The sequence below is a fragment of the Pipistrellus kuhlii genome, unplaced genomic scaffold (assembly GCF_014108245.1).
Source record: "Pipistrellus kuhlii isolate mPipKuh1 unplaced genomic scaffold, mPipKuh1.p scaffold_m20_p_4, whole genome shotgun sequence".
Taxonomy (NCBI): Eukaryota; Metazoa; Chordata; class Mammalia; order Chiroptera; family Vespertilionidae; genus Pipistrellus; species Pipistrellus kuhlii.
In genome coordinates, this window is record NW_023425540.1 from 64883786 (window position 1) to 64944733 (window position 60948).

General features: G+C 41.0%; 1 protein-coding gene across 1 annotated transcript; it reads left to right on the forward strand.

Annotated features, from left to right (window-relative positions):
• Positions 1 to 32634: 32634 nt before the first annotated feature.
• Positions 32635 to 58868, forward strand: LOC118702751 (zinc finger protein 474). The gene is made up of 3 exons (XM_036409061.2): positions 32635 to 33890; positions 55335 to 55515; positions 58184 to 58868. The coding sequence occupies exons 1-3, from the start codon at positions 32865 to 32867 to the stop codon at positions 58333 to 58335; spliced, it is 1359 nt and encodes a 452-aa protein (XP_036264954.1). The 5' UTR covers positions 32635 to 32864; the 3' UTR covers positions 58336 to 58868.
• Positions 58869 to 60948: the final 2080 nt, after the last annotated feature.

A 60948-nucleotide genomic window follows, 5' to 3' on the forward strand; every position in this document is an offset into this window, starting at 1 on the left:
CAATTTGTGTCTGAGTCACCGACTTTCCCTTCAGCAGCATGAATGTGTCATCTGTTTTGTCATGGCTCATCCTGAGCAATAGTTGTCACGGAGAGGAATGGGAAGTGCAGCAGCCTGCAGGTCAGGAGGTGATGCTCACACTTAGTTTACATCTGTAAATGCATGGATATCCGGGAAGGGTACACAAGAGGCTGGTAACAGAGGTTACTGAGGGAGAAGGCCCTAAAGTGGGAACCTAGTGAGTCAGGGGTGGGAAAAGAATTTATTTTTATTTTTGCATGTATGCCCTGATATATATAAGGGCATACATTCAAGAAAATAAGTGTAATATCAAGAGAGTGAGAAGGACCATATTTTCTTGGCTCTACATCAAACTGGATGGATATTTTACTCCCTCTGGATGTTAGATGCTTCTTTTCTAAAATGAAGTAAAATAGAATATAGACTTCAGAAATAGTTTTCTTTCTCTCTCTCCCTGGCCGATGCTTTAATCATTGAGCCACACCAACCAGGGCATAGCTATTAGTTTTTAAAGTAGGTACTTCAAAATTATAGAAAAACAACATTTTTTTCATTCTAAGTCTGATGGAGACATAATGTATTGTGAATAATAACAATAGGAACCAAAACCAGTATCTTCCTAGTCAAAAAGTTCAATTCAATGGCTGTGTATTGGGGACATAAGGTGAGAAGTTCCCATTGGGGTGGAAGTTCCTATGGGTGACAGGAGAACAGGGCGGCTAAAGGCCCAGGGACTATAACAAACAGGCACATTCAAGGGCAGAACTTGGTTCAGACTGAGCTTGCCTGACTGGGATTATCACTTCACAAGAGTCTCTGCCTGTCTGTGCTTTATCTAGGAGCGAACTTTGGTGTGGCTGACCTTGTCTTAGTGTTTTCCTGTAACTGGGCTCTGTCCTCACACCCATAGTATGTACTGGCCCTCACTTCAGACAGCTCTTAGCTTTATTCCCACCCACTCTAATTCCATTACAGCCTTCACAGGGGAAGATGGTTTAATTCTCTGTCCTTACACTTTCTCTATCTGTCTTTTGCATTACCAGAGTGACTTCAGCCTTAGTCACACAACTGAGTGTCTGCCGCCTCACTGCTCAAGGAAGGTGATGTGGAAAAGAACGTAGGCTCTAAAGTCAGGCAGGCAGGGCCTGCGTTCACATTTCAAAGGTGTCCTCCTTTATTGGCTATAGAAGGATGACTAAGCTATTTAGACTCTGGGCTGGATGCTTCATTTGTAATGCAATCCCTTAGTTAGGCATCGTGAGTCTGGAAAGAGCCAGTGGACACAGCCTATTCTAGAAAGAAAGCCTTCTCATTTGAACACATGGGGAGTCCAGAGCATCAGACTCAGCCTTGGCATTATTGACATTTCAGCAAGATAATTCTTTGCTGTGCAGGGCTGAGTTGTGCATTGTAGGAAGTTCAGCAGCACCCCAGGCCTCTATTCCCACCCACTAGATGACAGTAACATTCCCTCCACCTCACATGTGACAATCAGAAATAACTCTAGACAGTAGTTCTCTGGTTGAGAACTACTGATTCAGAGGGCGATTTCCCTATCAAGTTTCATTTTGGTTCAAACACAGTCAGACTAGGGTGGGTGTCTGGAAAATCTTGTCTTCTGCTGGTTTCCCTTACCGTGTGCACTCCGTCTAGCTTCATTCCACAGCTCCCTGGGACGATGGGGAAATAGCATCTACAAGAGTCAGCCTGAGGCTTCTTGCAGAGTTCAGGGATGGCCTCTATAAGGCAAATGAACTTGGTCTTGCTGATATTGACCAATGCCTTGGTAAAGCTTTCACAAGTTATTTCTCTAGCCATGTTGGGTCTCAGCAAAAACTCGTAGAAAATCAGAGAGGGAGGAGAGAAGAAAACTTCATCCTACAATAACAAAGAGAGAACTCAATAGCAAACTGCCGGCAGGACTAGAGTAATCTCTCTTCTTCCTTTCCAGGCCTCAGAATACAGGGCTGCTTTCTAACCAGGGCCGTCTCTCTCCCCACTCCCTCGGGGTGGTGACCAACAGCCTCTACACAAGGAACTTGAAGGCTGGGACTGTGGGTTTGAATGCTTTAGTTCTTGGATAGATTATATTTCTATTCAGCAGGTCTTGAAGTCAGTATGAAGAATTTGTACTTTTTATTCGATGGGTATTTAAGAGGGGAGAGGATTTCTCATGGGTGTGAAATTGACAGTATAAAATCCATAAAAATTATTGTGGGTAATGGGACCTGGAAAAACTTGTACGAGTTGATTGAAATGACACTAATGATGTTCTTAGAAGATGCTTCAAGTGAGAGAAAAGAATAGAATCCAGATGATAGGCTAGAGAGGCTTAAACAAATGAGGGAAGCTGTGAGGAGGATGGAGGCAGTGACAGACCACTCTTTATCAAGAAGAGGGCGGGTGCCTAGAGCAAATGCAGATTAAGTTTTTAAGGCAAAACACCTGAGACTGAATGAAGATTGAGAGGAAGAAGCCAGTAGAATTAAAGGTGCCAGGGAGGAGGGACTTACTGGGGAGCAAAGTACCAGAGAAGAAATGTCCCTCCCTGTGAGATCTGTGGAAAAATGAGGCTAAGAGGGAATTCCTTATAACTTACTGTTTTCAATTAAGAGTTGAAATGCTTTTCATAAAATGCACATGAAAAGGTAAATACAGTATTAGACTATTATCGGCCATGAACCACTTAATTTAAACCAGCTTTGAAAATCTATGGGCAATAAACGAGTGACCAAGTATTTATTAAACATTTATTGTTCACATGCCACAAGGAATTGGACTTCTGCCAGATCTCTAAATGGAAAGGCAGAATTATTTCAAATGTCTATATTACATTTTGTAGAAAACTTTGAGTATTAATCTGGCCTTCACATCTTGTAAGTTTTAGTTATCATCAACCAGCCTGGTCAGTATTAATATCACTTTTAACAAAGTGTGTACCCAGCTTAGTAGGCAAATATTTACTGAGCACCTACTATGTACAAGTACTGTGCTTGCTTTGGTTTAGTGGGTGTTGAACAAGAAGTGGGACAGCAGGATGGAGAGCTATGCATGGACAGTTTGGCAAGCCAGAACGTGTGATGCGTTGTCTAGACTCAACAGATACTTAAAATCTCAGGCCCTTGAAACAGGAGGTTTTATAGCACAGTATAGACAAAATATTTTGTTATCCATAGAGTGTGATATAGAATACTGAAGAAATACCCCCTGTGAATAGGAAGGGGGATCAAAAGAAAGAAATCCTTCTATTTGCCCTTGCAATGTTTGCATTTATACCAAAGATAAAGCAAGAGAGTGTTTTGAAAAAAAAATGTTTGGAGTTTGAGTTTAAATCTGTGGCACATATATAAATAACAATGTCCTCTGCTTAGGTGCCTCATCAATTTTAAAAAGTTAGGCCAGTATTGTCTTTCTGTCTGAAGACAGTTGGCTGGACTAGAGGATATTTTAAAGTATACTTCAGCTCCAAAAGTTCCATTTTTATGATAAAAACCACTCAAGTTCATAGAAAATAAGTTACATTTATTGCTCCTCTCAAACCAATGCATTTATTTCTTGAATACAGTTAAGGAAGGATTTGCTGTGTCTTTTTGTTTTGACAATTTGGGAAGGGTTTCCATGGTTTTTGTGGTCTCGTGGTCATTTTTTCTGTATGTCAGTTTGACCATCAGATTATTTAAGGCCAACATTGTCAGCTCTTTGGCTGTATATCTGTTAGGCCAACATTCCCACAGCGGCAGTAAAAACTGGCTTTGGAGGTGACATAATTTTAGATAATACATTGGTTTGTGGCCCACCAAAGGGACATAATACATAAGCTAATATAAGATATATCTGTGTTATTAAAAGTTCATGGTTGGGGGTATTAGAAAAAAAAATGTATATTTATACACAATTGGAAAGGGAAGCAATAATGAAAAAAAGGTTGAGAAACACCCCCCTGAAGGGAGTCCTCAGGGATTTAAAATGTTTTGGTCAGGACTCTGATGCATCAAATGTACTTTTTTGTTTAGTTTTGTTTTAAAAATCTGTATTTAAAGTGCATCTTCCCCTTTTGTTTCTAACCTTCCACAGGACACATTTTGCAATGTTCAATGTAGTATATTAAACTCAATCTGTGCCTGGACTCTCCTTGTGACAAAAGGCATGTCTTAACAATAAGTCTCCTCGGAGGTCAGGCTGTTCTGTGTGGCAATCTGACAGCAAGGGGTCAGTGGAGGCCGTGGAAGGGGAGTCGCCGGGCACCAGAAAGGCATACATTTCAAACCCAGATTTAACTCTGCAATTGGGGCAACTCATTGAAAACCTCTCCTCCTAATTTTCTCATCCATAAAATAAGGGTACTGAGGCTTCTCCTTGTAGGGTTGCTCAAGGACCTGAGATAACGGGTGTCAGGTGGCTGGCACTCGCTGTGTCTGAGCTAAGTGGTAAGGCCAAGTAAACAACTGGGTAGAAGGGAACAAGAAGCCCAGTGGACCTATTTTCCCAAACTTCACAAACATCCTGTTTGAGTTCCTGCTGCTGCTGTTTAAAAAAAAAAGAAAAGAAAAAAGAAAAATTCTTGCACACATAGTCCCTGCCCAGTTTAAATAAACTTATCAGTAGTTTTCGGAGTAAGAGTTGGGCTTTGCATCAATGAAGAGACAGACAACAGGACCGTCAGTGTTATTGGCAGGGAGCAGCATTCTTTTCTGCTACATAAAAACCATGATTTATTCCTTTAATGAAAAAGTCAGGGGGATGTGCAGGCACAACAGCTGTGGTTTTACGAAGGGGAAATGAGCCAGAATTCCTTGTGGTGGGGCTGTTGCCACAAGGGGTCAGATCTGGATTACGGGTGAGGCTGGCATCATCCCACAGTGACACAAACATGACCGGACATCAAATAGCATGAAACAACTCGCAGTTGTTTTAGATGAGAGAAGCCCGAGCAATGCCACCCCAGACCAGCTTTGTGTAAGTGAGGGCTTCAGCGTCTTTGATCTGAGGTTGAGTGAAGTGTCTGGAGTGGGAACAGAAGAAGGAACACAGTTATCTTGAAGCTCTCGCTGGTTGCTGGTTGACCACTGGGCAGATGTGAGCAGTTTGGCTGTCACCAAGAATCAAGGGCTTTCCCCCGCCATGTTATAAATAGGGGTGGGTAAATATTTTGGATTCATCAGCCTCCAAGTATTTTTCAGACGTTTTGGGTTCAACCAAACAGAATACATCGTGCTGAGCACATTCTCTCTTGATTTTTAAGAAAAAAAAAATTTTTTTAGGGACTGTGTGTGATTTATGGGAAATGAAATCCATATGTTTCTGCTTCATTTACACTTAAATCATCAAAAGGTTGTGTTGTAAGAGCTATTTAATGTCCAAGATGCTTTTGAATTTGATTTATTTTTTAAATAAGCCACTTAAAAGTGTTGGCCCCATTAAAAGGCAGAGAAAAAGGCAGAGAAAAAAGGGAAGGAGGTAGGGGGGGAGGGAGACAGACAGAGAGAGAGAGAGAGAGAGCGCGAGAGAGAGCGCCCAGTTAGAGAGGGGCAGGCACCCAGGAAGGTCTGTTTTGTCAGGATGAAATAAATTTGAACACCAGGGAATTCCATTTAAGATGAAACTACAAACCCATGAATTTCAAATGAGCCCAAAATTACAGAGAAAACAAAGGCTCCCCTGCAGCCAGTTTCAGAAGCAGCCCCTGAGACTGCAGGAAGGCAGCTGGTGGCCTGGCAACCCCCCCCCCCCCCCCCCCCAGCCTGCGAAGACACCTTTACTACCCAGCCAGCACATGTGCCCGCCACTCCGGGGGCTGTTGTCCAGCATCCCAGAGCAGTCCAGAAGAAGGACTCTCTGACCTATTTCAGCATGGAAATACCTGCCCTCTCTGTGTTTTCCCGGGGTTGTCCTGTTCTAGGCCAGCAGTTCCTATCTGTTCTGCCATCTGACCCAAATAGCCAGCTGCTGGCCTGGATAATGTGTGTGCATTTGGGATAGTGTTTATTTATTAGGTAATTTGTTTAGAGAAGTATCTCTTTTAGCTCACAATCAGGCTGAGAAAGCATACTAAAGAAATACATTGCCAGGGACCTACAAGTTGGTAAAAAGCCAAATATAAAAACTAAGTTTTCTTACCCCTTCTCAATAGATAGCCACTCTTACAGCAGCTCTTAGGTCATTGTAGACATGCCTCAGCATTTATATATGGCATATTATGAAATGTTTCAAAAGAGGGATTCAAACTGGAACTAGTATAATTGAGATATCTGTAAAGCTCTGTAGAGGATGTGTCTATCCATAGTTTGAGCATTACCGAGAATTAGGATGTCGAACTTCATTATCCAGCAGGGACTTTAGAATGTGGTCTGAAATCACTTCAACTGCTTACAGTTCTATGAATCACCTGTATCCCAATTCATTTATCTGGAGATGTACAGTTTTGGAATCTTCAAGGTTAGGATTCTTTCCCTCCCCAACTCCTAACTCTTAAGAAACATTCAATAAAATGTTTTAATCTCATCATCCAGCAAATTACTACAGTTAACATTTTGGTGAATGTTCTTTTGAGTTAAGATCACACACACACACACACACACACACACACACACAGAGAGAGAGAGAGAGAGAGAGAGAGAGAGAGAGAGAGAGAGAGAGAGAGAATTAATTACATCATACTGTTTATTATGTTTTGTAACTTCTCTTTTTAGAAATATACAGTACTGTGGACTTTTTGCCATGGAAATGGACTGTTTTTTCTCTTTGTGAGCTTTAATACTTGGAGAGTATTTCATTCACCACAATCAGTGTAATGTCTCAGAGTATTTTTAAATATGAAGTTCCAAAAATTACTTCAGATACATTTTAAAAAGTTACCTATTTAAAAAAAATGTTTGCTATCTTAGGGCACATTAGAAAATAAACTAACTATAGCTTCTACATCTTGCATTTTCTTGCATTTTAGACCAAAGCACAGGCATCCGCTGGGAGTCATGGAGAATATCTATCTCCCTCTTTTAGAAGAGGCCCAGCTCTCCTAAATAGATGAACTTTTTTGAAGACTCTAGAAAAGATCAATAAGACATTTAGTAATGTTTGCTTCTTTTTCTTCCTTAGAAAAGAAAAAGTTGTTTTCACACCAAGACGATCCTTGTGACTTCAGTTCACCAGACTCTCTTTGTTTGATGCTTAGTCCACTGGGAAGTTCGTGGAGTCCATTCAAAGAAAGCTGAGGCCATTTTGCTCTCTATTTCTGAGTTTCTTCACCCCTTGTTTTGGATTTTTCCAATCTGTTACTAGAGAACTCAGTCCTGTCCCTTTTGTTGACAGGTTGCCAGGATACATCCAGGCGACAAAGGCTAGGGTTCCTGTTCCTGCAGCCGCACATACTACAGGGACTCCTGCAAGAGGGCATGTGAACCAGGGAGCTCCCAGCTATTCTGCTTCTCTTTCTACCAGCAGCCCACCATAAAACCAAAACAGAAAGACAAAGAACAAATGTTACAAGCCGAGGTTCTCAGAAGGTATGCTGTTTCTCCATTGTCTAGCTATTCTCAAATCTTACCTTTGCTCTAATAAGGGATACTTATTTTAGAAAACCTTGATCTCTTCCACTTCTTTCTCACCAATATATAGTAAGAAATATTTCAAACAAAATAGCAAATATTTTATTTCATTGCATGATGCTGGCAATATAGTTAAATGTTCTACTAGATAAAAGAATGAAATTTATTTTGAAGGGATGATTTTTAAAATATTTTTTCAAATTAAAGTTGATAAAATATGTATTGACTATTAATCTAAGATTATATGTTTATTAGCCAAATTATTGTTGAAAGAAAAGAGTGATAAAGTCTATAGTTACTCAATTGACATGGTGGATCTTTTAAATTGAGATAAAATTTACATGGTTTGAAATTGATCTGATCTTAGGAACTTAAATTCAAGTTCCTAAAATCCATGCATTTGATCAATATATAGACAATGTAACCTATCACCTTAATAAAGATATAGGACATTTCTATTACCCAGAAAGTTTCCTCACATCCCTTCCAGTCAATCATCCCTTCCGTAACAACCATTGTTCCTATTTCTATAACTAGAGAATAATTTGGCTGTTAATGAACTTTATGTAAATAGCATAATCTAAACTAATAAAAGCATGATATGCTAATTAGTAAGAACGACCTTCCAGATGTCATTCCGGAGTCCTTCTGGACAAAGCCACAGTGGCAGAGGCTGAGGCAGAGGCAGTTAGGGGTGAACAGGTTAGAAGAGGAGCAGTTAGGAGCCATCAGGCAAGTAGGGGAGCAGTTAGGGGTGATCAGGCAGGCAAGCAGAGGGGTCAGGGCAATCAGGCAGGCAGGCAGAGTGGTTAGGGGTGATCAGGCAGGCAAGCAGAGTGGTTAGAGATGACCAGGCAGGCAGGCAAGTGAATGGTTAAGAGCCAGTGGTCCCAGATTGTGAGAGGGATGTCCAAGATGTCCCAGATTGGAGAGGGTGCAGGCCGGGCTGAGGGAGTCCCCCCAATGCATGAATTTTGTGCCTGGGCCTATGGTATATATTCACCAGCCCCTCTTTGTTTATAATCTTCCATGTCACTGTGTACATCAATAGTTCAGTTCTTTTTAGAGATGAGTGTTATTGCATTACAGCATTTTTCTACCTTTGTTTGTATATTCTATTGATTGGTATTTGGTGTGTTTCCAGTTTGGGTCTCCTATAACTAAAGCTGCTATAAATATCCTTGTGCAAATCTTTTTGTGGACATATGTTTTCATTTATCTTGGGTTTAGACCTTGGGTTGAAATTGATGGATGACAAGGCAGGTGTATGTTTAACTTTATAATGGGTATGAAATTATATGTTACTATAGTTTCGTTTGTATTTCCCTGGTGACTAATGAAGTTGAGCATTTTCACATGAGCCACTGGAGATTTGTCTGTCTCTTTTATTAAGTTTCTGTTCACATTTTTGACTATTTATATTTTCTCTTTTTATGTCAACTTTACTGATGTACAATTCACATACAATAAAATGCGCCTATTTTAAGTACACAATTTGATGAGTTTTGACAAATGATTATATTTATGTAACCACCAACAATATCAGTACAAGAACGTGTCCAATAACCTGTGTAGTCCATTCCTTACATCTACCCACCAAGCAATCATGGATCTTTCTGTTATCTACCTTTTCAGCTCTGCATGTTTTATTGGTTTCATATGTGAAATAATTCAATATATACTCTTTTGTATCTGATTTCTTTAATTCAGCCTAATATTTTTGAGAAGAGTCCATGTCCTTGTGTATATAAGTTGTTTTGTTCATTTTTATTGTGGATTAATATTCTATTGCATGAATATGTCATCACTTGTTTATTCATTTACCTGTTGATGTATACTTAGGTTGTTTCCAGTTTTTCACTAAGAGTAAAAGCTAATATAAACATTTGTATATGTCTTTTGTGAACTTATATTTTCACTTTTCTCACTTAATTATTTATGGATAGAATACCTATGTTATCAGGTAGGTATAGATTTAACTTTTGAGAAACTGACAAGCATTCCTCCAGAGTAGTTGTAATATTCATACCCCCAACAGGCATGTATGGGAGTCCCAGTTTTTTCATATCCTCACTAATACTTAGGATTAGCAATCTTTTTAATTTTAGCCATTCTAGTGTGTATAGATATCTGTGGTTTGAATTTGCATTTTCTAATGACTAACAAATAATGTTGAATTTTAATTCATGAGTTTATTGACTATTCATACACTTTCTATTGTGAGTAACCTATTCAAAGCTTTTGCCCCTTAAAAATAAACTAGGTTGCTTGATATATGACTATATATATAATATATATGATATAAATCCTGCCTTTTAATTCTTAGTGATACATTTTAAAGAGCATAAGTTTCTAATTTATATGTAGGAAATTTTAAAATTCTTTTTCTTTTAAGTTTAATGATTTTCATAGTTTACCTAAGAAGACTTTACAAATATTAAGATCATAAAGATATTCTCCTATGCTTTCTTCTGAAAGCTTTGTAGTTTTTATATTTATATATTTTTATATAGCTTTTATGTTTAGTTCTAGGATCCATGTTGAGTCAATATTTGTGTGTGGTGAAAGTAGAGGGTTGATATTAATTTTTCCTTACATGTATCCAGTTGTTTTGCCATCATTTTTAAAAAAGATTTTCCTCTCTCCATTGAATTGATTTTGGCATCTTTTTCAAAAATAAACTGACCACATATGTGACTTGACCATATATTTCTGGACTCTATTCTGTTACATGAATCTTTTTATCTATCTTTATTGGCATTATTAAAATTTTAAAAGCCAGCTTATCTTGGCTTATAAATAGTGAAACAAGTATTAAAAACAAATAGACTGCTTCCATGACTGTTTCCCAGTGGAACCATGCACAAGAGTGTGAATAAGGTTGGGCAAGTTCTTTTGTTGCTGTTTATTTCTTTGTTAGTCCTTACCCAAGGATATTTTTTCCATTGATTTTTAGAGAGAGTGGAAGGATGGGGGTGATACATGGAGAGAGAAACATCAATGTGAGAGAAACACACTGATTGGTTACCCCCCTACAGGGACTGGGGACCCAGGCTGCAACCGAGGTACGTGCTCTTGACCAGAGTCGAACCTGCAACCCTTTAGTCTGTGGGCTGATGCTCTATCCACAAAGCCAAACTGTTGGGCAGTTTTTTCTTGCACTTTGTCCATATTTTCCTCTAGGCCATGCAGTAGTTTCTCCCCTCCACGGAGGATACATTCAAAGTATCCCCTGCCTCCATTGGATGCCTGAAATCAAGAATGGTACCAAACCATATATCTATATACTATGGTTTTTCCTATACATGCATAACTATGATAAACTTTAATTTATAGATTAGTCATAATAAGATATTAATCACAGTAAGAGAGTAACAATAATAACTAATAATAACAAGAGCAATTATAACAATATACTGCAATAAAAGTTTGTAAATAAGGTTTCATTGAAACACATTCATTTATGTATTCGTCTTTGACTGCTTTTGCCCTGCAACTGAAGAGTATATGGCCTCAAAGGCCTAAATTATTTACTATTTGAGTATTTATAGGAAAAGTTTCCCAACTCCTGAATTTGAGCATATAAATGAGACTCCCTTTTATTTTAACAGTGAAACTGATAGCATTGTAATTAACTAGTAATTAATAACAGGAAAGGAGAAAACGGAAAAATGCTTCTGTTTTTAAGACTCCACAGTAGGGGTGTCGAACTCAATCAGAGAAGGGGCCAAAATCTAAAATCCAGCCTAAATCACGGGCCGAATGGTTTACTGAACAGTCATAAACTGTCACTGTGATGGAAACGCAGCGGAGTGCAGTGATGACAGCGCGGTGCGGGCCACATTGCAAGGCCTGGCGGGACGGATTTGGCCCGCGGGCCTTGTGTTTGACACATGTGCTCCACAGGAAAGGAGAAAACTATAAGGTCTTATAGTTATGTCATTCACCAGGAAGCTATAAGTTTACATTCCCTAGGGGTTCAAAAAAGGGAAGACAGACACATGCTCAGTAAAGGGGACTAACAAAGGTGGTTGCTATCAATCACACCTGAGGACAGAAATGATTGGCCAGAAATAATTCTGAGGTCAGAATGCAAGCCTGAAGATATTTGGAATATTTAATCCCCTGAACAAAGCAATTTACAACTCTTGTGCTTTGAGGGATTTGGGGACTCTTATTTACAAAAAGAGACAGCTGGCCACATTTAGCCAGCAAGCTGTAGTTTGTTGATCCTCATTCTAATCTTCAAGGAGTTCTGATGAAATATTTTCCAAAACCATACATTAACAGTTGAAGGCATGTGGCCTCGAGACTTCCTTTGAGCGTCTGGTACTTCCAAAGAGAATTAAGCTTTGCAAGTCATCTGCACATGGTCAAGAGAGGCAATATACAGTATGAATAACCTCCGCTCCAGAAAACCAAGGTCTCTGCTTCTGCTGTAGCTTTCTACCTAGCCACACATCACCCAGAGCATGGGTCTACCCACTCATACAGCCATCTCTGGTGTGCCCGTTCCCAGGGGGTGGGGCGCTGAGTCCTGGAGGGGAGCTCTGTGACACCAATGCTGGTTGCTCGGGGCTTGATAAGCAATCTTTGCCGCGCGGGACGGGGCTTGAACCATAGTCCTTAACTGGATTCTCATTTATCTTGGGTTCTGTAGTTACGCTTCCAAAGCTAGAATAGTAATCCCTTGAATTAGTATTGTAAGGGTTGAACAAGAACTAGAACAAATATCACAAAATTAGCTGTTAACACTCCCTTTTCAAAAGACCTTATATGTTCTTTCCCTCTATTTAAATAATACGCTTGATTTTTTTAAACAGTTTAATATAAAATCAAGCTAATCTCAGCTCATTTGAGGCTCAGTACATTTTTTATCACCTAGAATGTGCTTAGCACTGGGCTAGGTGCTGCATAGATAACTATGGAGACAGTAAACATGCCTCAGTGTCTTGGAGTTTACATTCAAACGGAGGAGACCAATACTACATGTGTAAACAAATAAGACAAAAACATTCAGTAGGTGCTGTGAAGAAAATGAACAGTCACACCCAGCCAGTATGGCTCAGGGGCTGAGCATTGACCCATGAACCAAGAGGTCACTGGTTCAGTTCCAGGTCAGGACACATGCCGGGGTTGTGGGCTCGGATCCCCAGTAGGTGATGTGTATTTAGGAGGCAGCTGGTCAATGATATGTCTCTATCATCAATATTCTTATCTCTTTATCCCTCTCCCTTCCTCTCTTTCAGAAATCAATAAAAACAGAAAGAAAAAGAACACAGTCACTGAACCTAACTGTGATGATTGGTGGTAGCAGTGGTACATGTGTGCATGTATGTGTGTATATATGTAAATATGTGTCTGTGTGCATGATGTTTATCTACTTGTGCAATTATCATATATGCTTGCGTGTTTTCATGTGTGCATGCGTGTCAATGAACATGTGTTTGTGCATGTGCATGCATGTGTGTATTTAAGAAAGAGAGAGAGAGAAATTATTTGAGAAAGAATAGCTAGGAAGGGCCTCTTTGAGTTGATGATATTTAAATAGAAGCCTGGAGGACGAAATGAGAATGCTATGCAAAGAACGAGAGTAAGAGTGTAGGCAGTGGTAAGAGCATGTTTGGAGCCCCTTTCCATTCCCTCCCCTGACCCACCCCAGAGTGAGTGTGAACTTGGCTTCTTTGAGGAACTGAAATGTGAACCTGAGAAAGCAGGAAGCAAACAGAGGGAGTCAAGGGGAGACCAAAGCTTAAGGAGGCCCCAGGTCACAGAGGGCCATCATGGCCAGGAGTTTGGATTTGTTTTGAGAGTACTGGGACAACCATGGAATACTTAGTCAGGGCAGGTTTAGGATTTGTTTTGTAATTTAAGTAGTTGAGTATGACTGCTCTGAAAAAAGATGGATTAGAGGTGGTAGAGATGGGAGTGGTTGGTCATCACTGTGACTAAAATAGCATAAGAATGGCAAGGCAAGGCCATTCACCTGCCTTTCAGTAAACCTAGGAGTGCAGGCAAAATATCTGGAAGGGGTCACTGGCCATGTCAGTGACATGTCTAAGTGTGAACTGGTATAGTATCACAGAGATTATATAGTATCAAAGGAGTAGAATGAAAAGAGGAGTGCAAGAATATGGGAAAGGAGATGCATTAAGATGCAAAAGGCAGAAAGAAAATATGAGAAAGTGAGCAGAAAGTATAAGAAATGACTAAAACCAGGATATTTATTTTTCTGCCAAATAATTATAAGCAAACATATAGGGGGGAAAGATGCTTAGTCCTTCTTAGCGTGTCTACCAATCCCTTTTACCTTTTCTCCTGCTCTCTTCCTCCTCCCCTCCCCGCCTCCCAACTCTCCCTCTCCTTGCAAGCCCATAATGAGATCAAGAACCTAGTTGGAGAGCTGGGAAAAGGAAAACATCCTCATGATCATCTCAGCCTGGCTCACCTCCAGGATGACTTCTCCCAGTCAAAGATATGGTCAGAGTTTATTTTTAATTAAAATTACTGTGAAATGAACAAAGAACAAAATGAGAAGTAGTGAGGATTGGAGATAAAAGAAACAAGCAATTGGAGGAAGACTCAGAATTCAATTTTCAGTGAGATTTATAGCCAGCAGTTGTCCTTATTAGTACCATCTGAGCTGGTTATAATCCAGCATGTCATTGCCAAGTGAGTGTTCGATGGACCAGCATACTGGCATGAATTCATTGCTAAGTGAAGATTGTGACAATGACTCTCAACATGTTCTCTTGACCTAGAAGGAATACAGAGAGCGATGTATAGAGGGACAAGTGTGTGTGTGCACATGCATATGTGTATGTATTTGTGTGTGAGTGATTGGAAGCAGAGTGTTAAAAGAAGTAATAATAAATATAACTAATAAAATTCCAGCCTCTTGCTAAGCAACTGTACATATTCATTGAGAGGATGGAAACACTTACCTTTAATTTGTGAAAAACTATGTTGTTATAGCTCATTCTAAAATCAGGAATGTGTAATAAGAAATTAGCACTTACATTATTTACTTGAATCAGTTTCCTCTCAAAAATACCAAATGATCATGCAACATTAAAATAGATAGATCTTGGATTGCTTTACCTGCTCAGTTCCAAGTGAATTGTCTTTATATATGAAACACATGACAAGTCAATCCATAAAAATTAAAACCACACTTTCCTTTTCAGTTAGCCTATTTCCTATGTTAAGTGCATCCAGTGAAGTTTAATTACTTTAACTATTGGGTTATTTATGGGTGATAAAATGTTTCCAAATAAAGTTTTCAACAGAAGCTCTCAGGAAATGTTCATTACTAAGTAGCACAGGAATACTGTTCAAAAAAACACAATCCATTGCTTTCCTAAATAAAACAAGTCCTGTTGTGATTCACCAACAACTTAATAATCTTTAAATGTAACTGAATCTTTTTCAGTGTTATTGTTGTTACTGGAATGTAGCAGTTAATCAAAAAGGATCAAGATTTGTCACCTAAAATTGTGCCATTCTTCCCTATGATATTTATAGGACAGACCCATTTTGAAATAGATTACTTAATGTCTTGAGATATTTCAGGCCCATTCTGTATATGTTTTCATGTAATCATCTACATTAATAAAAGTGATGCCCACCTTTGTGACGCCCACCAGCCACTCAGAGTGAGTATGCAAATTAACCCAACAAATTAACCAACACAGGCACCAAGTGGCAGGGAACGGGGTGAGCTGCTGGAGGTGGCATGCAGGAAGGACTTTGGGCAGCGTGGGAAGGCAGAAAGATGGCTCTGGTCCAGAGAAAAGGCAGTGCGGGCAGGCAGGGGAAGGAAGGCCCATTCTTCCATGAATCTTCATGCATCGGGCCTCTAGTGGTATTATAATATTCTGGTATTTGAAAAATGAGAAAATTAGAAAAACTATGAATAAATAAATGAAAACCAGATCACAATACGTCAGTGGAAGCCTGAGAAGACAACTGTGAAGAAAGAATGGCAAATTAAAAAAAGCAAAGCGCTTGAAGAATGTCCAAAGTCCGCTGAAAGCAAATGAGGACTCATGAAGCACATTTTATCCACACCTTCCCACTCTGGCATTCATGATAATGAAAATAGTTCTCAAGACAGAGAAGAAGGAAGAACATTTACAGTCAGCTTGGGAGTTCTTTGCCATACTTGTCTTTTAGCGGAGTAGCTTTTGTAGATGGCACTTCTGGGCTTGAGAGGGCAGGGAAGGTGAAGGAGGAGAATGAGAGGAAGAGGGGAGGCTCATGATGACTCCTGCTGGTACCCCATGCCCTGAGGCTGATGGAACCCTCAGAGCTGAGCTACCCATAAACCATCACTCAAAACCCACACAAGAAAAGAGCTCTACTAGACCCTAGGATTGGGGACCCTAGGATTGGTCCCCTCATTCTGTACAAAGATGGGATAATGCCATCATTTAAATAATGCCATAGTAGCAGTGTAGTAATTGCATCTATGAGGGAAACGCCAAGAACATCACTGAAGCATTGATACTGTTGAGGCTCTGATTGATTTTTTTCAAAAAATGACTTCTTACTTTGATTAAAAATAAAATAAAAATAGGTCTCTATTTCTTTAAGTGACTGGAGTAGGATTATCTTTATTTGCAGTAACAGAATTCTAACAGATGCATAATTGAAGTAAACATATTGTAATAATTAGCCTGTTCACTCATGGGTAGGAGAATTAGGTTATTTGGAAATACTTACAATGAATAATGTGGTGGTGGTGATGGGAATGCAAAAATTGTGTCACAAAGTATCTGTTTTGGGCTTCACTGCCAGAGGCAGTATTCTGGACCTAATGGATTAATAAATAAATCTAGTTCTGGGCAGGCCTTCTTAACTGGATGCAATGTTATTCGACAGTGGGACATTTATTATAAGGATACATGTGCATGGAAACTCAAGGGAATCTCACAACGAGGCCTCAGGGCACACAAGAATTACATGTTCCAGGGGAGTTTCTAGCCAAAGACTTGAGTAGACTCTGTTTTCTGTTTCAGACACCAACATAATTAATAGCTAATTTTTCTCTAGAATTTTCAGAATTCTAGAGAAAAGTCAAAGCAGCTTCTCAATGATATTCTTTTTATTTCTGCTGAATAGAGTGTTAATCAGGTCTCAACCCCATTAGCTTTTCAGCCCTAGGCTCAGCAGGTCTCTTTCTTGCAGAACTAGAGACCTAGTAGCCCTGCTTCCCTTTTAGGAGAAGTGGAGAAAGAGGCCTGTCCACAGCCAAGCTCCACAAACCTGACCTGGTCACTGTTTTTCCACCTGCGAGGTGACCTGCTTCCTCTTTTATACCTGATATGATTGACAGTGATAATGCCTGAATATAATTTTTCATTTCTTATTTGGGACATTGTGACAAAGACTTCTTCTCTTTTTTAACAGTAATATCAGAATGAACCAGGAGCACAGATATTCTCTAGACATAAGGAAAGTTATGAAGACTAAAGAACATCACATGTCTTTTGTACCCAACTACAGTGGCAGCCTCATGGACTTTCACCTGAGTGTCCCACTAGCGGGTTGCCAGGCTCTACTCTGTTTCACCTACAGTCACTTCCTCTCTCTCTAGTCTGTCTTCTGCTTATGCATAATTTATTTCCCACGATATTTCTTTTTTCTTTTTCTTTTCTTTTTTTTTTTTAACAGAGATGGATACAGGATACTTTATTTTTTTATTTTATTTTTTATTTTTTTATTTTTTTTTAAATATATTTTTTTATTGATTTTTTCACAGAGAGGAAGAGAGAGGGATAGAGAGTTAGAAACATTGATGAGAGAGAATAATCGACCAGCTGCCTTTTGTACACCCCCCACTGGGGATATGCCCACAACCAAGGTACATGCCCTTGCCCAGAATCAAACCCGGGGCCTTTCAGTCCGCAGGCCGACGCTCTATCCACTGAACCAAACCGGTCCCAGCTTGCCACAATATTTCATGCTGCTGCTCAACTTCACAACCCTTTCTCAGTGTCCTCTCCTTTTAGCAGCCACTGCTAATAATTATCCTTCCCAAGAGAGGAATCTGATTGGGCCAGTTCATCCTTTCATGTCAGGACATATCAGAGACTGCTGGGGAGTCTATGGGTTGGCAGCCTTTTGTCCATCCAATGCCCAGCTCTGTTCCAATCAGCTCAGATTAGGGATGGGGAATTAAGTAACATGTTTTATGTGATTAGATTTGATCATTTTTAGATTTTTTTCTCATATTTCTCATAACTTTTAAGTATTTTTTTCTTTTCTTTTTTTTTTTTTTTAGGATTGCATGTTAGAATGTTGTTGTTGTTTTAAATAAAATGTGACTTGAGTTAGTTGAATGAAAACTTTGGGATTCCTGAGAATATTTAGCAAATGAGAATTATTTCAAAATTCTAGTCTCCTAACATCATTTTCAGTTGTTTATGAAACTATGGGAGTGTAAAGCCATGTATAACAATTATTACATCATACATATTACCTACCACAGAGTGTGCTAAAGCATGTTTTCTTTCTTTTAATCCTTAAAATAAACCTGTAAGACAAGTATTATCATCCCATAAACATAAAATGAAACCAAGGCACAGGAAAGTTATGCTATGTCACAAGATTTCACAACCAAGAGGGACTTTGAAGTTAGGGTTTGAACTTGGTCTGAGTTTACAGGAGGGGTATGCTTAATTCCTCACTATAAGCCACTTTTTCTGCTTTTCTTAGCAAATAAGACCTTATCATAGTTTGCTTGAACTTGTACTTTCCCCCCAGATGTGGTAGTATCAAAACTAAGATCTGAACAACCTGATCCATGCTACACAGAAAGGGGAATGGGAATTGGTTTAGTATACAAAGAGAAGATGCTATTGGAAATACATTTTTTCATTCTTTATGCTTTATCCAAATGAAGCAAATTTCTACAGCAGAAATTCACTTTCTGGTCCAGAAGTATTTGTCAAGATTTTTAATTAAAATATTTAGACATATGTCAGCTACTAGTAATGTAAGATGGGACATGGAGGCAACTGTTTGTACCAACATTAAACAGAATTTCAGAATTGGAAGAAACATACAAGTCTGGCTCTGTATAATACACATAGTCTCATGAAGTTAGGTACAAATTTCATTTTGTGAATCAGAGTGATCTGGTTTTCTACTAAAAGTTTGCTTTTAGAGGAAATTCTACAATGGATCCTTTTTAGGGAACTTAGGGAACTAGAGCACTTCTTTTGTATAGTCATTAAATGTTAAATGTTGATATTCTCCAGATTTCGTTACTTAAGATCTTTTTTCAATTATATGTATGTTATAAGAAAATCCATAAGGATTCCTCATTTCCTGTAGGGTAATCAAAATTCCTGAGATTAGCTATAATGCTCTTCATACTAGTAATTTGTTTCCAATTTACCTTCCCAGTTACTTATTTCAATTATTCACCATTTCTTCTCTCTCATTCAACCACATCCAACTAACCACACACACACTCAAGTATGCATACACCACTCAAATCTATCTACAAACTCATTTATACAGTCACACCTACACATTCACATACCCATATACTCTTACTATCTTCTGTGTTTTATCCATATACACTGTTTTCCATTTACAAACTCACCAACAGTGCAGAAGGTTCCATTTTCTCCACATTCTTGACAATACTTATTGTTTGTTGATTTACTGATGATAGCCATTCTGATAGGTCTGAGGTGATAATCTTGTGGTTTTAATTTGCATTTCCCTGATGATTAGTGATGTTAAGCATCTTTTCATATATCTGTTGATCATCTGTATGTCCCCTTGGGAGAAATGCCTATTTAGGTCTTTTGCTGATGTTTTAACTTGATTCCTTTAATTGTATGAATTCTTTATATGTTTTGGGTGTTAACCATTTATTGGATGTATCTTTGGCATACATCTTCTCCCATTCAGTAGGTTGTACTTTCATTTTTTTGATGGTTTCCTTTGCTGTCTAAAGCTTTGTAGTTTGACATAGTCCCGTTTGTTTATTTTTTTTCTTTTGTTTCCCTTGCTCAAGGAGCTATATCAAAAAAAGATATTGCTAAGAGCTGTGTCAAAGAGTTTACTACAAAAGCAAGTAATTAATGCATGCAACAACTTGGATAACTCTCCAAGAAATTATGCTAAGAGGAAAAAGCCAGTCCCAAAAGCTTACATACTATATCATTCCATTTACATAACATTTTTAAAAATCTTTATTGTTAAAAGTATTAAATATGTCCCTTTTCCCCCCATTGACCCCTTCTAGCCCACCCCTACCCCAGGCCTTCACCCCAGGAGGTGGGTATAAAATGACAAAACAGGAGATGCTTGCGATGTTGGAACTGTTCATTATCTTGACTATAGTGGTGGGCATGTCCACAAGTGACAGAATGTGTAGAGCTTATATATATATATACACTCACGAGTATAGGTAAAAGTGGGTTGTATCAATATCAATATTCTGGTTGAGATATTATACTATAATTTTCAAAATGTTACTTTTGGGGAAAACTTGGCAAGTGTACAAGGGATCTCTATTATTTTTTTGAACTGCATGTGAATCTATAATTATTTCAATAAAAATTGCAATTAAAATACAATTATAATGTCATCATCAGACCTAAAAATTAAGATTAATTATTAATATCTGGGTATCAAGATCTATTTTAAAGGATCATGCTGTGACAAAACCAAAAGGGGAAAAATGCACCTCTGAAAATGTAAACATCTACAATTAGATCCAAATAGTCAGTTGCACCAGTGCAGATTAAGGGAGACTGGCTCAGCAACAGACTGTATGACCTCCACTGAGATCTGGAGACATAGTGATAGGCAGAAAAACCATTCACCAAAGTTTTAAGCAACACACTCAGAGACTCAATTACTGAGTAGGTATATATATATATATATATATATATATATATATATATATATAATTTATTATATATACAGGTATATATATATATAATTGATTTCACAGAGGGAGAGATAGAAATATATATATATATATAAAGGTAGTGACTGTAATGACCAAAGGTTCAACCAAACACTGGAAGTCAGTCCTGCAGTCAGTGCTGGATTGCCGTGGTGGCCCAGCTCTGACTGCTGCTGCTGCAGGTGCAGTGACCCAGCACTGACTGCTGAGGGGGCTGCAGATCAGACCTGGAGAGAGGCTTGGAAAGAGTAGCAGGGTCTGATCCATAGCCTCTGTGGCAGCTGTTGATCAGCCCTTGACTCTCTTTTTCTCCAGGCCTGGCCAGCAACAATCCTCTTTTTCTCTCCAGGTCTACACAGGGGCTAGTGATCAGGATTAGAGATAGGCCCGGAGATGCTGACTGGCATAAAAACCAACTAATCAGAACCTAATCTGGGTGAACTGCGAAGGCAGGCCCTAAGGTCGATGCTGAAGAGGGGTTATAAGGAAGTTGGGGGCAAAATCAGGCTTGCAGGGGAGGGCCATTGGTGGTGAGATCAGGCCTGCAGGGGAGGGCAATTGGGGGTGAGATCAGGACATCAGGGGAGGGCAGTTGGGGGTAATCAAGCAGGCAAGCAGAGGCAGTTAGGGGTGATGAGGCAGGCAGGCAGGTGAGCAGTTAGTAGCCAGCAGTCACAGATTGCAAGGGGAATGTCTGGCAGTTGGACATCCCTCCAGGGGTCCCGGATTGGAGAGGGTGCAGGCTGGGCTGAGGGAACCTCTTCCCCACTCTCGTGCACGAATTTCGTGCACAAGGCCACTTTTATACAATAAAAGCCTAAGCGATTGTTAAGGTAGAATGACCAGAATGACTGGTTGCTATGATGTGCACTGACCACCAGAGGGTAGACACCTAATGCAGGAGCTGCCCCCTGGTGGTCAGTACACTCTGACAGGGGGAGCTCTGCTCAGCCAGAAGCCTGGCTCACAGCTGGCGAGAGTTGTGGCAGTAGTACTAAAAAGCAGCAGCAGCAGCAGCAGCAGCACTAAGGAGCAGCAAGCCAAGCAGTAAGGAGCAGCAAGCAGGCAGGCAGTAAGGAGTGAGGCTGGGCTGAGGGACCTCCCCGCAAGTACACGAATTTCATGTACCAAGCCTCTAGTTAATGATAAGAGAGAATCATTGATTGGCTCTCTCCTACACTGCATACCCCAAACCAAGGTTCAAACCAAGACTTCCTGGTTCATAGATCAATGCTCAAAACACTGAGCCATGCCAACCAGGCTACTGAATAGGTCTTTCTTTGACAGGTAGCACACAGGCAGGAAAACAGCAAGGGGTGACTACATTATGTTAATGCAATAATTTTTCCTTTGACTCCCTTCTACCTAGAGAATTCTAAATATGACTCAATTATGGACAAAATATTCAGTCTCTCCCCTGTATTAAATGAAGCCTATTTCTTCTTTCTAGTCAACATCACTAATATTATGCTATTTGTATAGTATATTCCAAATTTCATTTTTCTTTGCTTATTTAGTGCATATGAGATGACTAACCAGTAATGACCATAAACTATTGATGCCATTTAGTGGGGTTTTACAGAAAGTGACTTGGTGTGGCTTGTTGGGGATCCTTTTTATTCTAAAACTCTGTAAGGGAGGGAAAAAATTATCTACCCTTTTTGGCTCAGCGACTGGACTTGTGAAATCAACTGAGGAAAGATAGATTAACAAGAGAAAAGCAAACTAGTCTTATTAACAAGGGTATTGTGCATACATACGGGAGGACTCAGTAATGAGCAACACAAAGGGTGGTAAGAATTTGGGGTCTAAGTAGCACCTCAACAAAGAACCATAAATTTGTGGAGAAGAGACAAGACAAAGAAAAAGGCATTTAGGCTTTTAAGGGCAGCAAACTGGGAAGGTGAGTATTCTAAGGCAAAACTTAGAGAAGATAAAGGCTATTGAGTATTGCTGTTACACAGGTTCTTCTCAGTGCCTGTCTGTGGACTGTAAAGAATCTAGAGTTGTCTCCTGGTGAGTTCTGCCTTTCCTGGTTTTGGAAAGGGGGACACCTTTACAAATGTTTGTCCTGCTGTTAGGCAAATAGAGGGAGGGCAGAGAGCTTTCCTGTGTCTGTTTTTTCTCAATTGCCTTCAGCTCAAAGTAATCCTGATGCCAAAGTGGCATGTTCTGGTACCCTACACTTCCAAATAGGAAATGACTTTACGAAATGGAAATGTCTTCTCAGCTCCGAATCCAAGCTGGAAGTGACCCTTTCCACTTAGGAAGGCTTTAACTGTCCACCTCCAATTAGAGAAGACTGGGGGCAGTCCTGAGGAAACTGCTGAAAGGAGAGAAGGAAAATGTTGCCGTGCATACAGCACACTCATTAACAAGAAATGTGGTTTCTTAGCCAGGAACGGGGTATATTCAAGTCAAGTTTCTGAAGAAACTGGTCAATAAAGGCTCTACCTGATGCAAATACGCAAATGCAGCAGCAAAGAACACAGTCAGAGAGGAAAAGGGAGAACATACCTGAAGTGTGGGCAGCAAAGATGCATAGACTACATGGAAAGAATGCAGAATCTGGGGGGATTATTTCCTTAGTCACACTGAGTGAGGGTTCCCAGCAGAGTTAGAGATACTGGACCCCACTATATAATGTTAGGTGAACATTCATGCTTTTGTTGCTATAGAGCACATGTGTCAAACACAAGGCCCGCGGGCCAAATCTGTCCCGCCAGGCCTTGCAATGTGGCCCGCACCGCGCTGTCATCACTGCACTCCGCTGCGTTTCCATCACAATGACAGTTTATGACTGTTCAGTAAACCATTCAGCCTGCGATTTAGGCTGGATTTTAGATTTTGGCCCCTTCTCTGATTGAGTTCGACACCCCTACTATAGAGGGAATTGTAATTCTCGTTCTAGAGGGCTGATGGGGGCATCTCAGCAAGGCCCCTGGGATGGAGTGCCCCCTCCCTTGCAACCCAATGGAATCTAGAGCCGGGTGACTGTGAGCCGACTATTAAGATTCTGGGCACAGCATGGCAGACTAGCCGAGCAACACTTTGGCAGAGGGCTGTATTCACAACACTGTTCCCTTTCTGCTGGTGTGCATTCCCTTTCTAGCGCTGCTGTAGCAAGATACCATAGCCTGGCGATACCTTGATTTTAGCCTCAGGGGAATCCATGGTGGACTTCCGACATATAAAATTACAAGATAAAGATGGGCCCATCACTTATTATTTGGCTTTCTCCGGAATTCAATGGAGTTAAAATATAAGCCCACATTGTTAGAGGTAAGCTAGTTGGCAATGCCTTCTCCCTCTAGAGCGAATAAGCAGTAGAGTCAGCCACAGGCTGCCACACCTCCCCAATGGCACCCTGTCCTTCTGGCCTTGGAATGGAGACCCACATAACGGAACCAATGAAGCAAATTGGAGGGAATAAGAGCCAGTTGAAAACACAAGAAAGAGGGGAAAAAATGAGCATCCACAGAATTAACTTTAAATTGAATTCTTCTAATCAAATATCCCAATCTTTCTGATCCTAGTATAACTTCAAAAAACACAGGTATCTTCTTTTTTGTTTACTAAAGGAAAGCAGAACGAAGCCACTGATACTCTCACTGACTCCCTTGCTATTTGAGAGCTATTTGGTGTAGGGCGGAAGGAGGCATTCAGAAAATTTTAAACCACAAAGGACTATGAGGTTTGCAAATAAGGAGCCATTCCCACCCTTCATGTTTGGCTTGGGCAGTGGGGACGTGGAGAATTAATGGGCTCCACCAGGAGTCTCCTTTTAGTGGTTTTCTCCGGCATGGATGCTTTTTCCCATGGAAGACTCCTGAGCAATGAAAGGTGGTAGTATGGAGAATTCTGAGCCATCAGAGAGGTTAAACCATCTGGTCTGTGAAAGAGGGCCTTGTGCATGAGATTTAGACACGTCAAGTGGAATGACAATAGATGCTTGATGACATTTATATATAGGGAGATGAGCGAGGCGGGGAGAACAGCCATAAAAAGCCCCTGTTTAGAAATAGCCTTCAGCTTGTACACGAACCTCCACGTCTCCAGAGTCAGCACCAGGGGAGTCATGCTGAGCGTATCAGAAAACAGAGGCACATTCATAACACACAGCAGAAAGCCAGCCTGCCTCATGGGCTCGCCCTGTTTTTGACTCTCTTCCCGGGAACTTGCCTCAGAAACAGCTTCGGGTGGAGAAAGCGTTATTAACAAAGGGTGTTGATGTCTGTAATGAACTGTAATGACGATCCGTTTAAGTGCTAGCCAGGCTCTGGGAGGCACGGGCCTCCTGGAGGTGGAGAGTGCTAAGGTACAATTTTGAGGCTGTTGTGCGTGAGCGGGCGATGTGGTTAGTAAAAGGTTCCTCCAGGATACAGCGAACCCCATCTCCCGGGTGCCAAGTATCCTGGCCAAGACGCTCCCTCCACAGGCAGCTGTATTCTTCATTGTTTATTTCCACCTGGATGCACTCGCCCGATGATTCCACTCACGATACTATCACTCTGCGGCTTGGAAGTCCACGCCAAAGACACTGCACTGAGTTAGCACTCCGAGACAATAAATCACAAGAGTGAAGACATGGGAGCTTGGAGCAAGCAGTATCACATGATGGGGGCTAGTAAACACACATCTATTTGCAGTTTTTTTTTAAAAAAATTTAATACTATAACAAGGTTATCTGTAGTTTTCCTCCATTATTTTTTTTTTCTTCATCATAATGCCTCAATTTTAGACAGTTGGTAGATAGCAGATATCCTATTCTAGGTTGAGAAGGAACTATTGTGCTCTTCTTAACACATTTGCAATTTGAACTTATTTATCAGTGGTACCAACAATGGTCAGTTTGGAAAAAGAAAAAAACGCACCAAATTCTGTAATTCCTACAAGAAAGCATAATTCTCTTATGAAATATTTATAGCCCAATTCTTGGAAAGTCAGCAATATATTGTTAATAGCCTAGTTATGGTTCTTTTTATTGACAGATCCTCTCTGTAGACAAATCCAACATTCTTCATCTGGAGACTCACTTAATGGTAAATCAAGGACCATTGTCTTAACCAGAAGAGTTGTTCTTATTATATTAATGCATAGCTAAATAATTATGGGAATGTCTCCAATAAGTTCAGATAATCTCCAAAACACATTTCTTGCCTGTTGGTTTTTCTTTTCTTTTCATTTTTATTTTTTCCTCACCGTCTCTCCTGTGGCTGATCTAAACATTGGCTGCTTATTTTTTTTTTTTACTCTGAAATTAGATGCATCACTTTCTATGACCCTCCAATAATGTATGAAAATTCCTTCTCAGGACACTGGTTCCTTCTTTTCCCCTTAAGTACCTCCCTCCCTTCAGCCTCATTATACTTTATTAGGAAGTTTCCTTTCTGAATTGTTACCAATACATAGTTCATTCTTTTAGTAACTATCCTCCATAGAAAAGACTTCAACTATATTGAGGACAAGTGCTCCTTAAAGTTATTTTCTAATATTGAATTGAGGGGAAAAATTGGGGAAAGGGACATTTTAAAGCAAATATTACAAATGATTACAAACTCATATGTCTTTGAGAATCAAGCATGAACATAAAGTAATGGATCAAGGGGCTGATGAAAAACTTTGAAAGAGTGAAGTCTGGCTGCTTGACCTATAGGCACAAGTCCTTACTCAGTATCAGCTTATGTTGCATGTTGCCACATTGGAATGTGGGCTTTGGTTGGCCAGACTTCCCACTTTTTCAAAAGAAACTAAAAATCTAGATTTTGTATGACATCTCCCAATTTTAATATAATGGAAGTTAATCCAAACATTTTAAGCTTCATGCAGGCCAAAAAGAACTTGGCTATGGGCCAGATTTGGCCTATGAACCACTGCTTTAAAGTCTTGAGAAAGAGTTATTTGGAATAGAGCACTGTTATTGGAACAGAACTATTCAAAATATCAGAAAATATGATATGTAGACTTGTTTATTGTACAATGGCCAGACTCCCTCTGACTATTCTTTGAATTTCTATACATTACAGGCCTCTACCATGATGATTCAGATGCTTTCAGTAACCAGTTCTCTACCACGCCAAATGTCTGTGTTACAATTACATGGTCACACCTGTGTGGCATTCATGACTTTTGAGTAGTCTGTGATTTGGATACTCAATATAGAGTTAAAATTACAGGCTTAATCTAACAATTGCTGTCACAGAGTGGTATTTTGAGCCTCGGCATCTTAAATGTCCTCGCAGAAGGCTCTACTTAGAAGGGTAAAGTTTGCTCTTCTCCTATTTTCCATTTCCATAGCTTTCCTAGCACCATAGACTCTTATGTCTATATCTGACAGTTAGGTTGAATGAAAGTGAAGGAATTTCTTTGCTGATTTAAAAATTCTTTGCAATGAAAGAGAGTCAAGAAAAGAGAAATCTATCATTGTTCACAGTTAGCATAGAAATGCCAATATGGACAGCCATATTCCCTGGAAGCCATAAGCCTCAGGCTAAAGTGTTTCCATTGTGTACCTTTCAGATGCTGCTCCTGTCTTTTCAAAGCCATATCATCTTCAATTCCCAGTTGCTCTCACCTGGCCTTTTGCCCATCCACATCAGAATTACTGAGGACTGCCAATGCCATTGCCCACGTGGCTCCCAGAGGGAGTGCAGAGAACCAGCCAGAGTGAGCTGAGCCAGCGCCCCTCAACACGTTCTGGTCACTCACCCTATGAATGTGATCCCTTTATTTTGGCATCCCGTGGCAGCGGTGTCCGTATGAGTGGGCAGTCAGCAGCAGAAGTGTCATATGAAATTAAGGAAAATGTGAATTCGTCCCAAATGGCAGGTTTCCTCTTAAGATTTAGTTCAGTCACAAGTGGGAGAGCAGCATTTTCTAGCTCTGAAGCATGATGATGGTATAAAAATCACAAAAAATATGCTTTCAATGTCTGAATAAGATGAGGGTTGAATGTTAAGATAAGCCCCATATTATTTTCTAAGATGCTATGAAATCATTTATTTGAGTTTATATTTATTACAATAGTAAGGTAATGCACAACATGAATATCACATATTTTTATTATTTATAGTCTCAGGGTAGTTATATTAGCCAGGAGACAAAATTCATACACTTATTTAAACAAAGACATAAGGATTTAGTTAACCAGGAATGAAGTTGTTACTTAGTAACTAGCAGGAGAAAAGAGAACATCACTATACAAAGAAGGTGACAACCACCATTTCTAGGGTGAAGTACCAGAGGGAAAAGGTTTGAATGACAGAAACTTAGAAGCACCTTATGGAACTGTAAGTCACATATCCCAGGAGAGGTACAGACTGACTGGTGATGTTATCTGGTCAGGGAGGGGAGTGAGTCTGGTTTGCAAGGATTGAAAAACTGTAAACTACCAGGAAGGACTGCTTCTGCTGGGAGGCAGTGTTGGTAGGCTGACGTCACAGGAAGCACAAGTGGACAGGAAGTCTTTAGAAAGGAGCCAGTCCTCTCTCTGTCCTCCAACCCTGCATTCTCCCTTCATTCCCACTGTTGGCAGAACATAACTCAATGCCAGAACATAACTCAAGGCAGAAATGGGGTCTTCAGGGTCCCAGGGGCATATCATAGAGCCAAACACAGAGAAGAGCACTTGGAGTACAGAGACAGCGAGTTAGTAGCTGGCCCAACAATGATGCCTTGTTGCTCTTTCAAAAGCTCATCATGGAAAAAACGACATTTTCATTTTCCAGAAGTAAAATATGCCATTCAAATTTGTTCCAACAAAAAAATCTAGGAAAGGATGGCTTGCGAATCAATTTTTAAAGAGCCATTGGTTCAGTATTTCCAGTTTCAAGTTTTATATTTCTGATTTTCAGGAAAAAAAAAAGTATACTTAATAAGTCAATTTTGCCCCCAAATATACACTTTCTCAAAAACTTTTTATTTCATCAAAAATATCCTAAAATTTAAATATCACTCTTAGAATTCACTTTATGTGAAACAAATGACAACTATTTAAAATACAACTGTATCTCAACTGAGTTAGGTTTTCACGTAAGAGACTCTTAAAAAGTGGCTAAAATATAATAAACATTTATTTCTTTATGCACATAAAGCCCCAGGGAGTTACTTGTATGGTGGCTCAAACATTATCAGGTATTCAAGTCGATCCAGGGCTCTGCTCTGCCTTGTCGAGGTCACGTGAATACAATCTGGTCATATATGGCTGCTAGAGCTCCTGCCATCACATCCCTGTTCTAAGCATCAGTATGAACATAGGGAAGAGAAACAAGTTAGAGCCCCGCAGTCTAAGAGGAGCTCTTACAAGTCACACACAATACTTCACTAGCCACAACGGAGCCTCTGGAGTTGTGGCTGGGAATTGGTGTGCGCAGCTAAAAATTGGCGCCCTCTTAATCTGAGTGAGTTGGGCAGAATTCCCACTGGTAAGGAACTAGCTGTTTCTGCCAGGCTCTGGGAGGGATAGTACCTCATCAATCATAGACGTTGATGTGAACAAGTCTGTCAGCCCCTTTCTGAAAGTGAGATTTCATAGGTAAGGAAGACCAGATAGTATGTGAGGGCACTGGGGAGGGGAGAGCAGAGGCTGCGGAACAGGGTGGATGGAGGATATTAAGGACAAACCTCTATTTTCAATTTTGCTAAAAGTAAGCATTAGCCCCAGCCCCATGTTTCTTATTTATTTATTTGCCCATTTAAATAATTTGGATTCTATATAATTCATAAGGGAAGGGCTCATGTGTCACATATGTATTTTGTTCCTAAGGGCTACATTTTTAAAAAAGAGAGAGATTTAATCCCTTTGGTTGTGTTCTCTTCCCTCTTTTATAGAGGAGCACTTTCCAATGCCAAAATGGGTTTTGCCTTTCCAAGGTTGTTGTATTCATCCTTGTGAGTCCGTCTCTTCCTTCCCATGAACCCCAAAGGGCATGGGGAAATGGCATCATATTGATAAAACATGGCCTTCCAAAACAGTCCTTAAATCTCCTATGTGCAGATATGGTCAGGCTAATTGGAGTGAACATTTCTCCTGGACGCTTGGGATAAAACTAGCTGGCTCTGCAAAGTGGTTCTCTCTATAAGCTAGCAGCATTTATTTACAATATGTCTGGTGACAGGCCAATTTCTTAAGTAATGTAAGTATATGCATTTGGTACTTTCCAGTGTTTTTGCTTTTGGATCAAACTTATAGAGGAGAGCAGCTGACCAGGCCGTGCCTTGTCAGAATCACTGGCAACAACTTCATAAAGTTTTCAGTTTCTAAGAATTTCACTCGCTTCCAGCTCCCTCATCTTTAATAATTTGTTGCCTTTAACCACAAATAAAGCAACTTTTAGGAGGACATTGGAGGAAGAAGGAGATGATACAGAAAGAAAAGATGAAGATTTGGTTGGGAATTTTATGATGCTTATGCTTGCTTCAGAGAAATTATTTGCAGTGCACACACACACCTGCAAAAATAAAGATCCATTCCTCATCAAAGTGGTTGCAAACCGAACACCATCTGGCCCCTTCAGGCAGCCTTCACTTTCACCCATTATAGCACCCAGTTCCCTGTAATCCATCCCAGCCCTGGTTAGTAAGAAATTCCTCTGAAGGATGTTGATGAGATCAGGAAAAGGATGTGCATTGCCCACCTTGCAGGGGAAAGCTTCATCTAGATAAATAACTTACAGCAAAAGAAATGATCCCTGTCCCTTAAGGGAAAATCCTGTCTTCAGTAGCCCCAATCGGTCTCATGCTTTTTCCATCAAGAGGTTTCTCTTCTTCTATGCCTTATTCCCCTCCTCCCTTTTGCCTCTTCCTTCTCCTAAAGGCTGGTGTGGGGGCTTAGTTACCTTTCCATGGGGCATATGAATCATCCATTAAAATGGGGACAAAAATGAAAGGGAAGAAGCTCTGCCGGCAGAATGTTAGGCAGGATGAATAATGGAAAGCTGAGTATCGGAGCCAAAGAGAGCTGGAATGGATTCCCCGTTCTGTCATTTAGAAACTGACTGTCTTGGGCAAGTTATTCATCTTTTCTGAGTCACCGTTTCTTTGTTTATAAAATTGAAATAATAATACCTGCCTCATAATCATTTGAGAATTAAATTTTGTATGTAAAAATTAGCACAATATTTGATGCGTAGTTGCCATTCAATAAATATTAGTTCTCTTATTTATCCTAAGGGGAATGGAAGAGTTGTTGGGGCAAGTCATGGGGCTTATTCAGTGTTCTAATCTACTGGGAACTCATGCGTGTATGTGTGTGTGTGTGTGTGTGTGTGTGTGTGTGTGTGTGTGAGAGAGAGAGAGAGAGAGAGAGAGAGAGAGAGAGAGAGAGGCATCAATTTATTATTGCACTTATTTATGCATTCCTTGGTTGATTCTTGTATGTACCCTGACTAGGAGGGATTGAACCTGCAACCTTGCCTTATCGGGACAATGATTTAACCAACCCAGCTACCAGCCAGCGCCTTCTTAATTACATTTGGTGTCTGAAAATTTCTGGTATCAAGGAAAATGGGAAACTAAAAGAGGAGATCCTCGGTGAACAAGAAATCAAAAAGCAATAAAGCAGAGTGGTTTGGGGTATTATTTCACCCATTTGCCGATAAAACAATTTTTACCAGATTCCTTGTGTTCTCCAGATTCACGTTCTCCTTTGGATGGTGCTGATCCAGTGATACATTTTGTTTCTCTAAGCTTCACTTTCTGTGCTGACCACTCTGGGGCCAACACATTCTTTTGTCACATGTGTTAATATCACTGTCTTACGATCTGTCAAAATGAAAAATAGCTGCCTTTTCTGTGCCAGACCTAATTTGATAGTCTTAACTGCAAAGATTCAGACCTTTCTTGGCACCAAAACACAGGAACTGGGCACAGATCTCACAGCTCTTTTGGTCCTTTCTCGAGCACAAAGCCCAAACAGAATTCTGACATTGCTAGCACTGCCGTCCTCGCTCTGCCTGAACTCATGTCTGCCGTGGTCAGTGTTTGTGATTGGGAACGGATGCTACAAAGCTTTAATTCAGGTCCACATCATCCTTCAGGAAGTGAAGATGGTCCTTAGACTTCTGGAGAATAGTATTTCTTGGGGCTAGATTGTAGATCCTGGGTAATATTGTCTCATGCTTTTCCCCAAGGTAACAACTCCTGGGCTCTGCCCATAATGAGATCTTATCAGCCCTGTCTTCTGCTTTGCTGGGGGAAAACCCTTAGCCATGTTTTTATAAAAAAATATTCAGAAGATAGATGATAGATAGATAGATAAATAGATAGATAGATATAAAATAGGGTAGTGAGCATAATGGCTATAAAAAGGCAATCACACAGCCTGAGCTTCTTCACCCCAGGGAAGTCTGTCCATATCCCACCAGGAAGAGGACAGGCCTGAGTTTGCGTTCTTGGTTTGACAGTCATGGCCACAATTTATTAATACTCCATTCCCATAACAAAAAAAGGTGGATACCTGGTAGATTATAAGACATTTACACTCCCTCTGAAAGTTTTCATAATATTTCATAATATTCTCATGGCATTCACTGTTGCATTACTTTTTCTGTAGGAGTTTTTAACCTCAGACCCTCAGACACTCCAGAAGTCTGGCACTCTACTCTATCTCAAATAAAATATATCTAGCAAGTAAAAATATTTGATAAATGATTTCCATAAATTAGTTTTACTTGTCATCGTAAGAATATTAATTTTCGTTTTTAAAATCATTATTCTAAAAAGAGGTCTGTAGACTTCAAAGGCCTGTCAAAGGCATCCTGGCACGGCAACGTCCGGACTCCCTCGGGCAGTGGGGGGAGGTCCTCTCACGTGACCTGCGGTTTCATTATCTAATGTTCACAGTTCTTGTGTGCACTCTCACAACCTCACCGCGGTGCCTCTGATGGTTTGTGTCAGGTGTGTCTATGATGTGCAGTAAATGTCGATTTTTCTGTGGGCAGAATACTAGTTTCAATACAGTGACAGTGCAATTCAGAATGGACATTTTCTTGTACACTGAAAAAATCCTATGTGCTAGTTACTGTACTAGCCAGAGATACTAAGTAAAACAAAAACATTCTGCTCTTTATGAGGGTGTGTGTGTGTGTGTGTGTGTGTGTGTGTGTGTGTGTAGTAATTCTGGATTTGTTTCTCTCACAGGTCTCTGAGGCCCGGGGAGTTCAATGGGGAGGTTGCAGTGCTCCGGATTGCTGCTCCTCAATGAAGCTCTGAGTCCTGGCCTGAGGGGCTAAGGTGCTGGCTACAATGTGGAACCCCAGGACAACCGACCTGACTCACCTTTGCTCTGAGAAGAAGTCCCACATGAAACTGGGCTGAAATCAGAGCAAGGACTAGAGAAAGATTTTTTTGTGTGTGTGTGTGTGTTCATGGAAAGAGGAAAGGAGAAAAGGGTTTCCAAAAACCTGCAACAAACTTTCCACCGCTCTAAAGAACCTACCTTCCTTATCAACCAAGCTGTTCCGTCTAGGGACTCCTCTTCTAGCCTTTTGCCAGAAACAGGGCAAGTCCATCCTGGGGAAGAAATAAAGACAAACCCTCAGAGAACTAGGCCTGGGACTGTGATCCTCTCAAAACGCCCTGGTAAGAGAAGCATGTCAGAAAGCCAGCCTACCCGACCCGTGATCCCGTCCCGCAGGCCCGGATTCCGGATATGCTACATCTGCGGCCGAGAATTTGGGTCCCAGTCCCTCGCCATTCATGAGCCCCAGTGCCTGGAGAAGTGGCGGATTGAAAACAGCAAGCTGCCCAAGCACCAGCGGAGGCCAGAACCCTCCAAGCCACAGCCCCTGGCCGGCGGCAATGGGTCCTACACGCTCGAGGCGCTGAACGAGGCAGCGTTCCAGAGCTCGCAGGCCCAGCTGCTGCCCTGCGAAATCTGTGGCCGCACATTCTTGCCGGACCGCCTTATTGTCCACCAGAGAAGCTGCAAGCCCAAGGGTGGTGGGCCCAGAGAGCCGAAGAGCAACAACTCCAGTGACCTTCCTGGTCTTAAGAAAGCTGCTGGTGGCGTCCCACCTCGACCAAGGACTCTCGTCTGCTACATTTGTGGCAGGGAATTTGGCTCCCTCTCCCTTCCTATTCATGAGCCCAAATGCCTGGAAAAGTGGAAAATAGAAAATAGCCAGCTCCCCAGGGAGCTCCGCCGGCCATCCCCACAGAAGCCTCAGCCCTTGGTGCCTGGCGAGGGGCCAAGTCAAGCTCAGCTTGAGCCCTGCCCGCACTGCGGCCGGACCTTTGCTCCCCAGCGCCTTCCGGTGCATCTGAGAAGCTGTAAGCCTCAATCCAGTGGGCCACGCGCTCAGAATTTGACTTTAGGAAGCAAAGGCGGCCTGAAAGAGCCCGCTAATTCCAAGCAGCAAAGGCACGTGGCAGCACCCACTGAGACTGAAAAGGTAACGCAGGCCACTTGAGATGCCCTGGGTGGATTCCGGGGTGCATGCTGCCTCCAGGGGAGGGAGAGAAAACAGACCCCGAATCACCTGCCTCAGCCCCTAGAGTGGTTTCTTTCCATGCCTATTTCTGATTCATTGCAGCCTGTCCAATTTGACCCCTGTCCCACTCCAGGGGCTGTATCTCTGATGGCAACGTAGATACAAGAACATCCTTGCCTGGTGGATTCACAGTTCTCTTCCATTTTGTTGAGAGAGTGAGAGTGAGAAGGAGGGGGAGAGGGAGAGAGGGAGAGGGAGAGAGAGGACTTCTTTCTTCCCTGACCCCTCCTTACCAATAATCCTTGGGAGAGACTGTTATTTGAAAATGAGTCATTAATGCTATGTCTACATTACAGAGCTATAATCCCCGTTCCAAAAGCCAATATTTATTACCAGTTTATTTTAGTCATCTACCTTAGGAATTCGTTTCTGGCAACGCCGAGTTCTGCCGAGTTTATCTTACTAAAATAGAATCTGTGTCAAAAACCCCAAATGACCCCAGCAATAATTAAACACTGGCGCACTTGCAGGAATAGACGTGCTCTCCGAGTGCGGCATGTTTTCTATTAACGCTGACATGATGGTAGTATGTGGGAGATTAACCCAGTGTAGACACCCAAGAAGGGAGGCATGTGTTCCTGGTTCTGGGAAGTGCAGATTCCCGCTGCTGCTCTGTACCTTGTATCTGGGTTGGACTCCATGCTCTGACTCTCCACATGGGCAATTGTTAAAAGTAAGCATGACCCAGGGGTTCCCAGTCATAGGGGAAAGTGTTGTTGGGTTTTCACCTGAAGTTTCTTCATCCACCAGGATTGAGGAAGGATGCTGTTGAGGGTGGCTACCTGCAGAACAGGCCACGGTCCATGGACTCGGTCCTACCCTTAAGCCAAGCGGATGGATGTGCTGTCTGTGTCACAGCTTACTGATGTCTAATCATGAGAAATAGGATGTGGTCAGTCTTTTCTCTCTTTCCCCCCCCACCCGCCCCACCTCCTCCTCTTCCTCTTCTTCCTTTGTTTCCTCCTTCTTCAATTTGCTACTTGAAACACCCACCTGCATGGTTCTTTAAATGGAATGATTTGAAAAAATAAAAATGAAAAAAAATAAATGGACTGTTTTGGGAAAACTAAGGTTACTCAAGGCATTGCAAAGTATTAAACCAAAAGGGGGTGGGGGACCTTTTGAGTTTAATTCAGTGTTTCTTCCTTACTCTTTCGTTGCATCATTTTGGCAAATAATCTAGTACTTTTTTCTAGCTTCCATGTTTAAAAAATGACATTATATGGACTTGCCGGTTTAGAAAATTTCAAGATAATGATCCTAAAGCTGAAGAATCACACTGACAGAAGCTGGCTGAGTGTGCCGATGGACTTTGAAGAAAGAATGGCTGCTTTCTTTGCCGCATGAAAACCCAAACTCTTAAGTGTGGCAAGGACTGCAGGCTGGTCTCACAAACATGATCTGCTTTTCCCATCTTCTGGCTGTTGTTTTTCTTTCAAAACATGTGAGGTCTGGACTCCAAGAGCAAAAGGATTGTGTGTCTCGGGGTCACAATCAAGCAACTCTGTTTCTGTGTGACTTTCAGCCCCGTGTCCTGATTGTATGCATTTACTTCAAATGTCCTCATTACAGATCTTGAGATAGGGAAGAGTGTGGTCAGGATTCTTGGGCTTATTGTTATAACACATACTTTGTGCTCCCAAGAGTGGAGCCAACAGGCTGAGCACAGCATGTTCTAACTCAGTCACGACTGCTAAGAGAGGCTGGCCCGGGCCCACGGCTTCACCAGAGGACACCTCCTGCCTCCCGCAGTCGTCCGGAGGGGAGGATGTCAGAGGGAGAGGCCAGCAGGGGCCCCCGATGACTCGTGCGCTGAGCAGGGGGGGAGTTCATCAGAGCAAGGGCATCGAGAGGGCATGGCTGTGTGAGAGCACAGCCAGCTCTGCTCCCAGACGTGAGAAGGCATGTGTCAGTGAGAACCTGGCGCCCACAGCTGTCAGATGTGTGCTGGCCTGTTTGGGGACCATGCAGGCTTTAGTGGGGGGTCATGGAAAGGTCACCTAACATAGGGTCCCTTTAGTTGCCAGATTTAAAGCAAGCTTGGTTTAATGACAACAGAGAAATCTCCTAAGGCTTCAGAGGGGCATACTGATCTGGAAGTAATGGACTTGATTCCTTCGCTGAGAAAGGTGTTTGCTGTGCAGTGGTACTTTCAGCAGCAAGGCCCTCCTGGGAACTGTAGTTTGCTCTTTTGTGTACAATTTGATCCTCTCTGTTGCTGTGTTTCCTTTATCATTTAACATTTAGATAGTGCAGTGAACCATACATTTTCCATAAAGAGCATTACCCTATGCATTATTAGATTTCAGATTTTCATCTGCCTGCGATGGTTGACTTTTGGCTGACTATGGTATACATGCATTCTTTTTTTTTTTTTTTTTCAAATATATTTTATTGATTTCAGAAAGGAAGAGAGAGGGAGAGACAGAAATATTAATGATGAGAGAGAGAATCATTGTTCGGCTGCCTCCTACATGCTGCTCACCGGGATCAAACCCACAACCTAGGCATGTGCCCTGACCTGGAATCAAACCGTGACCACCTGTTTCATAGGCTGATGCTCAATCACACTGACATGGCCACATGCTTTTTTTTTTTTTTTTTTTTTTTTTTAGATTTCAAACGCTTCCTTCATTTCTTCTCTTGTCAATTATAACAATTTCCCTCTAGAATCCTTGATCTGACTTCTGATTAGAATCAATGATCTTGCCGAATGTTCTCAGGGGGCTCAGTCTTGCAGTGAATTCAAGTGAGAAAAATCTTTTCAGAACTACGATCACAGTGCTTGGAAAACAATTCACTCCAGTTGGGCAACATGACTGTTTCGCTGGCAGAGTGAATTACCTTCTGCTCAGAATGTTCTTCCAACATAGATTGGCTCAGTTCTCTTAGGACACAGATACTTCTGTCACCTTTCAATCATTTCTAAACATAAACTAACGCCACTAAGGCAAGTTCTCTTCCAAAACCTCAATGGGCACTTTGCAATTCGTTCTGTTTATTGGTTAGATAATGCTTTCGGTTATTTTCTTAGGATTATGCTGGTCACATGTGAAATCCCTTTTCTAAAAATCCTTTATTACATTACAAATTAGGCATTATTTTTCTGTAGGGAAACTATCTTCTCTATAAATGATCATCTCTTTCAATGTAGTTTTATGCTCAGGTTTGAGCTAAAAGTCCCTCTGATACTTCTTTAGCGTCTGGTGCTGCCATCTGGTGTTTTCTTTTAAAGTAATGTCTTCTACACTATCAAAAAAATTTTTTTTCTCTTTGTGTTACCTCCAAATATATTTGAGAAGGTACCCTTATAACACAAACTCTAGATATTTAGGGCGGTGGTTACATATTTGGTTTAATGTTATAAATTGTGTTTCTTGGCTAAGTGTCTCATTCTCTAAAGGCAAAAATCTTAATAGGAAGGTCATCATCAGAAAGACTTGGAAGGGTAGGATGGATGGTGTCTCATGAAAAGTTTTGTGTATGCACATGTATTATTAGGTCAGAAGTTTTTGTTTATTGGGAGGCATGGAAAAAAGGGAACTTTTTTTGAGTACTTTCTTGATCAGCACTTTATATACATGTTCTCACTTTAATCTTCATACTATTACTAAAAGATGTATTATTTTCCCCACTTACCAGGTGAAGCAACTAAGGGTAAAGCAACTTGACCAAAGTCACTCAGTGGGTATGGTAGAAGGTGTCAGAGCCAGATTCAAAGGCTCATTACCTTTGCATGCCACTAAAAGAGAGGATTATGTGTGATACAAAAAGGGTATGGTTATCTTGCCAGGCTGTGAGTGTTAAGTATGACAAAGAGGACAGAAGTTTGTCTATTCAACAAATATTTACTCTTCGACATTGGCTAAGTACTAAATATAGAGTCATAAAAAAGATAGACACAGTTCTTGATCTCATGGAGATTTGTGGAGGAAATATGAAATAAATATGAAATTTGTGTGATATGACAGTGTTTCTTGGTAGGAGTGGATATTCTTGGGTCAAGAAACCTCTGGGAGGAAGTGACATTTCAGCTGTGATACAAAAGGTATGAACGCATTAGCCAAGACATTCTGGCCAGAGGAAACATGTGAAGACCTTGAGGTAAGAAAGATCTTTAAATGGAACTAGGACATCCACAGGTGGCCAGAGCCTAATGGAACAGGAGACAGGCACACAAGATGAAGCTGTAGAAACAACATGGTTCTCTCCAGGTGCTGTGTGGACATCATGGCATTGGTTTGGCTACTGCAGAAGTCCAGGTAAAAGCTGATGATGCTGCCGAAACCGGTTTGGCTCAGCGGTAGAGCATCGGTCTGCGGACTGAAAGGTCCCAGGTTTGATTCCGGTCAAGGGCATGTACTTTGGTTGCGGTCACATCCCCAGTAGGGGGTGTGCAAGAGGCAGCTGGTTGGTGTTTCTCTCTCATCGACGTTTCTAGCTCTCTATCTCTCTCCCTTCCTCTCTGTAAAAAATCAATAAAATACATTAAAAAAAAAAAGCTGATGATGCTTGGCCTAGGGTATTGGTAGCAGAGATGGAGATCAGGTATCATGAGAATGTGATGGTTAGGACATGGTGATAAGTTAGGACGTGGAAGGGTAAGGAAGGGGGTCAAGGATGACTCCCACATGTCTAGTTTGAGCAACTGTACTAGTTGTGCCATTTTCTAAGGTGAGAAAGACTTGAGGAAGGGTAACTCTTGAGGGTTAAAACTAATAGTTCTATTCTGGGCATATCACATTCAAAATGCTTATGAGATATCTAAGTGGGTAAGACAAGGTAGATATATGTCTGAATCTCAAAAGAAAAGACTAGGCTGGGGTATAGATTTGTATAATGTAACATATATTTAAAGTCATCAGAATGAGGATAGTGTTATGAAAATAGACCCAGGGCTGAGCTAAGAGGCATTATCGTATTTGGAGATCTGAAGGGAAGGATCTGGAGAATGAGTGCCTGAAGACACTAGAGAAAAGACTAGAGTATAGTGCCACAGAAACTGAGATCAGAGAAGATGTCATGAATAAGGGTGTGGAAAACAGTGGAATGCTGAGGTTGAATGGGATGAGGGCCAAAAAATCTCTCTGATTTGGCAATGTGGATTTAGTTTGATAACCTTAAAAAGAACATATTTAGTGTAGTGGTGGGGGTTGCCAGCTGCATGGTTGATAAAGACAGAATGTGGTTTTAGAAGTCTGGCTTTGGTGACTAGGAGAGAAATGAAGGGTAGGCTAGAAATAGATAATGGGTTAAAAGAAGTTTCATTAAAAGATAGGAGCTTCCAGACTATATTTGAATGTTCAGGATTGTGACCCAATGGAGAGAGGATGGTTTAAGAAGCAGAATGATAAGCGTAAGCATAAAACCTGAAGGAGAAATGGTCCCCCAGGGGTTGGGATTCCAGTTCGGAATGGGCACTTTTTTATTTCAGGGAGAGGTTAACACTATCCTCCACTACTCCATTTATTTCATGGAGGTAAGTTTGGAGGTGCTAATGGAAAGATGAAGGAGCTATAGTCTGTTAGCTTTTATCCTCTCAGTGGAATACCAGGCAAGCTGATCAAGCCTTTCACCTGAGAGAGAAAGAGGTATAATGAGAGAGAGAAAAAGTTCATTTTAAGAAGCTACTTACCTATTTTCCGGTGTATAAGACGACTTTTGAAACGGAAAAAAAGCCTGCTCAGATTGGCCAGAGTCAGAGAGGCGGTCTATTAAAAAAAGAACTGGTGTTGCCTCGGAAGTGGGGGGTAGTTTTATACAGCGAATATAGGCCTAAACCTATGTTTTAACTGTAAAATTAGGGGGTCGTCTTATACGCCGGAAAATACGGTAGTCCTTTGTCTCTTCATACTTTCGGTTACATTGAGTTCCTGAAATCAAGGCTGAGGTTCATAGAACCCTTTGCCTCTCTGATTCCCAAACAAGAATGAGTTGGAACTCCTGGAGATGTTAGAACATTCAGAGGGATTCTTCTAGGGGTTTCCACTTTATAATCATCTTCAGTTGCCCTAGTTCACCTCCTCAGCTCTGCTGATGTCATAAAAGCCAGCACTGACCTCACAAACTGCACCCTGATGACGCTGGCAGCTGGACCACTAATATCCAACCCCATGTGCCATGTCATCTTTCCTTGGTGCCAAGCATGCCCGCACATCAGGGCAGCATTTTAGGATCCCACAGCTCTCGGGTGTACTAAAAACAACTGTAAGGTAACGAGACAGTTCTCTTCTGAACTGTTGTTTCTAAAAACCAACCCAAAGGAATCCGTGTATAAACAGGGTAAGTCAACAATAGGTTTACAGTTGTGAGTGTGCAAAACATAGTTTATTCTTATGTTACTGTTTATTAATTACTGTATTATTTTCCATATGAATAACTATAAGCCCACTTTTGCCCCATCTTGTATATTGTGTGTGAAATGTGTGTGTGTTGGCAGGGGGGTGGGGGGGAGGTTACAAATTTTAGAGCAACAGCATCCTTTGAAAAATTGTTATATAGCTTCTTTTTAAAAAATATATTTAAAAAAATATATTTTTATTTCAGAGCAGAAGGGAGAGAGAGAGAGAGAGAACCATCAATGATGAGAATCATTGATTGGCTGCCTCCTACCTGCCCCCCCTTCCCCACTGGGGATCAAGCCCGCAACCCGGGCATATTCCCTTGACTGTAATTGAACCTGGGACCCTTCAGTCTGCAGGCCAACTCTCTATCCACTGAGCCAAACCAGCTAGGGCTGTATAGTCCCCTTCTTAATATAAAAATTTGAGGAAAGAAAAAAAAAAATGCCACCCACATCTCCCTGCTTCCATCCCCACATAGATAGATGCCCATATTGTCTAGTGATGGATGTATAGCACATCTTTCTGTCATGACAGGTACATCATTTTTAGAAATCCTAATTTCAAGGTAAACAACTAAAATATCACCTAAAATTCTTAGAACTTCTCCAAAAGTAGTGTGATACAACCTTGAAGGAATTCCTATTGAAACTGAGGTGGCTGTCCCTGTGAGTAGCCTCTCACAGACAATGTGAAGCTCAAGTTCAGCTTCACAACCAGGTGGAGCATTGAGGGGATTTGACTTAGAGTGTCATCTCTTGTTTCCTCTTTACATTATGTGATTCACCAAACGTTACCTCTATGAGGCTGTCTTCTATGTAAAAAATGTCTTACAAATTGAAGGAAGGCCTAATAAATCCAGGAACTCTGTAAGTTTCCAGTATCTCTACTCTAGGCACCAGCTCATATGCTTTGATCCTGTCACTTAAGGTCCCCAAGAAGCTCTCACATCCCAAGCTACCTTTGTTAAAGCAGAGAAGTTGAAAACATAAAGGTATCACTAAAGCTTCAGGGAATCAAAGGCAGAGGAACAGGGAGAGGAGAGGGAAGGATTGGGAGCAACAACTCATAAGAAAGAAAAAAAATGTCTCCTGGTGTTAGAATTCTTTTGGCCTATCCTTGATTTCTTTCTTTTTTTGATTTGAAAATTTCTTTCCTCCACCTTTCCCTTGAGCTGGGGGCCCTTTGGCATGTAAGCTGTAAACAAATCAGGCATTGGAAATTCCCACCTCCTCAGTGGCTTTTCCCTCCTGTACCTATAGTAGCTGGAAAACCTGAGTGGTCATCTCAGAGTGTGGTTTATTTGTCTTGCCCCCATTGCTCCTTTGTTACTTCATTTCACCCTGTGACCTGGAAGCCATCTGACCTGAAGGGTCAGGCCTGGTCCCACACAGAGACACCGAACACCGAGGCCATCATCCATGTTTTTTTAAAAAAGTAATTCTTATAAGAATTTGCAGAGAGATTTGTTTAAATACCCTATCTTCAATATCAATATCATTCTAAATGATCACAAAAAAAGCAATTTTTGTTTGTTTTTTTTCCTCATGAGAAAAGAATAACTTCAGCTAGAAACTGTAGAAACTGTATTCCCTACAGACACAGAGAATATCATTTGGAATTTGTTCTTTGACTTAGATTTCCCAGCTTTTTATCTCAGGCTGAGCAATTAAAGAGCTAAAATGCAAGCATATATTTAAAAGATCAACAGTTTATTTTAAAAAATCAGGTGCATGAAGGTTCTTGAATATTAACAGCATTTCCAAATGAATGACCACGTCTTTCTTATTGTTAAAAGAGGGGAAACCCCGAATCACAGGTAATGGCCTCTCTAATAGCTGGCCAACAGGTTAGATTGGAAAAATTTTTTTATGTGGCATCCAGTGATTTCCAAAAACAATTTCATTTCAAACAATGATCCTTCCAGATGTGACATTTGAGTAGGGTTGTTTGAAAACACCAGAAGTAAATGTGAAATACCAGTGGTTTCTAGACAATCAGGCTCTGCAATTGTTGAGGCTTGAGACGGAGCTATGCGGTTACTCCTATATATTCAAATGCTGTTTGTACTTTGTCTGCATGTGTAGGACGTGCCTGGAGGAATGGAAATTTATACATTCATTCTCAGTCAAGTTTGTTGAAATTGAACTTTAAATGGCCACAGGCAAAATTCTGACTTTGGGGATGAATCTCCGATGAGACCATTTTGATTTCCTTTTTCTTTCAGCACCTCTCTACCACCCAACCCTCCTACCCCCATCAACCTCATCCCTTTTTATGGTTGGAAGCAGGTTGGGAAAATCTGGTAAACTCCTTCATAGAAAAATCTCATAAGATTATTTGCATTTTGAAAGAGGATAAAGAGAGGGATGTGTAGAACCCAATGAAATGAACTTTAGAGGTAATGGAGAGAGAGCAATGTGGGATTTTTGCTGATTTCTCCCAAATCCCACCCAATGGCTGACTATGTGGACACATAAGACCTAGAGCATGATACTCCACTGACCATGATGACCTTCCCTCCTGTTTCTAGGAGCAGCTGGAATCAAGTAGTAGATGCCCAATGAAACCTCATATCTTTGAGCAAATTATATAACTTCCCCAGCCTCAGTTTTCCCACTGTGAGAGATTAAAAGGAAAGAAAGGGCCTGAGATGGCACCTGGGAAGTCATCCCTGGTCAGCTCCTTCCTGCCCTGCTCACAGTGGCAGTGACCAAAGACCCACTATCTGAGTGAAAACCAGCCTCACCACTTAACTAATCGCTGTGCCTTAGTTTCCTGGTTTGTACTGTACTTAGTACAGTGCCCGGCACTTAGAGAGCACTGGCTAATTGTTAGTTGCTATTTGCTCAGACATTTTCAATATTGGAATATTCACAAGGATTTCTAAAAGAGGTTTTACTCTTTTGCCTCAAGTATGGGGAGGAACACTTTTCCTCTTAGTTCCTCATCCAAACTTTCTGCATTCTATGGTATGCCTTGTGCACTTACCACAGACATTTCAATTATTTGGCCTAATGGAAGAGATCAACAGTGTGGAAAATCTAAAACAGCAGCTCAGGCCCAAATTCTTTTTTTTTTTTTTTTTTTTCCTCACCAGAGGATTTATTTATTGATTTTTAGAGAGGGGAAGAAAGAAGGGAGGAAGGGAGGGAGGGAGAAAGGGAGAGACAGAGAAGAGAGGAGAGGGGTCATTTGGTTATCTCCTGCATGCACCCCAACCAACAGGGAATGGAACCCACAACCTGACAAGGAATAGATTCCACAACCTTTCGGTGTATGGGACAATAATGCTCCAACCAACTGAGCACACTGGCCATGCCCAGACCCAGATTCTTTATGGTTAATATTGTCACACGGAGAGAAGAACACAATATCATGCAATGGCATCCATTCCTACAGCTGCATAACCACATATGTCCCTCAGGCCTTAGCAGGCAGAAGGGAGATACTTCTGGTGGGTAACATGGTGAGATGCTCTAAATAGGACAAGCTGGGTCATAAGAAACCCATGGATGGACCCACATCATTGTATGATAGTTGTGTGCAGGAACTACTGGCTCACACACACTTCATACCTGAGCATAGGGTAACACACCCCAGCTGCCAACCCCCATTTAGATCACCTGTGGGAGTCTCCAAAAACAGAGGCCATTCTTGTGGGTCAGACATCTGGAAGCCAAACCTTCTAAGAATTTTACAGGCCCAAGAAAAGTCCAGGAGCCTAGAGAGGTTCCACATTTGGAGAGAAGTTTTCAAGAACTAATCCATTTGAGCTCAAACATACCAATGAGTAGAGAAGTCAAGAAAATGCTTCCTCCACTCAGCAGGTGCCTTTCTCACTCTGCCCTGGGCCTTGGCTGATTTTAGGTGGAATGGCTCTGTGGCTGCCACACAGGGACCCGTCCACCTGACTTACTGTCCCAGAGGAAGAGCTGAGGAGGAAGTAAATAGTTCCTGAGTAAAGGTGGTGAGTTAAGTGTGGTTATTCCCACTGTGAGGGCCAGTTCTCGGTTCTGAACCTAGCACAGCGCCTGGCACATTGCCTGCAACCAGATAATTCCTCCTGAGCCACAGCAGCTGGGCCGCCCTGGTCCCGCGAGACGGCCTTTAGATGCATTTCCATTCAGAGCAGGTCTCAAACCCCCGAATCACTCTCAGCTGTGTTTTCAGCAGATGTCTCTGAGTTCTATCTGCTCCCAATGCAACTTGAGTATCCCTGTTGAGAATCCCATTGCTTTATTGGCTTCTGTGCAGTTGAAAAATATCTGATTAAATCCAGATATGTGCAGACTGGCCACACTGTGCTCATTCCCAGTAATGCTCCATCTGAGGAACAAAGTGCCACTAACACACAGGGTGGGATCAAAGGTGGAGTCTGAGGATGGGGTATAGACTGTCATGTGCCTCTCTCCCATGGGTACCATTTTCAAGCTTTGCATCTTGTGACCTGTACCATGCAGATGAATGATCACAACCAGAGGGTGTGAACGTATGTTAAGATGGAACACTTTTAATTTGCTCCAAGTCATAGTTAAAGCCAATCGGACTGTTCCCTTTCAAGATGCTTTCTCACTCTGAGTTCCTTGATTTCTCTTTGACTCTGAGGTTAATGAATGTCCCCACATGAACAAAGGGCATATTGTGGGTTTGATGCAAGAATTGTTATGATGAAAACTAAGGAAGAGAAAGAGAGACCATTAAACTTTCTGCATTTTTGTTTGTGCCTTTTCAGGTAATGTGTGAAACATGCTACTTGGCGAAAGAGCCAGGTATTGCATTTGCATACATATTTGGAATAAAAAAAAGGCACCTTTTACATTTTGATATGGCTGTTTGGGTACAGCCCACTACAACAAACTCCTCAAAAAAGAACAGGCAGACTGTGCGTCACTGACGCAACCACCACCTCCCAGTCTGGGCCCCAGGGAGCAGATATGTGATTGTACTTAGGACCTTCTCCAGCCAAAGCTCTCAGTGCTCTCTTCCTGAGAGGAATAAGCCTAAAGGTGATCATTAGGGGCTGGAGGAAGGTCAAATACAAAACGGAAGAAAATACTATAAAGGAGTGACAAGTTTGAGGCAAAGGGAGCCTTTCAATATCTCTGAAGGAAGTGATTAACCTTTTATGTCTTTAGTACACACACACACACACACACACACACACACACACCCATAAACTAAAGGGCCATGAAGTTCTTCTTCCTGAAAGATGAGAAGCTGGTGTCAGTTATGTCTCCAGCAGACCAGATGCCACGCCCCCCCGGGCACAGGGGAACAGGCCTGCTTCTCAAACGGATCCATCTCTGCTGGATGGGATTGTGTGTGGACAGCACTGCAGCCTCATGTACTTTCTCTGGCAAAAAAGAAAAAGAAAAAAAGAGTTAATGTCCTAAGGGGAAAATTCTCAATTAAATAAAACATTTTCTCATATCCCCCCTCCCTTTCTCTCTCTTTTTTTCAACTGGAAAATTTTCTTGAGAGACAAGTTAAAGATTTAGAATTTAGACCACTTAAAAATATTCTCCAGTTCCTGGCAGAAGCCATTCAAATAGATTATTTGATTTTGGAATTTCATCTAACAGTGTGTACTCTGACTTTAACTGACTGCCCTGCATGAACATGGCAATGCAAAAGCACTTCCCTAAGCCAGGTCTGCTGGGCTGGTGTTCAACCTGCTTTATTGAGGATTAATAGTACAAACACTACACTGCATCCATTAAGCACAGGCAATTCAATACGTTTTGACAGCTTTATATACCTGTTATAGCACCACTATAATCAAGATACAGAACATTCCATCACTCCCAAAGCTTCCGCATCCCCTTTGCTCCTCCTTCCGACTCCAGCTTCCAAGCAGCCCCTGATTTGACTTTCAATCATTATAGCTTAGTTCGGATTTTGTCTAAATGGAATCAGGCAGTAATGTACTCTTTTGTGCCTTGCTTTGTTCAGCATAATGATGCTGAGTTTTATCCATAATGGTGCAAATAACAGCAGTTTTTTCTTTGCTGCTGAGCAATGGTCCATTGGATGGTGGTTTTACACTTAGTTCTATTCACAATGTTCCACATTGCATTGGTGGTATTATTATTATTATCACTTGAGAGTTCTTCAATCTCTTTCAGTGCAGGCAGAACGAGGTTGTATTTCCTCAATACGGGAAAATCAAGATGGTGTAGTATATGAAAATGATAAATTGCCCCCAGCTTCTTGATCTGATTCCATCTCATGGGTATTAAGTCCTCATCCTTGAACTTGGGTCTCAACAAGATCAGGACCCTTGGCATTGCTTTATTGTGTTGCCCTCTCTCTGCCTGACTCCCACAATAGCACAATACCCCGACATGGTTATTGCTGCTATCTTGTCATAGAAAATACTTGCTTCTAGTACAAATCCCTACCCAGCCCCTGAGCCATGGCTAGCTTCTAATGACATGAGAATGGACCATCAAGGTGGGAAGACTGGAGGACACAGGAAAGGTGACCACTCTGACTATGCTCTCCAGGCCTGGCCACTCCTGTTTCAGTCCTATAGTGCACAGACTGGTTCTTACTTTCACACTTCCTCTAACCAGTTTTTTTCACTATGGACTACATAACTCCCATATGAGCATACTAGAGTACTATTGCACAGTTGCTGAATAGATTATGATGTTTGCTTGAGGAAGTACTCACCACATGAGTACCGTTCTACCCACCCAACAAAGCCACTTCAAATATCACCCTCATCACTGTCATCTGGTCAAAACTCTCCCCCATTTTCCTGCTTCTGCCTCCCATAACAGGACACTTACAAATGTTGCCTTCTGATTTAGTAGTTTATTTGTTTGCATTTGTTACTAAGGAAAGCGAAGGATTGGGTTTCCCCATTACCTCCAGCATAATACGGGTGCTATATTCCATTTAAATGCTTGCTGCTAAAAGGTACAGAGGAGTAAAATCATGGAGACAGTGAAGTTGAGGATTGTGGCCTCTCACTTGGGGAATGGAGCTGAGTTTGGTGTGGCTAGCAGACCGGTTTCATGGGGCTAAGGTTGGGCATGGATGAACTCAGTATAAAGTATTTCGCCTTTATTCTTTAGCCAGGGGACACCGCAGAAATTTCTGGTGTCATGTCAGACAGACCAAGTTTGTGGAGAACATAGTCAAGTGCAGAGGGGAGGGGGCAGGTGGGAGGCTGAAAATGTATGGTGGTTCGTCAGTCCAGCCACAATAGGCAACACAGGACCCAAGGGATGGTTCAATACAGCCGTCCCCCAAATTATCTTTTTGGCTGTTACTTTCAGCACATGCTGGCTAATACCATATGGTCCCATTTAGTTATTTGTGAATTTATTTTTGACTAATGCAACTGAGCCAAGAAAACAAGCCTGAACAAAATTAAATATCTAGAAGATCTATATTTAGATTATTTTTATGATAGAAACAGACTCATGCTAAATGCTGTCCTCAGATTGTTTTTCCAGGCTCTTGTTACTGCTTTTTAAAGCAATGCAGCAGAATTCTAGGACTTCAGTTGAGTTGCATCATGCAAGGATTTAACTGATGCATATTCAGCTGTGCACAGTTGACACAATAAAACTGGTAATATAATTTAAGATACTATTAAGCTTTTAATTCCCCATAGTACTGTTACTTTATGCTATGCAAAGCTGTATTCATCCCTAATATTATTTCCCATTTCAATTACTAATTATGATACAAAACTGTATTATTATACATAGCCTTGACTATAATCTTTTGTCAGTTATTCAAGGAATTTTCAGAAAGTTACTTGGGCTCCACCTGATTTTTCCATGAATTGCTGATTTCTTCTTACATTTTGACTCAAGTTTACTTTAAAAAATTATTCTTATAAAAATGACACAAATTCATCACAAAATTTAAGCCATTAGGAAAGTGTCAACATTAGCATAAAATTACCCCTAAATTAATTTGACCTTAGTGAATATCATTCCAAGCACAGCTTTGTGTAGACAAACATCTATAATAATAAAAGCGTAATTAGAACGACATCCTTCTGGATGACCTTCTGGACAAAGCCAAGGCTGTGAGGGAAGCCGGGTCCCAGGTGTCAGAGGGAAGCCGGTACCAGCAGCCAGGGGAAGGAAGGCCTACTCTTGCATGTATTTCGAGCATCTGGCCTCTAGTATATAAATAAAGATATACAGATATTTTCATAGAAGTGAGCTCATTGTATCCAAGTTATTATTATTAGAGATTATATTTCATTTTACTTGAATTTGACAAAAAGAAATCAGTATAATTTAATGATGTCGCAGTACCTCAGAAAAAATATTTCTTCACTAAAAATATTAGTTTTTAAAGGACCCACCAAAGTTAAAAAAATAAATTATTAAAGTATCTGAAAACTTTTAATTCTCTGCTTTAATTTTATATTGTTTAATTGACTAATGGCCGTGAGAGGTCTAAAGAACTTAGTATTATTAAAATCTTTGCACCTCTCCTTCTCTTGCTATTTTTTATAAGCATTTTTTTTTTTTGGTCAAGGTGTGTTTCTTTTATATTCTCTAACCATAATTTCTGGATGATTATAGAAATTATAGTCATCTTGCCTTGTTATATATTGTATTTAAATGAATTCATTGGCAGTTTTATACTCCACAGCTTCAATATTTCTGAGCTTTTTTGTTGTTGTTTAATCTCTTGATTATTTTATTAATAGATGTTTTTATAAAAATGATTGGAAGTAGAGTGATTATATAATTTATGATTAAATAGGAACAGTTTAGAGACTAAATTACAATGGGTATAATAGGGACTGTTTTTGGCAAAACAAGACTTAAGATAACCCTAAAGCAAGAAGTGGTGTATTTCATAAATTCTTGAGGCATTTAAGTAGTCCCAAATGGCTCCTTATATAAAGGACAATCTATTTGGGGAAAAAAAAGTGTCTCTGACTAATGCCCAACAGCTCACTTCCTGTGCTTAATGGATGAGTTTTACAAAGTCCACCAATCATTCAAATTTTATCCATAATTCTATATTCATGTATATTTTTCTGAGGAGATGATCATAGCCATCAGAATTTTAAAGGGGCATATTGCCCAGAATTATCACTTACTAATATGTATTTCACATCAATTTTTCAAAAAACTACATCCTCTAATCATATTCTTCTAATTCTCCTGTAAATAATATTGCACAACTATAATTTCACACTATCAGTACTTAGTATGTATGGTGGAATTAATATAAGAAACGGCTAATTGCAGTGTGTTTCTGGTCTCTTGTAAAATTGCTAGTAGTGACTTAAGTTAAAAAAAATATTTTTTTATTGTTTTTGTTAATCCTCACCCCAGGATATTTTCCCATTGATTTTTGGAGAGAGTAGAAGGAAGGGGAAGAGACAGAAAGACACATGGATTGATTGCTTCCTGCACACACCCCTGTCAGGGCCAGGGACCAAGCAGGCAGCAAAGGTAGATGCCCTTGACTGGAATCAAACCAGGATCCTTCAGTGTGTAGGTCGATGCTCCATCCACTGAGCAAACCCGGCTAGGGTATGACTCCCATTTTAGTTTTAGTTTCAATACCTCCTTTGTTAAGACTCAAGATATAATGGTTAATGTTAGAAATATTTTTTCCCTTCTAACCAATTGTTATACTTCCTCTGTTCGCTCTATTTGCTCTTGAGTTGGGTAGTTCCTTGGGTTCCTTTCAGCTTGAGTTATCAGGGAGGTCAGCGAGAGATGATTGAAATAGGCATCCTGGTCTAGTTTTATGGAACTATGAGCATTCTTCTCCAGAAATACCTCTTTTAAGGAGGTTCACCACACCACCCTCTTTTCTCAGTCCTTATTCTTTCCCCCTTGGTTTAACAGTGGTCCTATCGCTGTTGGTTTTAAATAGTAAAAATGAACGGATGAATGACACCAAGGAGGAGAAAAGTTGTTAAATGTTCACTTCCTTTTGCATTGCTCAGTCCCAGCCTGGAAGATTGAACATGTGGGGTTCCTGACAGAGAAGAGACATTAACAAAAAGGAAAAAAAAAATGTGAATAGAACATGAAATGATAATTCCAATAGTGGCCAGCAAAATGATTGGAAACATATGAAAATGACTGGATTCAAGTTAAAAGAAATGCACACATGAAAGCTTTCCCTCAAGTGCTCAAGTGCCCCTGTCTGTGTCCAGCCTAAACAGACCTTCCCAGGAAACTGCGGGAGTAACCGCACGTGTTCTCCTTCCTCCCATAAAACAGTGCAACCCTGAAGGAGCTCTGATGGAGGTTCAGAGATCCACTTTTTAAAAAACCTTTTACCTCAGTGTTTTAAAAGTAGTGCCTCTCCCTTCCAACATCCGAAATGTTTACAGGAAAGCTGTGGATGGAATCTTTGGCTCCGCAGAAACTTCGGACTTATCTGCTTCCCCTTGGCCTTCCTGTGATTACACTTTCCTGGAGCTGGCAGGCCCTGGCAAGGTCCCGTGTGCACAGGTCCTGGGGCAAACCTCCCTCCGCTGGCCTTCCTCGGCTAGGCCCTGTTACATTGCCCAGGAGCCAAGAAAGGGTCCCGCCAGGCTTAGGGTCTCATCTTCCTGTCTTCTCCACCCCTCACACACCCGCTTCCATCCGCAAGCTGGACAGAGAGGGTAAAACTTGGCAGCTGGGGTACTGGCTATAACCACAAGCTGGAGCCTGTTCCGTTTTCCCTGGAAATTTCAGGCTGGCGACTGTGAAATTCACGGACAAACAGAAGAGGGTCTCGTCTCCGTTCAGGCCCACAGAGGTGCCTTTTTCTCCCCGACTGTGCCTGGGTTGCTTGCGCTTCCCCAGAGCATGGTTTAGGAGGGAGATATCTAAAACCTAAGACTATGGAATATGCTGCAGGTTCAACTGAAGTTCAACCACAAATGCAGAGCACGCGGCATGCTTTGGAAAGCATAACATGGAACATCTCAGTCTTTTTATGGTATTAATTTTCTCCCACATCCCTTTAAGTTATTTCGTGTGTGTGCCTTCTGGCCTCTGGGTCTGCCTCTTTTCTTCTAGTTTTTCTTTCTAAAAAGAAACCTCCTGACAATGTGACATGAATGCCTTCACTTATGACCCATGCCATTTATTTTGCTTGTACGCTTGGTTAAATGCTGAATTTGGCTCATACTTTCCATAGGGAATTTTAACAAATCCGTTATCCTCAAAGCAAAACAACAGCTTTTCTTTTTAAGCCAAAAAGCCTGAATTTAATTAATGTTTCAAGTAAATAAATATGTAAAACATAGGAAGGAACTTTTGGGTATTTCTAAAATTATTGCTTCTGCTTTATCCTTTCTCTTAAGTATTGAATTCCACTAATATTTTTAATTCACATTTTAAATGTTAGATGCTACGTAGCTAATAACAAGGAAGAATTGGTAACTGGTATTTAGTTGCCATAATGCAATATAGAATAATAGAGTAAAATTTTTCTACCTCAAATTAATGTTCTTTAAAAAAAAAAAAAAAAAGATCCTCAAGTGAGTAGCTCCATGTTACATTTTGCTTGGTCTAAATTAATTGTGGGTCTACTCACCCATAATCTGTTAATTCTGCTTGGCATCGTGTATGTGCTTTCTTCTGATTTCAATCTTCTTCTATGCTTTCTGCACTGCAGGTGTAAACCTCCAACAATCTTAGTGTACAGCAGGCTAATTCTAACACACACACACACACACACACACATTTTACCATGTTTTATTTCCCCAGGAAGGCCACACCAACAAATTACAATAGTTTCTGCTTTCATGACATCCCGTGCTACTTACGAATATATTGGAAAAGGTCCTCTAATTCCACTAACATTTCTTGCAGCTCAACATAACTGGACCTTTTCCATTACTGGGTGAGGATTCTTCCCTAATTAAATCACATTACATTCCTTGTAGTGCCTAATCCCAGTATTTTTCACTATCCAGTTTCCCAGAATTTGAATTGCTTCATTCTCTGAAGAATGATCTGCCTCATCCTTAGAAAACTAAGTCCGTCTTATGTGGGCTCCGTGAGCGCCTCCCTTCTCTACAACAACCTTCCTCTCACTTCATCCATTTCCTCTCCTCCCTCGGAGGCTGCCGTTTCCCATCACACCTTTGATTACAACTCCTCCTGCCTCCTCTGAGGCCTTTTTAAACTTGATTATCCCTTTCCTCTTAGGCCTGCATTCTTTCTGTCAAACATCCTCCTATCCTAAAAACAACAATGCAAATCCTTCCTCAATGGTACTTAACTCTCAGATTTTCTCTCTGCAAACTTTTTGGACGTATTATATATTCCTCTTCTCCTCGACCTGTTGTTTACCTCCTAAAAATTTAGTTTTTATTTTTATATCCATTGGAACTGAACTCTCGAAAGTCACAGATTTATAATCTAATGGGAACCAAATCTAACTATCTTTTTCAACCACCCTTCCTCTCTGTAGTATTTGACAAAGTAGCATTTGACACCGTCTTTCTGGAATCCTAAAGTGTTTCCAGAATTCTGAATGGAGTCTTCTATCTCATTCCCTATTACTTGCACTGCAAACTTGAACCTCAGTCATTCTCTTGCTCAATCTCCTTACTGTAGATATTCGCCCAAGAATTTTTCTCTAAACTCTATATGCTCCTTTTCTGGAATTTTCACGGTATTAGATGTCTTTTCTGTGTGAACAGGGCTGGGGCTCACTAGTCCTGAATCACAGGCCTCTATTTCCAGTTTAGGTTGGATTTATTCACATTTAAATTCTATCACTGTCAAATGCAACAGGTCCAGAACCGGTTCTTTTTTTTTTTTTTTTTTTTTTTTTCTTCTTTTCCAACCCGTCTTCCTTGTTACCTATGATAAAACGTTGGCGTTCTCTTGGACCATGATTTCTCATCCCCAAAGTCACGGGAGTTCAAGCTCTCAGCGATGTGCTGCCCTGATGGCCCACTTAGATACATTACAACCAGACTAACTTTAAGTGCAGTTATAGGTTATTTCCCTGCTGAACAGTTTCCTGTCATTTTGGTTTCCTTGAATAATTTTTACCTGCTTTCATCTCTCAGCTTTAATTTCCCATATATTTACACATGCTGCCCACCTCTAGACTCTTTAACATAGAATTATTTTGAATAATTATTTTAAGTATTAATTAAAATAATTACTTTTAAATAAGCATTTAAAAACGCTGATAATCACAATATGTAGGCTATACCTTGATCTGGTTACGCTTAAAATATCATGGAGCATAATTTCTGTGTGTGTGTGTGCGTGCGCACATGGCACATGCTTTATAATTTTGATTGAATGCTAGACATTGTAAGATTCTGGGGTAAATTATACTTATACCCAGAAATGAGTATGCCTCTTCTGTCAGGCTGTGAGTGTAAGTGGTTGTAATGTAGTCTGTAATTTAGCAGGGCTTGGACCTTGACTTGGCTTTAGTTATGTTCTATGAACTAAAGCCTTTAAACCTCCCGCAGAGGTAGACTGCCCCTGTCCTGCACTTAGTGTAAGGCCTGGAGCCAAAGGGCTTCTCCCCATTCTCCTGCTGCATTCTTAGACCCTGGTGGACCCTGCATGCCTGCAACAGAAAGGGAGTCCTCTTATTGTCACCCCATCTCCCAGCAGTAAACTAGTCTTACCTGGTACTCAGTACAGGCCTAATTCTCTAGCTCTACCCTCAGATTTAGGTAGGCCCTGAGTTCTAGTCCTAGTGATGGTTTCTCTCAATGCTCCTGCCTCTCTCCAGCATTAGTTGGTCACCTCCTGTTACTGGGTGTAAGACCTCCTGGGTAGGGGAGAGGGGTTCTGGTCATCTGTCCTGCCCCTTTATGAAGCAGACAACTGCTGTCCGTACTCACTTAAAGATGGAGTGTGGGAGGTTTTCTCTTGGTTCTGCTGACCCACCCTCAAACTTAGGCAATTCCTTCAGTTCATTAATTTTACCTTGTAACTCAGAGTCTCCATGGCCTCAAAAATTTATGATTCAGTAGGTTTTCTGGTTTGTTTGGAAGCAATGTTTCTTACTTTACTTTATTTTTTTATTGTTTAAAGTATTACAAATAGTAGTACATGTCTCCTTTTCCCCCATTGATCTCCCCCTCCTCCTCCCTCCTCTACTCCCCATCACATGCCCTAATACCCTCCCTCACCAATGTCTGTGTCCATTGGTTATCCTTATTCTTGTAACTTTTAATAGAAGCAGAGATCCCTAGTGCATTTTACCTTCACTCTTCCTTAGATTTCATTCTCTTAGAAACAAATGCTAAGAAAAGGATTTGAGTTCAAGTATTAATACTTTGTTTGGAAGGTAATCTCAGGGAACCCCAGTAAAGTAGGGGGAGGAGAGACAGGGAAGAGAAGAAAGCCTAAATAGTGTGTTAATGAACAATGGAGATGCAATCTCAGTGGGGGCTTCTGGAAGACTGTCTGGAATTAGCCTGAGGGAGGAAGCTGGGTATACATCCACTAACTTCCACCTGTAACTGAGTTGCTATTCTGCCTGTAGGCGGAGCCTACTCCAGGTCAAAAATGGCAGAGAATCCCAGGAACTTGTAGTACCAAGTTCTTTACAGGAGAGAATGTGGGCAGCATAACACTGTTATAAACTTGCCAATGACATATTCTTTCTCATATATATTGGTGTACTAGGGTCTGATGTTTTTGAAAGGATGATTCGTACCTAATTTATCATTGTATTCTCCCATCATGTAGAATAGTCAGAAGACGATATTTATTAGATGAAAGAAATATATTTTATCAAGTGCCAATATGTAGAATTATGCTTGACTCATCTTTATTTTCTATCCTCCTTCCGAACCCACAACCTCGCCTGACCCCAATCACTCAGATAACATAAGTGGGTTCTCTTAATTTCCAAGAAAGTGAACTTTAACAGATTGATTGGAATTAAAAAAAAAACACACACACATTGATTTTCTAGCTAATTTGAAAGTATAATAAATGTAATTTCCATACTTTATAAGTTTAAAATATAATTTTCTAAATGTTATCTAATAGACATTTTCTATTATTTGTAGCCAGCAATGATTAGGCGTCCACCAACCATCATTTGCTACATTTGTGGTCGTGAATATGGAACAAAATCGATTGCCATCCATGAGCCACAATGTCTGAAAAAATGGCATAATGAAAACAACCTGCTGCCTAAAGAGTTAAGGAAACCAGAACCTAAGAAACCTGAAGTCAGGGCCATCAGTGGTAAGTTTCTGGGTGAAATGACTCGGGTACATAAGGGGAGACATTTCTCTCTAAACCTGTAAGAGTAGAGATATTCTTTTCTCTCTTGTTCACACAACTAAAATCAGCAGTATTTACTGCCCTGGCTACAGTTGAATAGGAGAAAGAGTTCTGGAATGCCTTCCCAAAGTGTTGCCCACAAATGCTGAGATATAAAGACGCAATGTCTTGGCAAAACTGCGCAAGGAGAAAGACCTGCTGGAATTTACAGCTTTCTCAAAAGTTGCTTTTATATGTTATCAAACATAATATTTAAAAACATTGAAGCTTAAAAAACACACACGTTTGGAGCCATATGGTGACATGTTTTCAAATATGAATGCATCTTCGAGTTTGTAGAACGGGAGTACCAAACTCAAATGCTTATAGAGTCCACTAATCAGGTTCCAAAATGGAATACGTTGGTCCAGGTGTGAAAAGAGGGGCAGTGAAGTCTACGGGACCTGGAAAGCAGTAGTTTCCTCTAAAGCAGACAGCTGCTGCCCGGTTTCAGCTGGTGCTATTATTAAGAAATTTAGCACAAGTAGGGTTATGCCTTTCAAAAATACAAAAGAAATGGGAAATCTAGACATCTGTATGAAATGTCCACATCTTTAAAACTTAACCATTAGAACTTTGATAAGCAGTGCACAAGCCAAATGAAACTGGAACTCCATACACTACCATGTGTGGCCTTATTTCAGAACCTTATGCATATTCTGTTAGGGCATGAGAATAAAGTAGTTCAGAGAGTATTTTTTGCCATATAAGCTCTGACTTTCTCATTTCTACCATTGTTATATTCTCAGTTGATCCTCTAATTCCCCTCAAAAGAGTATCATTCTTGGTTTTAAGAGGAGTATTACACGGTTCCTTCATTCTCCTATGTAGCCATAGATTTCCAGAGCTGAAAGGTGCCTTGGAGGTTATTTAGTATCATTTAGTCCAAAGCACTCCTATTAGAGATGTGACCTAAAAGAATGTTTAACGACCCACAGAATGGAATTTAGATTATCATAATAAAGTTCTAGATGCTTCTAGAATTAAACTTTTCACAGTTCTTGTTAGAGAAGGACTCTGAGTAGAGATGGAGAAAAAACTCAAGTGAAAACTAGAGCATTTACATAGAAAAAGATTGTTTGCCTCATTGAAGCTCTCTCCCAGCAATTCTCATTTGATATCAAAATGTGTTTTGTTCACTTCCAACATTTATCACTTTCTCTGCTTTGAACATAATTATCACAAGTCAAGAAGAGGGGCAAGAAATGACCATTTTGAAAGCCCTGGTGTGTTCATTCATCTATTATTACTGGAAAAATTAGACCCTTCAACTACACCCCCTGTGATTTTCCTGTTGACCTTGGGTTATTTTTACTTCTGAAGGGGTCTTTCTTTTCTAGACCAAGAGAATTCCCATGACCACTTCCACCCCATGAGTTACTGTAGCCATAGACTTCAAATAACCCTTCTTCCAGATCCAAAGTCAGAGCCCAATGCAAACACTGTGAGAGATGTGATGAATCATCTGATAATGAATACTCTGGAATTTTTAGTCATTTTTACACCTTATGAGTAAGAAGAAAGTCAGTGCCATTATTTTTGCAACCATTTTCAAAGCACTGAAAAACACTTTAATAACCTATGTAGAAATTGACACTTGCTTTATCCCAAGGAGAAATACTAGATTTGCTGGATTTTAATTAATTTTCCATGAAGAAAAGAAACCAATAATTGAAGTAGGCATGTTAAGAAATCTGAAGTTTGCTATGGAGACAGAAATCATCTGAGAATGGCCTGGGCTTTAATGAGGAAATATATGCTATGAAAATGAGAAAAACTATGTTATATATTTTTGAGGGCCTGGCTACACTTTGGGGGCCTATTTTGGGAGATTCTAAGACATACTCAATTTAATGTACTAAAATAGTTCTATTTAAAAAAGGTTCATTAAAGCTAAGTCCCACACTGTTTCTCTAAAATAAAGCCATATGCCTTTTTTCCTATGCTCTGCCAATGGAGATTGTACATCTTTCAGCTGTCGTCTTTGTTTTCCTAAGGGCACTTCTTTTCATCAGATTAACTATTCTGTTTGCATTCTTCACTTTAATTACTTAAAGAATCTCTGAGTTTATGGCCTTAAAGAGATGATAAATTTTTATGATATAATTTATCTTAAATTCACTCGTGACTGTCAGTGTTGGCCTCTAAACACATTCCACTGAAGGATTACGGAAGAGGAGAATACAAATACATGTTCTCTTTCCTGTGTAAGTTTATATTTAGAGTCAACTAAAAGAAAGCCAAAAGTTATATTTGCAACATACTAATGTGTAAGCAAAGATGTTAATAATTAGTACCGAATGCATATCGTAACACATAAAACAATATCTTTCCCTTTTTTAAAATCCAGGGAGCAAAAAGCCTCTGGTTCATAGCAAACTTTCCTCAACCCTTGAGTGAACAGCACTTTTTGGGGGGAGCCAAAGTAATATAACTTGTTTAAAAACCTCCGTCAACAGGTATTTCCTGAAAATATTTTCCATAAAAAAGTAGAATATGGTTCTCCACAATGAAAACGGATCCATTTTACCATTTTCTTTTCCTTTTCTTTTTTTCTTTTTTTTTTTTTTTTTCTCCTTCAACTTCCCAGCCAAAGGTTTCTATGATCTCGATTCCTTAAACGAAGCTGCTTGGAGAAGTGCCCAGAGCCAGTTGGTTCCCTGCAGTATTTGTGGGCGTACCTTCCTGCCAGACAGACTGATTGTTCACCAGCGATCCTGTAAACCAAAAGTCACCAAGTAAAGCCCTTTCTCTCTGTGCAAGTGTTACCGGAATGAGTCCTTGTGAAAGAGACCTGGGTGCGGTGAGGAGGAGGAGCTGGCGAGGAAAGTAACGATGGGAATTGGAGGAAATCAAAGTCCTCGCACAGGAAGCCCACGGCTTCGTGGCACGCGTGTAACCACGGCGTGTGGGCAAAGGCTCGCGCATGTCACGCTTGTGTCAGGCAGAATCTCAGGGGCGCTGCGCTTCCTCAGACCTGGCACTTCTGCCTCAAGGAAACGTCAGAGCCAACTGTTGCCATCTTTCCCCGACTCTGTTTCCCGGAGTGAGTGAGAGTTTGAACCTCAGGACTATTATTCAGCGAAGAGAGGCTTTGGGTGGCGTTGTCAGGCAGCTCCGTAGTCCCAAGAAAAACTGGACCCCTTCCCAATCCTGGGCTAACTGAAATAACACGCCGCGCCCCCTCCCTTGGACCCAGGGAAGTGTTTTTTAATGGAGCTGTTGATTTGGAATCTCCTTTTCTCTAGGAGATCATTCAACAGGAGAGACATTCAGAAGAGGGCCGAGCACTTCTCATACTGGAACCATATCTAACGCATAGTCCCTTACTGAGAGCGAGAAAGGCAGCAGGGAAATTTCAGAACCAGTGCCAGCCTCAGATGTCAGGAGATTGCTCAAGTGCGATTCATCAAGTGGGTGGAGGCCCCTTCCTTCTATAGGAGAAGTCCAGCGAGCGTTCTCATGCCCTCACGGGGGCTTAGAGGTGTTTCATTGTTGAGGCCTGAACGCCTGTCAGGAAGTGCTGTGCCTCCCCACCCAGGCCCAGGCAGGGTGAGTGGGCTGTGAGGCTGCTCTGTGTTTTCCAGTCTTTGAATGTGCATTCACAGAGGCAGGGCTCTCCGGGGAGGAGGCCAGGGCCCGGGCGCTGCTCTGCCCAGGAAACGCTGCTCCCCCGGGCAGCACTGCTTCGTCTGGACTCCCAGCAGCTTTGCTTGAGATCTTTGTTCGTTCTGTGGCTGGATTTCAGGGCCACTCTGCATTTGCTGGGTTCCTGCAAGCTTGCATTCATGACTGTACATGGCACAGTTAGCCCCCGACCGTAACATTATCATCTTGTGAAAGACATAGCATTTAACGACTCACAGTGGATGGCTTAGTCTTGCTAACAAAAGCGACAACGTTTAGCACATATAGTCCTTGTACTGTGGGTCAGTGCTTCCTATACATCAGATTACATGTATCTCACATCAGCCCTACATGCAGGTATCCTTATCCTTAGTTTACACAGGAGGAAACCGATACTTAGACTAAACAGTCTTCCCAGGTCACACCGAGCTTGAGTTCAGGGATGGAGCAGGAAAGCAAACTCAGAACTGTTGGAATTCCAAACCCATAAACTCACCCATTTCCCCTTTTAGGCTAGATACCATCATTAATTATACCAACTAGACTCACACAAACGAGCTGACAAAGGTGAAACGTTTTGTACAATGTTTAGTAACTCAGGCAAGTGGGAATGTTAGCATACGTACAGTGTGCCTGCCGGGCTGGCTTTATCCTGAGCTGAGGTAAAGACAAACATTTGAACAGTGTGGTGTTTCAAAAGACGCTTCTGCGCTCTGCGAACGTTCAAAGTCAAGGAGCAGGGAAAGAAAGGAACACTTCTGGCCTCCCCTTGGAAATGAGTTGCCACTCAGGGTTTTGTGAAGAGACTCTGGGGCACTTTGCTTTCACAGCACATGACAGAAAATAGATAAATAAAACAACACGGCTTCATCTGGAGGAATGATCAAGCCGGTGAATTCTTGAAGTGGTGGGAAAAGATGAGCTCTTGTAGGAACTGTGACGTGCAAGAAACCTGTGAACCAGTGTGAGGGCCACCCTGCCGCCAGCAAATGTTTCTTGGAATTAAATCTAGAGCAAGCTCCCTTCCAAGTCCTACCCAGGCCGACCCTGCTGAGCGTCCGAGACCAGGTACATTCAGGGTAGGATGGCCCTAGCTGTGTGCTTTGGAAGCAGTGAAGACAGGAGGAAGGAGGCTGGTGTGTGGGGGTGCAAGGAAGAAGGGGTGTCCAGCCACAGGGAGCTTAGGGGCAGCCCAGTGAGGTTGATGCTGTTTTTAGCATAAGAATTACATGGAGTTTCTGTCCTGGATTGTTCTAAATCCAGGGGCTGTGCTGGCAGCTGCCCCCTGAGGGAGACACAGTGTTTCCCAGTTTGGCCTGGACGTGCCAGCGGACAGCACCACAGGCCCCATCAGAGTCTCTGCTCGTGGGGCTCCACAACCCATAGGCGCTGCTGTTTGCACACGTACTGCCTTTCCCAGAAGTAAAATATATATATATATATATATATAATAGTAATACAAGATCAGTAAATCTAAAGCAAGCTCAGTTGTAAGGACATCACTCTAAGAGTTCCCGCCATTATCAAGGCAAGTCATCAAAGTCCCGCTAATAGGACAGAACTCACCTGCTCTCTGCCAACTGTCCCCCCATCCCACCCCCCCAGTCAGCTCACACCTGTGCAGAGCTGTGAACTCTCAAAAGGAATAAATTTTGTTAACAATGGTTGGCACCTCGAGGAGCCATGACTTTGAACCTTTTGATGGTTCCCATAGATACTCTCCTAAAG

What these genes read in the sequence shown, in the direction of transcription:
- LOC118702751 (XM_036409061.2), top strand. Translation starts at nt 32,865, where the DNA reads ATGGAAAGAGGAAAGGAGAAAAGGGTTTCCAAAAACCTGCAACAAACT. An exon ending in CACCCACTGAGACTGAAAAG is followed by an intron (nt 33,891 to 55,334) that starts GTAACGCAGGCC and finishes TATTATTTGTAG; the next exon opens with CCAGCAATGATTAGGCGTCC. An exon ending in TGAAGTCAGGGCCATCAGTG is followed by an intron (nt 55,516 to 58,183) that starts GTAAGTTTCTGG and finishes TCAACTTCCCAG; the next exon opens with CCAAAGGTTTCTATGATCTC.